The 72,089-nt window shown below is 31.4% G+C and overlaps 2 protein-coding genes across 3 annotated transcripts in view; one reads left to right on the top strand and one right to left on the bottom strand.

The window, feature by feature from the left end:
• LOC149793115 (transmembrane protease serine 13-like) overlaps window positions 1-2,025 on the top strand; it is a 10,306-nt gene extending 8,281 nt beyond the window's left edge. The window contains exons 4-6 of one of the 2 annotated variants that reach the window (XM_089967022.1): window positions 306-547; window positions 1,120-1,229; window positions 1,718-2,025. In XM_089967022.1, the coding sequence (XP_089823148.1) occupies window positions 306-547; window positions 1,120-1,229; window positions 1,718-1,879 (514 nt within the window). In that variant the 3' untranslated portion in view covers window positions 1,880-2,025. The remainder of the gene's footprint in view (window positions 1-305; window positions 548-1,119; window positions 1,230-1,717) is intronic. The other variant, XM_089967023.1, reaches the window with a different exon arrangement.
• Window positions 2,026-14,856: 12,831 nt separating this feature from the next.
• On the bottom strand, window positions 14,857-36,842 carry LOC149793116 (tryptase-2-like). The gene is made up of 8 exons (XM_089966296.1): window positions 36,691-36,842; window positions 35,005-35,202; window positions 27,902-27,987; window positions 26,549-26,637; window positions 24,201-24,377; window positions 20,333-20,421; window positions 16,769-16,923; window positions 14,857-15,094 (listed from the first exon to the last, which is right to left on the bottom strand). Exons 1-8 carry the CDS (start codon window positions 36,755-36,757, stop codon window positions 14,930-14,932), a joined length of 1,026 nt encoding a protein of 341 aa, XP_089822422.1. The 5' UTR covers window positions 36,758-36,842; the 3' UTR covers window positions 14,857-14,929.
• Window positions 36,843-72,089: the final 35,247 nt, after the last annotated feature.

The following is a 72,089-nucleotide window of genomic DNA, read 5'->3' on the forward strand; positions in this document are numbered from 1 at the left end:
TTATTTCACAAAGTGTTGCGCTCAAACATATTACTTTTAGAAATTTATTTCTAATCAACTCCTGCAGAGGTACAAACATAATCCAATAATTTAACACGTAAAAGTTTATATTTCCACCCACCCACCCATGAGAAAACGGACCAAACAGATCCACTTTTATACTGAGTATAAGTGAAAACGCACTAAGTTCAGAATTCAACACAACTTGAAAATGAAGAAAAAGTTTCGCCCTGATACATGTATTTAAGTTCGGGAAAGATTTGCTGATAACATAATGAAATTATTATTCTTCATGAATACTACAGTTGTTACTTTTTAAGGGATACGAATCCGTCCTTGTGGAATGTATTAGTCGACAACACCCCTTACTTCGTGGACAAATTTGTAGTGGATAGTAGCTTTAGAGACGAGAGACATGACATCGCCATGGTCAAACTTGACAAGGGAGTGGCCATCAGTCAAGTTTCTCCTGTCTGCCTGCCTGACTATAACGAGGATTTTATTGGACAGACGTGTATTATTTTCCAAAGAACCGAGACTATGAATGGTAAAATTGATCTCTCTCTCTCTCTCTCTCTCTCGGTTTATTTCCTCATCCTTTATTTTCTTGTCAATTTGCATTGGAACTGACTGGTGGTCAAGAAATGGTTGAATTGTTATATGTGGTGCGCAAAGACACAATTATGCAGTTTGAGGTCGTGTATATTGGATACTCATTATTTGTGCTAAAAATGTATAAGGACTCAGTTTTCTATATAGCTATGTAAGGTCATCGAATTGTCCATGGTCAACCATTACACTTGTCTGCAAATGCCGATATTTTCCCCAGAATATATATATATATATATATATATATATATATATATATATATATATATATATATATATATATATATATATATATATATATATATATATATAAGTGTGTGTTGACATTTAAGTATCTATCCCAACTGAACTCTTATTTGTCAACTGTTGTGTCCACTAGAATGTTTCTGTTTTTGTTGCATAAACTGTCTTTTTCTATTGTTGTTTTTAACCGCATAAAAAAAAGACAAAATGTAGCAATTCAACGTTATACTAATTTTGAATCTCGAGAAATTCCCCATTGAATTCTAGAGACAACAAGTGTTCAAGTCCTGGACAACGTCAGCTGTTTCCATGCACTTCACAGGCAGCTTGAAAGTTTCGAATGGTGTGCCATGGTGAAAGGGATCGATTCCTGTAAAGTAGGTTTCCGCTCTAAAAATCGTATATGTCAGTCGACAAATATCATTAATTGTTACAGACTATAAAAAAAACGGTCAAAAAAAACAAAACAAATTTATTACTTACGAAGAGCCCAAGCTATTGGAATAACGAGACATACGATTTATCGTTAATACACAGCTGGAACCGGTTAACTACCTGAACTATTCTTAACAGCATTGAAGTCAACTAAAACACCCAGTGAAACCGTCACAAAAAGGATGCATAGATGTATAAACCGGTTCATGATGATTTAAAGCTTTTGACATAATCGTCCAACCTATGTTAGTATTCAAATTATACAGAAGATCACGTTGAATATTGGCTAGTAGTTATGATATTTTCAAAATCTGTTGTATTCTGTCTTTGAAAAGTTAAAAAGCGACAGGAAATAATTTGCATTAATAGTGAGTAGTACAGCAAGTTCCAAATACGAATGATTCAGTTTCATTGTTCTCTTTCAATTTAGTCTGGGGAAACCGGTCCTTTGATGTGTCAGTCACGTGACAGATGGGTAGTGGTAGGCGTTGTCCATAACAATGTCACTTATTGTCCCGAGACGCCCGTGCTGTTTACCAAAGTCTCTTACTACCTGAACTGGATTCAAAGAGTGAAACAGTTGTATAAATAATGAATATAATTTCAATTTGAATGATGGAAACTATGTAATTATTTCACAATTCTACCACACTGCATTGTTATATTCATTGTATCCCACTGACTTTGTATTTGAATGGCTTTCATTATGCCAAATTAATAAAGACATTATTCTCAATATGTTATAGTTTTATTGACTGATCCCATTTAATTTCATATGATTCACGCGCTTCGCCTTGAAGATATATTTACTTGTACGAGATTCAAAATAGTTATTTGTACATGACGGAAAATCGTCCAGCTGATTTGAGATGTACAGTTGTGAGGCATTCTGTACTCATGTAAATGAATAGCATTTAAAAAGCTTTCTACTGCTGATTTTTTATTCAATTTTATTATATTTTTAAGCATGACGTTGGCGAAAATCTAGCTTTTGGGCCACTGAACCTGTTCATTTCACTGAATCTGTTCATTCGTGTCATGCCACTGAATCTGTTCATTCCACTGAATCTGTTATTAGTCAGTACACAACTCACATTGGTAAACCGGTTCAACGGGTATTAAAAACTAACACGTGGTCATCAGCTTTTTTTATGCATGAAAATCCAAGGCCACCTATCTCTTTTGCTTCGAATTTATTTATGAAAAAACCAAGGCTACCAACCTTCAACATTTGTGACGAAGCTGGACTACACAAACCACTGACCATTACAAGTTAACTTTATAAACCCTGAACCACAAGCTTTTCGAAAGGTAATGCTTAACAATAGTTGGGTGCTTAACAATAGTTGGGAAATCTTTCTTTAAAACTTGTAGCAAAAACCACCACCGAAATCAAACAAATATAAAAATTCGATAGACCGGCCAAGCCAAATATACACAAAAGAAATATACTTACAAACCAGAGTATCTCCCATAATTTTATTTTTTTAAGATGCAACTTGCGGTAAATTTACTATTTTGTGAATTTATTAACGATACAGTTAATAGGCTAACTAGCTAGTTTATATATAGTTTCTAATCTTCTATACATTAACTTGTTATATATATATATATATATATATATATATATATATATATATATATATATATATATATATATCACATTGCCTGACCGCGATTACCTAAGACAAGAACAAAGGAACAAGGTTAGAAGCCATGTATATATGTTAGACCCCTTGTATATGGTGGTCCTGTTCGTATTTGTTACGAGAGCCCAGCTTTTTGGGTGTCAAAAATCACATGTGGACGTTGAAAGCTTTGTCCAAGAACAAAGAACCCTTACTGGCGTCGTAAATCTCACCTGGAGCATTGTGTATTGTTGAACAGAGCAGGGTAGAATATAGATCCAATCGGAATTGAGAGGGGTGTGGTCACCATTTCAACCAGAATTTAACAGGGTACTTTAGACTAGAAATCCCAGTCATTGTGAAACATCGTGCTGAGAAGTTGTAGCAATAACTCAGGAAACCACTCGTGAATTGGCGGGAAAACTTAGACAATTCTACGGAAAGACAAAGCTTAGTATAGGAAGCTTTATGGGGACAGACTTCTGGTGTAGTTTAGTCCCGACTCTTGGAGAGAGACGGAATAGAGACTAGTGGAGAAGTCTTTTGTGAATCGAAGACTAGCCGGAGAGCAGAGTCCAGGAGGAGGAGGAAAAGGAGTCGAGGAGGAGAAATTGAAGAAGGAGCCGTCAAGGAGAAGGAGTTATGAGGGAAATCGGAAGGAGAGAAGGAATTGGCGGGATAGGAGAGATACAGATGAGTAGAAAACAAGGACAAGTGGAAAAGCGATCTCACACTATGAATCACATGATGCAATAGGCTATCACTTGGTCGAGACGAAGAAGAGTGATTGGGAAATTATTATCATTCGAATATTGAATTGTATTAAATTGTTATTCCTTTGAATTTCACCTTTGTGTTCTCAATAATTTAACTGTCGGCATTGCTGGCTGGGGGCTCAGAGCTTTACCTCTCTCTATCACTAATTTCACTTCCTACAAAATCGAGCCTGGGTGGGACTTCTATAATAATTTAAATTATATATTGGGAGCACCCCACCCCAACCCTACTAAACCCTACTAAACTCCATATATATATATATATATATATATATATATATATATATATATATATATATATATATATATATATATATATATATATATATATAATCTTAGCTACGAAAATGATCAGTTCTAGATACACATGGTTTATTCCATAGCTTATGTAATATTAAACTATGATTACAACATTATTTTGATAGTAATATAATAGATGTCTTGGCAACCTATTCTTGTTCCTACAAAGCTAAAACCAGTCTGGGAGAAGATTAACTCAACCTATTCTTGGTCCTAGAAAGCTAAAACAAATCTGGGAGAGGATTAACTCATCCTATTCTTGGTCCAGGAAAGCTTAAACAAGTCTGGGAGAGGATTAACTCAACCTATTCTTGGTCCTACAAAGCTAAAACAAGTCTGGGAGAGGATTAACTCAACCTATGCTTGGTCCTACAAAGCTAATACAAGTCTGTGAGTAGGGTTAACTCAACCTATGCTTGGTCCTAGAAAGCTAAAACAAGACTGGGAGAGGATTAACTCAACCTATTCTTGGTTATAAAAAGCTAAAACAAGACTGGAAAAGGATTAACACAAACATATTTTATAACTATGTATTGAAGAATGTAATATAATACAAATGTACAGTTTGATCAAGAACAAGAATTTCATAACGTAATGGTCAATTAATAATTGGAGGAATAAAATTCTATATACACTTCCACTCTCTCAGATAAAAACAGGTTCTGTAATAGGCTGATTTAATTGGATACCTAAGACTAACAGGTGAAAGCACGTTACTGAAAATTAAACAAGAAAATGGGAAGATAACATACAGAACCTTTCTGATCTGTACAATAGAGTTTATCTCAGAGCTAACCACATAACACCTATTGAAGCCAATAGGTGTAGCAACATGACAAAAGTGTGAATTAACTTATTCGCAGAAAACGGCCAAACAAAAATGACACTTCAATGAGGAAACGGCGCTGTGTTATCATAAATAGTAAATGTCATACAAAGTGAGTCAATGGGAAAAACCTGAATTAGCAGCATTTCACAGAGATTTTGATTCAAAGACGATAGTGTTATGAAAATGAAAAATTAAACCTTCCTTGCTACGAAACGATCAAATTCTGCCAGAAGGAAGCTGTATCCCTCAGTAATTCATTGTGGAAACATAAGAGAAATAATAATATTCGATGGACGATATGAAAATAAAATGTTTCAAGAAAACTACACGATTAATCGAATAAATGTTAAGCGATTGAAGATTTTGAAATTGGGAAAGAAATGAACAAGAATTATTGTTTTATTTGTGAAGACTTGGAACCATTCAAACGAAAAATAAACGGTAGACCTGTTAACAATATAAGTACAGTAAATGCTCACCTACACTTATATCCACAACCCTATAGAATGGAAATAGATGAAGGTATATTACATTTTTATGGTTATGTAGGTTGGTTTCATAGAAAGCCAGTTCAAACATATGAACAGCAAAGGAAATAGAGAGTGAAGCTGAAGAAATCTTTGAAATACTAACAAGAAACTTTGATCAAGAAGCACGTTTAGATACAAACTCTTTAAATAAGACATAGTTTTTACATAATCTCTTTCAGGTTTAAACCGTAGGAGGAATTTCATGGATACGTTTTCAGATTTAATAAAGCTAAACAAAAACCACATCGATGTGGCAAACAAACGCAATTGACGCTTTACTTATGCACTTCAATCGATTAGTAACTTACCTAAAGATCATTCGCCATACGGATATAACATTGATAAGTATAAACATTGGTTTGTAATGTTCAATAAATATATGAAATATAAAATGGGTTTTAAAATAAATTTAATACTTGTCATAATGTCTTATACGATTGATAATAATAAAAGCAAGACAAGCAAAGTCACGTAGATATCAAAATAAAACATTGTTTCTAATGAAATTATTATGATAATTATTAATGTGTGATCAAGGATTCATCAATATTGTTATCAACTCAGATTAACAACAACAACGAAACATTTTCGCAAGAAATTTCTGTTCTTCGTGCTTGAATTAAAGACGGAAGAAAAGTCCGCAGATTAGGAAATTAGTGAAACACATTACCAAAATACAAAATATGTTGAAATTAATTTCCTAGGCGATGTTCGCGACATATTATTAAAGAAACATTCCATAATGCAATGAAGAATCTAAAGCCATATGCATGAAGAACATAAACGAGATCAAGCACGTTATTTTACTTTACTGTTAGAGGTCTCAAAAACAAGAAAAGAAGAAATTGAATAGCTGACCGGTTAGGATGTATTAATGATTGATTCTGGAATCAGGAAATGAAAAACTGTTATACCTAATAGATACTACAAACCAATCATAAATATTATGTCCAGAACAATAAAAACAAAATTATCTTTGTTTTGCAAAACTAAGCCAAATGACTTTATTATAGACTTTTCACGCACATTTTGCATAACAACAAAATACACTGAAGTGATAATAATACAGTTTGTGGAATGTTGTAGATACACTCAGACGTGACAACAAATTTACACTCCTAATTGTATGATTTATCTCTGTTACAGAAGAAACAGACAGAAAAAAGAGTTCCGAAAACCCTTCAGCACCTATAGCATTATGCACGTTGTATATAAAGACAACAAAAAAACCCAACAACAACATGTTATTTACCAACGCAGTTTAAGCTATGTCTTCAGTAAGGAATGGAACTATAAAAGATTTAAAGAGCATGTAGAAGGTTCTACATCTTAAGCAAAACGCATCCGATGGATTTGAATTGTTTTAAGATAATGAACAGGTGTCCCTTCAAAAACTGATGCAAATCTATGCAAGTGAACTAATGTAATACTATGTGTTGATTAAAGAAATATTGCAAGCTTCAAATTGATTTTTAGGTTGCAAATAGCAACAATAATAGATAAAGGTTTGCAACACAAATTAGCTAAACCAATGTATGGTAACCATACAGATCAAGAAGTTATTACGTTGCTGATTTATGACGTTCACTACAACTGGCTAAAGAACTTTTATAACGATATGAAACAACATATACAGTTTTACAAAATTATAAATTATATCGATTCACATTAGTTAATATGATTATTTCTGAGTGTTTAAGGCTGATATGAATGGCGTACTAACACATGAATTGCATGACATTGTCTTTAAGTTATATACGTTTGAACCTGACATAGGAGAAATAAACATGTGCAAGGCTATTAAGAAATATGTCGTTTGAAAAACACTAAGATTAGATAGCAAAAATTGTTTGTTTAAGCAAATTAATGATTACCAAGAACTTAATAAAATTATATCCTTCTATCGCGAGATTGACAATGTTACGACAAACAAGGTTGATTTTAAGCAAATGATTGCACACGTTATTTGAAAGATAATAATAATAAATTACCTTATGGATACGTTAGTTCTATTTAATATCCCTTTACATATTTGAAAGATGATAATAATAAATTACCTTATGGATACGTTAGTTCTATTTAATATCCCTTTACATATTTGAAAGATAATAATAATAAATTACCTTATGGATACGTTAGTTCTATTTAATATCCCTTTACATATTTGAAAGATAATAATAATAAATTACCTTATGGATCGTTAGTTCTATTTAATATCCCTTTACATATTTGAAAGATAATAATAATAAATTACTTTATGGATACGTTAGTTCTATTTAATATCCCTTTATTGAACGAATACTGCAGCCTCATGAGGACCTCATTTATTTTTATTCCATTTAATATTTCAACTATGTCATCTTTAAGAACTAGCAGTACTGCATCATTTTCATCCGAAGAATATTTTATCTTTTCAATAAAAAAACTGCTGTCACTTTACCCTTTCACGAAGCTCGTATATGAAACAGTTATACATTTTGTACTTTATCCACATTGATGTCCCACAATGTAACCTGCAGCATTATAGTTTTCCCAAGATGATTCTATTCTGTTTTGACATCAGCTGTATTCGCAAAATGGTCTATAGTAAATACAACATTAGTTTCATGGCATAGACGTCAAAGTAAACCTGGCCGTTTATCTAATTTATTACCAGGATCCATCAGAAATGTTTGATCGGCTCCCAAAAACTATTTTGTGTTTTAACTAATATTGTAACGTAGTGTTGGACACATAATTAGAATAAATCAAAAGGTTTTTATGTTGTTTTCTTCAATCAATATAGTGCAAACATTGTTATATCTTATTTTACAATACCACACATATTCATATTATTAGCTTCATAGATATTATTAAATGTCAATAGGCGTCGCCGCCTCTAGAAGAAAAAAGTTTTCAAATGGTTGATCCGAATGCATCAAAAACAAAAATAAATATTTATTTTGTTTGCATCAACATTTTATTTTATTCTCTCTGTAGGCGTGTCCCTTGCTGAGCATTAGCTGCTTTTTGCCATGAACCATGTTATCTATAATAATGAGCGTGTATGTATATCACGTTATAAGCAATAGTGATCAACATGAGAATTATTTACATGAATATTACAAATCTGAGAATATGTTTTCCTCCTCAGAAGAAATATTTTGTTGCTTCTGTAAATTGCTGTCTGATTTATACCTAATTGAATAAATACATTATCTAATCATTCCCCGGTAATCATTATTCTTTATTTTATTGAAACATACGTACTTTTTAGAATCAGTTTCACTGTCCATTTTGCACAGTAATATCAATATATCAAAATTCTGTCTCTCGTGATTTAGTCATAAAAGAAATAAATGTTGTGTGTGTGTTGATCACTTACAGATTGGCCGTTATATCTAATGTAAACGTATCGTACTGAAGTCAAGTATACTCCAGTTCATTTTCTTTGCTGTATTGGTTTTATTGCTTTATTACTTCAGATGCCTTTTCATTGCAATTACGAATCTCTAATTCTGAGGAAGAATAACAGGACATAACTGACAATGATCTGTCGATGTGTGTCATTAGAGTGGAATTCTACGTTAACTTGAATACACTATGATTTATCAGTATGTGCCATTCGAGTGTAATTTTACATTAACTTGAATACACGATGATTTATCAGCATGTGCCACTAGAGTGTAATTCTACATCAACTTGAATACATGATGATTTATCAGTATGTGCCACTCGAGTGTAATTCTACATTAACTTGAATACACGATGATTTATCAGTATGTGCCACTCGAATGGAATTCTACATTAACGTGAATACACGATAATTTATCAGTATGTGTACTCGAGTGGAATTCTACATTAACTTGAATACACGATGATGTATCAGCATGTGCCACTCGAGCGCAATTCTGCAATACCTTGATTATACAATAATGGAATAGCTTTTGTACAGTAATTAATCAATATCTTAGCTTTCCTAGTCTTGTGCGCATTAAACTTGGTTTTATTTTATTCGTTTTCTCGGACGATGTTAGCCATAAAATTCTAAATGTCATGAAAATGTAGTAGTCGTTCTGCTTAAGAATATATCATCCGTACAAAGTGCTGTTTAAGGTCTTTTATATAATCAGATATATATATATATATATATATATATATATATATATATATATATATATATATATATATATATATATATATATATATATATATATATATATATATATATATATATCAGTGGGAGAAAAATAATATCTCCACAATGGCTACACCATTTATACATATATATATATATATATATATATATATATATATATATATATATATATATATATATATATATATATGCTCTAAGGTATTTTATTTCTATATTTAGACCTATTAATCATTTCCTTCTTGTGACGACCACTGTTACAGGCTTGTTAGTAATGTGTTGAAGGCCAGTGGCTGAGGTGGACACTTTCTTCACAACATTTTGAAGACAAGTGGACTTGGGAATTTATTAAATTCTGGAGAAAAAGGTTGGCCTAGGTTTTGTAAAAACTAACAAATAAAAAGCCTATGGTCAGATGATCCTTTAATAAACCGGTTCAGTGTGGATGAAAACTGGTTTAAACTGGATGGAGTAGTTTAAGTAGTTCTGTGTTTACTACTCACTCTTTAAAGATACTGGAGGATAACGATCATGAAACTATTGTACTCTAAGTAATCTATTCTGCAGATGTATAAACTGTTCTAGTGTTGTTTATAACCTTTAGTGAATGAATAACCAGTCGTTTCATAATTGGTCTATTGCGGTCACTCTGTCCTTTTCTGATTTAAGGAATTAATAATAACGAACACATACCAAAATGCCAAGCAAAGGTTAGATAATATATTTGTTTAAAATTTTCGAATGTCGTCTCGTATAAATTGTTGACCTAATCTATCTTTTGAACTGTCAAATATTGTTGACAAATTTTCCTGTAATGATAATGTCAAAAAGGCACAGGATGCTTTAATTTTGCCTAAACTAATGTCAGTATATGAATTGTCTTCAAATTTTCTTCAATTTATCTTGACGTAAACTGTGAGAATAGCTTACACTAGAAGAGTAAACTGTTTCGTAATGTTGATTAAAATAACAGAATTTGTATATTTTTTTCTCACAGAGTCGGACGAAGATGAGAAATACAAAAGGTACACTTTGATTAGATTGCTTATTTGCTTGGCCAGATAAAGGAAGCCAAGGATGGTATAGAGTGGAAGCCAAGGATGGTATAGAGTGGAAGCCAAGGATGGTATAGAGAGGATCCTAATTAGCAGTGCCTTCCAAACGCCGAGTCTTACAATACGTTTTTATGCCTGCATTGTCTTGCATGGTTTAGCTGAAGAAGTCTGACTGATCTCAACAAAGTATTGCTGCAAATATGGACTGATATTAGTCAGATCAAAGCAAAGGAAAAATTTATTCTGGATTTTTATCTCAAAAGAGAGTCCTGACGAAGATATTTTGAAAAGTACAGCAAACGGATAGAGGCCGGCAAAAGAGGGGTTCCATACATAGGCCTTCATTTAATTGGATATTTACTAATAACTGATTATACCAAACACAGCTTATTCGCTGTTCCTAGTAACAGACAGTAGACACATATCATTGGCTCAAGAGTTGAAATATAATAGTCAAAAACAATTACAGCACGAACATTACAATGCGTCTTGCTAAGTTACACTATTGACCCAAATAGACAAACAGCGCCACTGTAAATATACAAAATATTAAATCAAAATGTTGCAGTTCCAAAAAGGTCCAGTATATTTAATTCTTAGGTGATAAGAAGTAACGAACTGCTTCACCTGATTCATACATTGATAAGTCCTTATTGGATCTTAGAACAAAATTCGTAAGAGTTTGAGATTCTATACACGTCTTCACATGATTGATATTGGATACATCACATTATATCATATTATGTAATAACTAGGTCAAAGGTCAATGTACCAAATAGTATGGACCTTTCCTACTTCAAAAAGTACAATTCACCTAAAAGAAAGGAATTTATATTTCTTTAGTAGATGCAGAACTTGACATCAGAGACAGATGGACATGAACCAATTTTATTATAAAGTATAAGCTTTGAACTTTTTACACTGTCTGCAGATACATGAGGTCACTAACCCCCAGTCCTCACTCAAAGGTCTACCTACCCATCCTCTTTGTAACACAGATAGTAAACTTCCCTCCTTTGTGTTGTGAATACAATTGATTGAGTAAGCCAGTCAGTCACCAAATATAGTTGATCACAGCTTCTAAGTGGTTATGTTGGATTGGGGGTGAAATTAGGAGAATAAAATACAGAAAAATGCTAAATCTAAACAATAAGTAGAGAGCGTCGAATGGAGTTAAAAACAGGATGAAAGTGTATGTAAAATAGAGATGTACCTTATGATAAAGGAATTAAAGGAGACAAAAGCAGCAATTAGAAAATCGAGAAGTATAAGTTTAATAACCTTACCTTGGACACTATATGGAGGCAGTGCCCCATAGGTCCAAGGACAGCCCGAAGGCACCTGTACTGTAACATCCCTTACAGGCACCAAACTTTCAGGTGAAGTGGTGTTCATTCCCATTTAATATAAAAGGGTGAATAATGTAAATAATATAGATGCATATAATTTATATTTCTTCTGCATAAGAAATTAATAATACTATGCAGAAAAATACCTGAACCAAACAAAATGTACTTTATCAGTTTTCAAACATGTAAACTTTACTGTGGGAAATTATTAAATTGCTTCTACTTACGTTTGCATCAAGACTGATGGCTAATACAATACTAATACTAATACAATACTTCACAAATCTTCTCTTTATTTTCCTGACCAATCACTGAAATGTTTATGTCAGGTGTAAGGGAGATAACTGAATGATATACTTAAGGTGTGGTATTGTTAAGTACTCCAATATATTATCCATGTAATATGGATGAGTTCATAAACACATGTATTAACTTCAATGCAATTAAATTATTAAAAAAACTGCTAAAGTGAGAACCTCAAATTCAGGCTTCTGTATGTAGTGAAGACCTCAAGAATGATGTAATTTTGCTTTGTGATATGATATGACTTCTTATATCACATAGCTAGTGTTCTTCACAATGCCGGCATGTAGAGTGCAGCCTTCCATAAACATGCAGATATTTTCTCATGCCAATTTGGATCCTTGCGATGGGATACAAAGTTTGAAGAACAGTGTGGACTTGAATGGAAGGAATGAGCCATCTGTGACTAATATGGTTATCACTCCGGAATGTTTAACCTAATATGGAAATTCAACAAGAACAGCTGGACAGTAAAAAATATAATAGTCAATAGTAGGTTATAATTGGGCTTATACAAGTGTCAATGGGAAATGCTGACTTAAAGAAACTGCTCTTGTCTGTTGGTATTCCCTGCTACTTGAACTAAAGGGAATGTAAAAGAACTTCTCAAAATAATTGCATGAACAATTTCAAAACAGGAAAGTGTACTAAAATGGACATTTAGAGCAGGACAATTAAAATCAATGTGAGAAGGAATACCATATTTTTAATAAATTACCTAAAATTAATCATACCAGAAAATCCTACATGATAAAAGTGATCTATCTACAAGTGTACTTAGAAGTTTTCTCTATCCTGGTTTATGGTATGCCTTACAAGAACAAGATAGTTGTTTTCATACACATGATTTTTCATTTTTTGCAGGTAAATAGTCAATATTTGGCCAAAATCAACTAGATTATATTTACATAACTTATTTTGTTGCATGCATTCCAATCTAGGAGGTAACAGCACATACATAAAGGCATCAGGTAACACAAGTCTATATCTGTCATAGCTATAGTTATCAAAAGTCTCCATCCAAAGCCATCTTGTGCTATTTTCTGAAGATTTCATACATTTTGTTCTTAAAAGACTTTCAATATTTGACCAAAACTGTTCAGCATCCATTTGTTTTCCTACATCAGACTAGTACAGTTCATAAATGCCGCCCACATGTATGCGTTTCTATGGATACAATGTGAGGCTGTTCTTCCCTTTAGGTATCACGGTACCACTTGTTTTTCCATATACCTCAATGCTAATGTTTTGTGAAATAATTATACTTTTTATCCTGCCTCAGTACACACTGTCATAGAGAACAATGCTAGGTCGTCAATTTGACAAGGACACAACCAGGTACTCCATTGCATTTAAGAAAGATAACTCAGTTGGAACTAGACAGGGGTAAGAGTTATCTAGTCACAACAGACACAGTTTCAGCCATGTCTACCACATTTTTAAAAAATCATAAAAAATACAAAATATGATCTAGATATGAATTAACATAATCTCAAATGTTGCCAAGAGGCACAACTTTTTTTAAAGCGTAACAGAAAGTACAACTCTTACACAAAGCACCAATCACACCAATCACAGCTGTGTTGTTCTTTATTTCTGGTGCAATGCTCCCTACACCATAAGCTCCGCCCATTTGGACTTGCGCATTTGGGACCTTTATACCTTGAAGAACACGTAACTGTGTTTTAAAAACGGTGTGGTGGACAGGAATGTGAACGCTAATAAACATGTTTTAAATATGCTACGATAAACTGTGGCATTTTATTTCAAGACATTTACAAGACCTTACATTTGTCTTCCAGAAATTCTATAATATTTAAATACCTGAACACGTATGTCACAAGATAACAATAATGACCAAATACCGAGAAACATATGTCACCAGATTACAAGACAAGCAATCAACATTGTTTCGTGAAATGAGATTAGCCATCACTCTTTTAGTTTTGCCATGGGTGGCTTTAATTTACATTGGAATTTCTGGACTTGACATTTGTATTTGAAGCCTGAGGTCATGATTTCAATCAGTCAGCAAAATTGCCAATGCTAAATTATTTTTTGGCTCTTGTGAAATTGAAAATCGCAAACATGATATCAAAAATGTCAATGATTCGGCATACTTGCTCTTGTTTTTAATAATTAGACCTGCACATGTTTCCAAAATCTTTATTAATTCATTCCAAGATTATATAAACGTAATATCATTAAAGAGGAACGTCCCCAAATAATGCAATGAGTTTAAGATATTTTCCAATTTTATTGAATGTTTGCAAAGATTCTAATCTGCCACTGTGATTAGACGTGGGTCTTGATTTCTTGTAAGCATATGCCGAGGATTTGAATAATAACGTTGCACATTGAAGCAAACACGTAAGAAAACCATAAGGACAATGATATTACTAACATGATTAGTCCAATACGAATTGTAAATTTCTTCTTACTATTGTTCCAATGGTGTTTATTTTTGCATGTTTCCTGAAAAGTTGATTCAGATTTGAATATTCAGATAAACAATAAAAAAACAAAAAATAAATGTGTTTTGCTTCATTTCTACATATTATCATTTCCAGTAAGAACTGCTGCACCAAACATATGGTTCTTTTAATAAATAGTTTTACATGGGCAGGCTATCTTATTGGAACAACAAAATTCGACAAGACAACGAAACAAACCACCAAATATTCAATTTATTCAGTCATAGCATGTATATATATATGTTCGTTATAACAATCCAGTATTAGTGGTGAGTTTGAATTTTCTGTTGTATCCAGTCCAAATAGTCCGAGACTCGGGTGTAGACTCCGGGTGTGTACCGTTCACCACACCCATATCCCCAGGACACAATACCCGCCAGCTCCCATATACCGTTCCTCTTACATACCATGGGGCCTCCACTGTCGCCCTAATATTGCAAAGACCATGAATAATAATAATAGTAATAATAATAATAATAATAAGAAGAAGAAGAAGAAGAAGAAGAAGAAGAAGAAAAAGAAGTAAAAGAAAAAGAAGAAGAAAGGAAGTAGAAGAAGAAGAAGCAGAAGAAGAACAAGAAGAAAATGAAGACTAAATCATTACCATCAATGCAATGAATCCACTGTCGCCCTAATATTGCAAAGACCACGAATAATAATAATAATAATAATAATAATAAGACGAAGAAGAAGAAGAAGTAAAAGAAAAAGAATAAGAAAAGGAAGTAGAAGTAGAAGAAGCAGAAGAACAAGAAGAAAATGAAGAATAAATCATTACCATCAATGCAATGAATGACAACAAATACAAGTACTACTCCTGCTTCTACCCCTACTACTAATACTACTACTACTACTACTACTACTAATAATAATAATAATTGTTAGCGAGCATGAGCTTCAAATTGCATCTGCCTTTGATACCGGGTATCTGCTAGTATTGTTAAAGTGTTACGTAAAACGCAGAAGGTAAATTACAGTAATAGTTTGCTTGTGTGACATATTTTTCTCAATGTGTACATATAGACTTATTATTCCAAGGGTTTCAGGGCAAAATTCATCCAGTCCACTCCGGATCCACTGCTTCTCTGCATTGTTTGGAAGGGTCTTATCTCATATTTCCTGGTTAATTGTGTTCTGACATTGCCTTAAAACCATTCAACTAGCAACCAACTCAGTATGTACCTACAAGGCACATTTGGTGGGAACAGGCTTAATTACATCTTAAGTAATGACAAAGAACACGGAAGGAGGTCACAGTTTCTCATTCTTAATGTAAGAACTTGCTCATCCTAAATGCTCCTTCTGTGACAGTTTGGCGGTAACGAGCAGCGTATTGTGCTTAGGGTCAAAGCCTGTGCAAAACATTTAATAAATTGTCATCCGATTATAGAGACAAGGCCACGCTGATGCCGTCTTCGTGTACTACTCACGCTCATTCCTTAAGGCTCACTGGGAATTTCATTTATATATCAGTCTACGTGAAATAGTATGTAAATTACAGCCAAGTGTAATTTCATTTCAAAAGGTGTACTAGTATAGGAATTACAACCAGCACATGAAAGATGGAAACAAATAATATATTAAAAAGCTGCTGAAAAGTAGTTCATTTTAACAGCGACACACCAACATTCTAAGATGCGCTCTCAGTGTAAGTAAATTTGGTAGCAATAGATGAAAAGATATTGAACATAGATGACTTATGAGCTTCTAAACGATTCTGAAAAATCTAGGAGGTAGATTGACATGATTCAGTACCTGCGTTAGAATCGCCCGTCGTGACAAACGATTTCAGTCTACACTTCGCTGGCAGTACATCTCATGCATTTTTGGCAGGTAGTGGACATTTATTACCAGTGATTTTTATAAGTCCTAACATTAGGTTATGAGATACATCATAGTCACAAAATGCTTATACAAGGTATGTTTTGATACCATTAGGAAAGCTTGTATAATACCTAAAGCACGATATGGTGGTTGAATATGAAACAATATTTTTAATGTGTAATAATGCATCAATATATACAGGAGATTTTTCAAAAATTATTCATTGAATGTTCTGACAATCCTTGGGATGAAATAATTGAGCAAAGGTCAAATGCTACCTGACATGTGTCCCTGCCACCAGAGGCTGTTGCACCCGCGCACATATTACTGGTATATATCACGTCTCCTAAATAGTAACGGCACATACTGTTGCTAATTACTTGAATATCTACTGAGTAAAGGTCCTGAGTGGATGGCGCCCTACCATCCTTGTCTGAAAGAAGTAAAATAAATAAAAAGTTGTCCAGAGAAGCTTATCTACTATTAACATATTTTCAAGCTTGCGGTTTGGACAGAAAGCAAAAACAAACAAAATTCATGTTATTGCCTTTTGAATTTCTTTATTTGTATGAGTCAGAAGCCTACCTGTCTCCCAAAAGATCTACAGCTTGTGTAATGATTTAGTTTTCTTCCTTTATGTCGAACTTAAATGGAATATGAATGCTTCTTAACAGTTCTAAGCAAAATCAAAACAAAAATTATAATTGTTTTAATGTTTCTACTTCAAATTCAACACTTTCTGACGTATTGTTGGACAACTCTTCCTTCTGGAAACACCGAACGTTATGTATAGATTTAAATTTGTTCAATTGTTATTGCTATCATAGAAATAGCTATAAAGACGTGTAGATCTGAGTATTATGTTCCAAGAAGCGCTTGAAAGGCCATTTTCTTACAAGCACCCACTTCGTCGTGTCTTTACATAACAATGCAATCAGATGGCTCTTCAGGACGGAGTAGGAGATACGTCAAAGTATTATATGTCAGTATTGGGATATTCTGGAGAAAATGGCAAAGTAACATTATCCAGGTAGGATTGTTGGAGACATTTTGAAATGTAATACCTGAAATCGCCTACTGGTTTAACATGGTGTGGGATTATAGACACAACGGGAATTTGACATTAGGGAAGGACTGGACATTTTCATATGATTAACATAATGGTGCAATATGACAACATGGGAATTGACATTAGCTAATATTAAACCAAAAGGAAATTTACGACAGACCTCCACTTCGAAGATGTATAGCTACAAAGTTATATATAATTTTAAATATTAACATTACTTTCTGCCTTGTCGTCATACAGGCTCACGATGTTAAAGCAACGAACATTTCTAACATTTCGTGTCCATTGTCGCTATTCAGGTAATCCAAAATCATCGTCATACAGGTTCATAATGTGAAACCTACGAACATTTTAACATTACAATTCCCTTTATCCCTATACATTCTCAAAACGGTGGAATAATGCATAATGTTAATCCTATTGACAATTTTTAACATTGCACTTTCAATAAGACGACGGACAGCCAGTCTAATGTCGAAATAACACTACACTTCAGACAGCACCATAATGTTAAATATATGTACATTCTTAACATTACATTCCCTATAGCCAACCGTCATGTTATACCCATGGATATTTTTAACGTTACATTGGTAATTATTCACAGAAAGTCGCACCAAGATAATGCTAATTCCCCTGAATATCCCACTATACTATCCATTTCTCAACCTGTGATTTTCTATATTTCTCGAAAGAAAGTCCCATACATATTAAATCTATGGACATATTGTTTAACATATGATTTCCCATCATTTCCAGATAAAACGTAAAAATGGAAACTTAATGTAAAATTTCCATTGTCAACAGAGTATCCCATAATGTTAAACGTATGGCAATTTCTAGCATTTCATTTACATCTGTCCCCAGACGGTCTCACCTTACTAATGGAATGTTTCATTGTTGAAAAGCATCCTACTATACAATACTGTAGTATTATTGATTTTGTGCAATAAAGAAACTTTTAGTTCCAAATGTTTTGCAATCAGTTCACGAATTCCATCATCTACACATAATGAATTCTGACAGGTTTTCAATTATGGATCTAATTTGAAGTTACGACTACGATATCTACGGATCCTCATAATGCAATTTTGATCTGAAAAGTTGACCATGAATGAAGGTCTTCAAACTAACTTAACTTCTAATTCCTAACATGAATATTATTATCTTAGAAGCCATTATGTGTGGTAAAAAGAGGAAATACATGTTTCTTACAGTCAGCGTAGTTCTCTTAAAGTATTATTGGTTTAAATTATTACTCACAAGTTTAAACCAATTTTGCGAGAAACAAAATATCTCACAAAGTACTTAACTTTGGTGTTATTATCTGTTCATTCTCTCACCAACTAATTGTTTCTTTATGTCTATACATTTTTGGAACTTAAAGTATCTTATAAAGCGCTTTCTGTATTACTATACTCTAGTCTTAAACACAGTAACACAAAAAAGACAAAACCAGCACGTTTAATAAAATACAAAGTGAATTTGTTTAATAAAAAAATAATCATTGTTTTTCGAATTAACTTCTCAATAATTCCAATCTTGAATGTTATATGCTGCTACAAATCCTGATATATCACAATTATACAACCCAGAATTTATTGAATTCACAGTAAAAGCAAAATAGTCAAAATAATAATGATTTAGTCCAAATGTGTCAATAGGAACTTTGTAATTTCAACGAACAATTTAATACAATCAAATCCTCACAAATTATATTTCAACAGAACTAAAAGACTGATTCTACTACGGATGTTTAATTAATAATTATAATGTAAACAACTTTAATATAAAACATTAATGCGCAAAAGGAGGACCAGGATGACAGCCAAAAGTTAATTTCCAGAACATTCTCAGTTGTAAACAAGGTTAGGTCACTTTCGTACATTTTATAAAGCTACCTGACAAAGATCGGGTAAACCATGCGTTTCTGAGAAGACAACCAATGTCCTGAACCCAAATCCAATAAACATGTTGAGACAAAAAAATGACATTAGTCAAATAGACCCAAATTCCTACCCTTAATTATGGAAAAGGGTCAATTACACAAAAAATTAAATATACATAACACTTGGCAAACATACTGAAGAAGATTCGATAGGCCGAACGTTTTGTTTTGAATGATTTGCATTTGTGTCTTCTGAAACAGGCTTTGTGAATAGCGTCGCACTTGAAATTTGTGACAATCATAGTTACCGATCGACCTACATTGTATGGTACAGATAACGAGCTTAAAAAACAAACTATAAACATTCTTAGAGTGTTTCTTGTAACTAAAACAAAACCAATTATTCGAAAGCAAACAAGTCGGAATTTTGCATTTGATTTTAGGAATTCATTATATTCAGAATACGAAACAGTTCCAATGAACTTTGAAACAAAATAAAGATTAAATAAAAAAGACAAGATACAACTTTATTTCTGTCTTATTTGCATTCTTGATGTACATAAAAGATGTAAATGATCGTGCACAGAGGCACCTCTTCGTAACGAGTTCAACTCCTCAAACTATGCTATTCAGTTAAATAGACTAATTTTGACAAAACTTTCTAATAATCCTGTAAAAGACTTCCGTGTAGTTTCGATTTTTCGTTACGCTAAATTTGAGAGGTTTCAGTAAACGTATATAAATTCCATTGCTTATTTGTCCCATCTAGCTGAGATTCGCCGCTTCAATGTTTGACTTCAGGATGGGTTCAAAATATTTTCTGTATTTTGACATGATTCTCGAATCGTAACTCAGAAATACTACAAGAAGTAAAATGGATCTCACCATAATAAGTGGCTCCCCATCCAGAAACTGTGCAGATCTGGTTTTCATAATTAGCGTTGTGAGCTGGGAGACAGGCAGCCCTCGTATATCTGAGAATAAATACATAATTAAAAAGGTTCCACGAGACATAATATGGAATCACTTTTACGTGGCCACATATATCATTGCACATATAATCTTTATCACCTATCATCTCATCTACGACGCTTGTAATAAAAAAGTCGAAATTCTGCATCAACATACTTTAACTTTTATCATAACATTCTATCCTTGATCTGAATGCAAAATGCCAGGTTTTCAGCATGTCGTATTTTTATTTCACGTGTTACCTAATGGAATTATGAAGATTTACCTTAAAATGAGAGAATAGAGATCCATGATCGGCATTCATGTTGAAGAACTAAATCACTTCCTGAAGATATTCACAGCAATATTGTAGCTAATCATCAGATAAACGTTCGTGTCTTAGCTTCTAATTTCTTACAGCAAATGTCATTTTTTTTCTATATGTTCGCATACCAGCAGTGGTAATTACAAGATTGGCAGACGGTCGTGCAAATACAGTTTATCGATGATGCAATATAACCACTGACCGGTACTCTCTATTTCATTGACAGTTTACGTTGATAAGCTGTATTCCATTGACAGCTGACGATAAACAGCAGTTTGACAGTTTGCATGAGTCAGGTGGGGATCATTGTATATGAAACAGCAGTGTGGACTCGTTTATAACCCGATGTCTTAACATGTCCCTGGGTGTCACCTATGAAACTAAATATATTTTCATAATTTTATCAATATGAACGGTATAGTTGTTTCGTTATTACATTTGTTTAAGGAATTTATCACAATGAATCAGCTCAGTTGAATTCAACTTGCTAAAACCTTTTATAACTGATTGAGACTTTTGTACCTAATAAATGAGGTTTAGTTAGTATTTTAGTTTTGGCTTCTGTGTCGAGTGAAATTAAACTGATGGTAAATTATATGCTTGGTTTATGGAATTATGTCATGAATGAAAAGTAAGAGAAGTGTCGAGTAACATTACTTTTTTATCAATTTGTATCAAGGGGAATTCTTACATAAATTAATTAAGCTGTCACACAGTAATAGTTTGTACCAGGCTATCTCGTTACATTTGTTTAACAGAATGATAATCAGACATTTGACACTTCATTTAAGTTTTGGATATGCAAACACTGTTTTGTTTTATCGCCCCAAACATGCGCCGTGTCATGGTTGTGGAGCATTGAAATCATCATTTACAAAAGTAGCATATTGAAAATGACTTATATTTATTAAATGTTTACATAAGAATAAGTTTATCAAATTCACATCCTGTCGGAGGTCTCAAACGAATGCAAAATGGATAGAAATGCAGTATGTCATGACGTAAATATGAAGGACGAAATTTGGTTGCTTTTGTTTTGTTATTTTCGCCATCGTAGATATGTTGCCTAGCTAAGATTAATTGAGAGAACACTTGCTGTAATAATTAATTTAATTGCTGGCAAGATTATCACTTCTCGTAGAATTTTGAAACTGGTTTTTCTTTGCCATATAGAATTCAGAAAGATATTACTGTTTGAAAAGTTTAATCATGACTAATCAACCTATTTGTTGTTTTACTGGCTGTATGTATGTGATATTTAGTAATACAAAATTAAACAGTTTGTCCTTCTGAGTTGTTTTTCTGTCACCAAGAATGATCTACGTAGATGAGAATTTAACCTGTAATCCCCTATTTTGAACTGAATAATCACAAGGTACGTACGTTTACGAATATTAGAGTTATATATTAATTTATAATGCAGTTTTATTAAGTGATTTGGGTTTATGATATTTATGTTTTAATTCTTTATATTCAGTGCCTGGTATGTGTTAACGTGAACGACGTATATATGTAAAATACCCGTGAACTTTCATTTCCGGGGTGATTTCCGAGGTCAAGTAAAAACTATTTCTGGTCAATTATGCCACGCATTATTTTGAATGTAGGATACGAAAACATCAGATGATACTAGGATTGCATTAATTCTGTAGAGATATCTTGCACGCCCAACTTCCTGATTGGCTCATTAATTAGAGACGGTCAGACTGTAACATTATTGCAAATCAAATGTTTCAAATGTTCCAATCTTCTATGTGATTCACGTTTTGTTGATTGTGCGCTCATATAGAGACTATATAAGAGAATTAAAAAAAAAAAAAACACTTTAGGATTCCTCGCTTCATATTTCGATTGTGTCTGTGTGTGTATGAGAGAGAGAGAGAGAGAGAGAGAGAGAGAGAGAGAGAGAGAGAGAGTATCATGGTGTATTTATAACGTGTACGTTTGAACAGAAGAGTGAAAAAACACTTCTTTTAAAATATGCAGTACCTTCATGATTATGTGGAAGTGTTCAAGGACTTGAAGGTTTAAGTAACTCTGTTGGATTGGGTGAAACTTTCAAGGCCTTTTGTGCTATATTCTACTCTTGTGAAATTTACCTTGAAATAACATCTTTTGAATTTAGAACCTTGATTTGTCACACGTTGGTGCTAACACGTTAGTACATTAAAATCATTCTTCGGAAACCTTTGGATAATTTCCTAATTAGCGTGAAATTTTGTCTTGAATGTACGACACTAATATATATATATATATATATATATATATATATATATATATATATATATATATATATATATATATATATATATATATATATTAATTCTTCATTTGATATTTTAAATGTGTTATTGTGTTATTCATATTTTGGAAAAATTGAATGCTTGTATAGACATACCTTATATTGTTACTTTGTTTACACGTCAGAATGAACACTTACCAAATGTCATTAAAATCCCCAAAACAAATATTGAATGATATTATTCTTTCTCTTTACACAAAATGCATATTTTAGTTTGCATTACACTATCCTGTTTAAGTAACTTTCACATCTAATAATTTGTGAAGTATTTTATTGTGGAAACATTGTATTTTAGCGCTTCCTTTACTTTTGAATACAATTTTCCAAATCCGTTTCCATAAATCTGGCTTAACTTTTAAAAGACAGCAAGAAAGATGTCATTATGGCTCATCAATTTCTAGGTCAATACAAATATTTTCCAGTATCAGCAACAAGCCGAAATAAACTAGTAGAAACATAATAGAGTTAAAAGGTTGAATTACTGTAGAAACAGCAATGAAAGTTTCGCAAACACAACCGTGTTTCTTTATTTATTTGTTTTCTTTTGTATTTGATTTGAAAAAGACCCATTAAAGAGTTTAAAGCGCTCAGGCAAGCTAGATATTACTTTCGCACTGTTCGTTGTCAGTTTGCTGCATTTATCTTAATCAATCCCTGACATACTTGATCCCTTGCTGGATCCAGTGCACTTGAAAGGATTGTTATTCGACATATGATAAGTATTCTGTGTGTATATATATATATATATATATATATATATATATATATATATATATATATATATATATATATATATATATATATATATATATATATATATATATATAAATCCCTTTTTAACTTATCGGTTTAGTTAATTATATTGTTTTTGCAATTACTGTATATCTCTTTTTCTTATATGTGTCAAATGAAATAGTTCCTCTCCTTATTTTCAATAATCAGACTTCTAACAATTGTCAGTTATTATTTTGTATACTTGGATATCAAAAACACGTTTTAAACGTCAATACAGCGGAAACGCGACAATACTTTGTACTGGGGTTTCTCGTTGATTGACAGTATCATACATATGTCAAACTTTGTATTATCGTTTAGTGACACGCCTCGCAATGACATAGGTTACCCCTTCAATCCCAATAGGGTTTGTTACATATGTGAAGTGATAGGTTTATTACCTATTAGAGAGGTCCACCGGTTTACTTAGACGCATGAGAGCTATGTCGTTGAAATTTTTCGAGTGCGAGTAATACTCGTGCACGAAAATATTTGTCACGTGGTATATGTTGCTTGAATACATCTGTCTTCTGTCTTGCAAGCCTACTCCAACGGTCCAGTAGCCCACAGCTGTGCCTCTGCAATTAGAATGTAATGTTATTTTATTTTATTATATACTTACTGTGGTTAATACATGCTCTTGCTGAACAAATCTTCCTCTTTTGGTAAATAAATAATAGTCACTTTTATTTCTTGCCAATTTTTCACCAAGTATCTATAATTCATATTTTATCACACGTTAATCATAAAACACAAGTCTTCAATGGAAAACAATGTTGCATTCAAAGTTGTTCTCAAGAAAGTTGCCCAACACAAATTTGTTATGTCTTTGGACTGCCTTGATATAAAGGCCTTTCTTTCTGATTCCATTTTTCAAACAAATCAAGAGCGAGTAATTGAATTATTTTCAACAGCATTGGATGATCCTTGGCAGAATGCGTACCTATGAATGCCTTACTAGTTAAAAATAATACTTCCACATACTAGTTTAAAGTGATTCAATATTTTGACTATTTTACTCATTAAAGTCTCTTTTAATGCAAAGACTATCAAATCTGTTTCCGCGACAAAAATTATAGGCACTAATGATATTAATTTTGGAATATTTAGACCATGTGATGAGACCCCACTTCCATTAACTAACCTTCTTCCTTCATAAGACAGCAGAATACGTCATGAAAAGGTAGTCGGTGAATCATTACCACCAAACTCAAGTCATGCTTCACTAAGACGTAATACCCCTTTATGCCAGTATTCCATGAGATAAGTGAATATTTGCACGTATCGATGCTTTGGAAAGAACTGTGAAGACGCCATCCATTCTTAGAATCCTGGGGATAGTTTTTAAACACAGTAACTTCAAATGTAGTGGCAAACTTACACCGAGACAATCGGAATAGACACGGAGAATAAGATGGCAAATTAATATGCAAATATTTGTTTATCGGCTGTTTAGAAAAGTCAAGAACGTTTTACGTCAATGTGCCATAAATCAGTATAATGGGTACGTTTCATTGATGATGTGGGAATGAAAATGAAGCTAGTCATCATGCAGATACCTTCACTGCCGCAATTTCAAACTCCGATCTTAAGTTTTGGATGCCAAAAACTAGAATTGTCGTTAACACTCTCCACACAGACATTTATTCTAATCCAACTGAGAGACATCAGTACCGTCCTCCTTCCATCTGCTACACAGGACTCCGCACTCAAACCATCCATTACAGCCTAGCACTTAGAATCATGAGAACTTGCACTGGAAACAACATGTTCGATGAAATCTCAGAGAATTAACATAACATCTGACAAAGCGGGACTTTAACAAAGATATAACAAAGGAAACGATATAAAAAGTAAAGCCAACAAATTGTGCTGACCTCATATAATAAAATAGAAAAGAAAGCTAGCAAAGAAAGCTTATAATTCTCACTCTCTATCTAGATAATCCCAAAGTAGGTAATGTCATTCAAAAATACTTGTCAACCATTGACTCGCATTAACCAATGAAATTTATCCCTCTACACCTACCAGTTATAGAATTCCAGAGACATCAAAATTTAAGAGACATGCTAGGAAGAGAAAAGTTAAAGCTTCCCTCAAATCCCCGAATAGAACCACGTGGAAATAAAAGGTGCAAGTTCAGGTAATAATCGTACAAATCTTAAAAACTGATTAAACATCTTTGTATAAACCGCATTCCTTACAAAAGTCCTACACTTCTCGGGTAGAACCTCGTACATCTTCTTCAAGCAGTTCACTTGAGAATACTTCTGCCTTACGGGTTAGAAATAGACATAACGAACCAGAATATTCTACACTGCTAGTGGACATTAGCACTATATGGATTCGAGCCAAGGTTCAATCTTCATGAGGTTTGCAAGTGTCCGATGTGTGTTTACTATACGCGACACGCATGCTTTTATTAGATTTATAATTTATAATAAAAAGGTTATTTGATTTCTCTCCCAAATTGTTCGTGCATTTCCTTATTTAGACGGCTCAACCCGTAAGTTCGCTGGGCACATCCAAACATATCGTGGACACGATTCTTGTCCATTACAAATTAAATAACCTATTCGTGTCATGCGTCTACCGATCGAGATCAACCATGCTAATTCTGCTCGTTATTTCACAAGAGTCACTTTGATCCTGATCAACAGGTACCTAATGGTACATCTGTGAGTAGGTTTCTCGTTGATGTATGCCCATTATACGTAGGTAAATATGAAATAAATTTTAGATGACTTACTCTTCAAAACAATGAGCCGCTGTGGCCACCCATCGGTCACCGATGAGAGTTCCACCACACAGATGCTGACCAATATACATCAATGAAACCTGGGAAAATATGTATATTTATACTTTGTAATGTATACTTTGTAATGTATTTCACAGGTGTAAAAACGCATCTGAACTCTTTCTAAAAGGTTGTATGTAGTACATGTTATACAATATTAAAGATGCTACGTAAAGCGCAAAACGAAGGGTTGAATATAATTCATAACCTATTTCATTATAGTCTAATAAGCATACCGTTCTAGTTTTCTGGAAACCATACATCATACATGTTAAACAATATAAAAATTGCGAAGTGAAGCGCTGAACGAAAGGTTGAATATAATTCATAACCCATCTCATCATAGTCTAATAGGCATACTGTTCTTGTTTTCGGACACCATACATCGCCAAATCAATAATAATATCACCATCCCTGACATCAATAAAGCTCAGTTACTTTGAGCAGGTAAGTGAATGTCAATTTCAGATAGAAGTAGGATTTATACTTACGATATGTAAAAGACGGCCATTTTTGCAAGTCACAATGGATACGTTTATGCAAAGTAACATGAGTGATGGTGTTAGAATTCTTCAAGTTTTATATCTGTACCTGCTTCATTGTCTAGAAATATGTGTTACCTTAAAAACTAAACGATAAACGTACAATGCTATTGACTTGTAATTACTACTTGGTGTGTTTACAAAAATAATCACACCCATCAAAGTTTATGACACACCTCCGCCGATGTCAACAAGAAAAACATTTTATTCAGAGATACCTATTTCGGAAAGATCAGCCGTCGTTTGGAATTTCTCACATTTCTCTCTCTCTCTCTCTCTCAGACAAAAATCGACTTTGAGTTGTGCCCTCACGCCCAACCCATTCCGTCAAACAGATAAATTATCTGATGCATCTCAGTAAGCATCTATAAAATCTGTTACTTCAGATGGAAGTCTAGCGAGCAAATAAGATCAATTATATGAAAGACAATTATTTATATTTTCCTGCTTCATTATGCTTTTTGTTTTGAAACTGCCGTTATATAAGACTCGGTCTTCACTCCCAGCTATTAACTACAATTGTTACTCTCTTGTAAATATGGTCTCTCCAGGAATGGGTAACTTTACAAATATATCTTTAGCAGGAGCCACCATTGCACAAAATGTTTACAAACAACTGCGAAATGCTCGCTTAGCTCAAACTTATTTACATACAAACCAGTTATGTAGAGTCAGCATAGTGCTTGCTAACACGCAGGTGTTTTCCATTTCAGGATTAACGACTATATAGACAGCACTTAATATGTTCCTTTTATCCACCTACCTGCCATGGATACTCTCCATGAGATGCCAGGTTGCCACCCACTATTTTCGTCGCCGTCTTGCCTACATCACTAACACCACAAGAACCTAAAAGTAAAATTCAGGAAGTACATATTCTTCTTTAATTTTGTACTCGTGATTCCTGTCATGATCTGCAAATAATATACCGTATTTTCCCCGTTAACTTTACATTGTCAGAATCGTACAGCATTACCCGATACTGAACCCGCGCGCCAATACACATATAGCATTCACCTGCATAAAGGAACTACTTTCTTTTGCAAATAAACAATGGACTCGTGACATGTTCAATTCCTGTCATGATCTGCAAATAATATACCGACCTACACGTATTTACCATAAGGAGAGGAACGTGTTGTTCCAGGATCCTACAGAAGGATGGGTGAAATGATAATATGAAGAGAATTTCAAATATGGATAATATATATTATCAGAAATGTTAGAGAGTGTATGTTTGTGTTTTTGTGTCGGCACAAATAATCTATTTTCCTCCATACACCTAACAGATTTATTCTAAAAATATTGTCTCATTAAAAAAGGATATCGTTTATGTTGTTTTACTGATTCAAATCGTGAATTCATATGAATATTTAATTTATATTGCGTTTTGGCTTTTGTTACCGATTATATATCATCTATATATGTAATTTGTACTTGAACGTGCCCAAAATCAAGTTCATAGTAATCTGGACCAGTAAGACTTATTAACATCGGAAGCAGAAGCAGTCTTATTTTCGTGTTCATTCTATTTTACTCTTTTCTGTTACCTAGTTTAAGGCTATAATATCATAACATAATTTCATTAACAAAAACTAAAATTATATGCTTTACCGGATATGGTTGAAATATCAAAGATAGTCGTAGTGGCAGAGAATCCTAAAACATACTGGTGCCTCCAGCGGAAAACTTCAAATCAAAGCTTTTGGATGAGACTCTATTCATTGACTGTTAACCATTACACATTTTTGCCCGTATAACTCCATTGACACCGATTAAAAGAGTTGCCCATGATCCATTGCCATCACAAGCAGTTACTGCAGTAGTTCCGGGGGCCAACGTAGCAACGCTGTCTGTTAAGTATACGAACGCGTTATCTGGTTCCACTGATGAGCGCCTCTCCTGTATGTGTCGGCTACGGAAGACCCAAATTTATGTGTCGATAAGGCATGCAAAGTCCAAAGAGGATGCTTGTACATACCAGGATGCTGGTCCCAACATCTGCTTGCGGGTCTGGTGCCCGGGTGACTTTATGATAAATACCATGAACACACCGTTGTCCCTTAACTGACCCTTGCCGTTGAAGACTGCAACGTACTTTGCTACGATGTTGAATGGTTTCGTGAGAAATGCAGAGATTTCTACGTCGGAGATTTTCAAGGCCTTTCAATGCAAAGAAAAACATGACCAGATCATACAGGTGTACGTTAATGGAGTACGAGGTTGCGTTTTGGTTACACACTGGAAACGATCACCTTGAGGTGCGCGGGAATTTGAAAAAGAAGAACGTCATAGATTTATTTGTTCTTACAATAATCTAAAAGTGTATGTCACATATTACCATGCGCTTTTATCAACGTACTCGTAGGCATATCATAAATGGGTCTTTATGATTAGTCAATATCATCTAGTTTACAGAGCTGCCAGCCTAAAATTCTTTGAGGTGCACGTTAGCTACAGGCAGCTTGACCAAGGTAATGTTGATTTAGTAGATTCGTTGAAGGCAAATACTGTTATTCTGTCGTATCTGGAGTACTCCGTCCACGTTCTCCTCGCTTCCACTGTAGCACATAATTTGATGATTAGCGAGGTGTACTTTGTTAATGGCGTTGTCAAAGAATATTTACTCGACCGGTTCCTGGCGACCTTTGAGGCCCTCGTTTATTCAACGATACCTGGCTTGTTAAATAGCATTCTGTTACGGAATTGGTTGTTTTGCAGTCTAAGGTCTCAGAAGACGACGAATAAATGCCAAGGTTCAATGATATCCGACTTGGCTTTGATTTACAAGGACAACTGAACGCTAACCGCTGATTGCTGGGCGTCTTTGGTTATTCGCCCTTGGCCATTGCCATCAAATTAATCTGCTACAGAACTTAGGCGTTGTTGAATTTCTACACGATGGCATATCATTTTTACAGTTTTCTTCGTGTGCATGCCAAATATGATGTAGAACTGGAGGTTGCAGCAATGAACAACATACCGCTCTTTTTCGTAAACTGGAAAATAGCTTCGTGCTTTTAGCAAACTTTCCTCCAAGCCTTTTCTATAAACAACATTGATAGTCACTAAGCAGATAATCAGAATATTCGATATCGATATCGATATAGCGATGTAACCCGCTTGAACCACAAACCTGTTGACGAAGCATGATGGTTCTAAAGTAGAAGTTGTTTCATGACAAAGTAGTGTATTTATCTCAGTTGGATAACGATGTTCCTCCCAGATCTTGAGGATTGGGATGTTGGTGGCAATATTGTCCGTGCTAAGATTTAACATTGGCTCCTTTTGAAACTATATATCAAAGGCGTGTTACTTTTTCTTTGCGAGGGGGATTGCCGGCAATGTCCACCGGCATGTTTAGTTTCTCATAATCGGCATGAATAATGTACTTGAGGCGCCACAGATGATTATAGGTTTGTAAAAGTATGTTATTTTTTTTGACTCAAGTAAGGATGCCCTCTGGGGCATTAGCGTATGCCACGGCAGTCTTTCTGGCTGTCTTCGAATAGAACGGCCTGGCTAAAGACCTAAAGGCACAGGTGATAGACGTGCTTCTTTTATTCGTGTTTGTTAAAATGCCGTAATAGACGGCTTAGTTTCTTTAGCCATACATAAAGGTTCTTATCACGTGTAATTCCATCAGTTTCGCAGGTACACAATGACAGGCTATTGTATGTTACCTCGTGCTTTGGAGCTGGTACATGACAGTTCTCACGACAACGACTCAAATGCGATAGCTTTTCAATATCACTAATCGTTTACGCAAACGTCATGATTGCAGTACTTTCCCGTCCGATTAAAATAGTGATTGTCTGCTACGTAAAGATCGGTCACGACTGCCATGTCCAAATAATGGCTGTCATTCCTCTGCTTTTCAATAACTGACAGTGTTGGTATATTCTAATGTTATTATGGTATTATGTTGCTACGTCCATGAAACCGTTCGTTATTGTAACATAAGCATTGCACGCATTTTCCATAGAATTAAAAAAATAACATCATGGCCCCTTGCTCCACATATTCCTCAATACTGTTTATTGGGGTGGCATTATCGTCATCAATCGGGCTCTTCATCTCATTAATATTGATTATGAAAATGGCCTCATTTCGAAAATAGCCTTCCGCTTTAAAGTTTCATCATATACGTTTTTTAGGCCAAGTACAATTTTATCTAATTTTGCTGCCAACATTAGGTTAACCTTCAAACCACTGACTACTGCTTGTATACTAGGAGTTATAGCATATAGAAATGCAGACGAATTAGATTCAAATACCTAATTTTATTATGAGTACGGCTTTACTTCTCCCTTAAGATGATTGCCTGCGGCTTGTCATTAAGAATCATAGCTATGAAATCGCCGAAATAATCTGTGGAAACTGGGTGTTCCAAACGTCTAGGAGTTGAAGCTAGTCGTGGACTGGTTGATCAATCGGTTTAATCGATTGGTTAGGAGTTGGAAGTGTTCGTACTGCTTGAACTGGTTGTTCAACATAACAAATTAACTGCCTATGAAACGCGATCGAAGTTGTGGCTTGGACTGCCTATACAACAAGGCAAATCTGGTGCCCACTGACCGATACCGCATCATACTCATCATCACGTTCACTTTGGAATAATTGTCGTGTGCGAACCAGCACATTAGAACATGTGAATGTATGCAGTTGTGTATACAATATGTTTAAGAGCTATCTCTAATTTAAAAGCTGTAGTTTTATTAAACTTAACAATACATTAATCTAAATTAACCACCTGATTCTGATTGAAAAGCTACAAATAATTTGGAACTCTGCATTTACTGTTCATATAGCAAATTAACCATTCAACTCTAAGTGAAACGTTTAGCGATCTTGTGCTCGGCTATGACCTTTATAAACTATCTTAGTCCCTTGTTCTCCATTCGTCTTAGCTTTCTTAACATTGCAATGCTACGACAATGTTAGGAAATGCCATACATAGCTCCAACACACACAAAAAGCGCTTCTAGAATGAATGTAGTTGCTACCCTGGACTACCCTTTGCCTCATGAATGACGTTAAATGTTCTAACATTTTTTTCGCACATAGGTTTGCTTCCAAGTTTAAGCCAAGCGCTCTTTCTTCAACAAAATGTGGCACAACTAAAAGATACACAACCTGCCTTTAAGCAGTACATCTAATTAATTTCTTTAAACGTAGAAAACACTCGGCAAGTCAGCTCACATAACAGGGGCGGATAACTTTTCTGGCATTTCAATCATCAACATAAATCTCCGCAACAGCAAAGGAGGACAGGTATACATAGCTCCTAGTGGGCATTATCAATGGTTAGTGAGCCATAGGTCTGCATATTTATGTACACAGTAGAGTAATCAAAGATATGCCTGGAAATTATTGAAATCAACTTGACTGCCACGGCACGCTGTAGTTTGATGGATACAATTCGCTTCTCATCCGGTACACGCAAGACCCAAATTAACATAAAAGACAAGACATTTAAGTCAATCGTTTTCGGTCCCGTCTGGCAGTTGCTGTTCAGCCCAATTTTTTGTTATGTAACTAATAAATCCTTAGGAGGATATAAAGTTTGTAATATTTCAAAAACATTTGCTGATTGAGTAGCACATTTAATTTAATCTATTCTTTATTAATGTGCATACTTAGTGCATACTACTGTTATTAGGATATGTGTGTTGGAATCCTGCACAAGTTGTACAATGCAGGCATCTATTGATGATGAATCTAACATTCCAGACAAGACGTTCCAAAAAAGGCGCTTTAATAATTCTTCTAACATAAAGCTTGGGGAGCCGAAACTTCATACATCTTGATATACCAAGTCTCTTGACGCTTTAGCATAAGGCCTACTTGGTCTGCACCAAGTCACCTATATGTTTGGTGTGCAACAAATCACGTGTAGATTTAGTACAAGGTCTAGTTGTTCTACACCAAGTTCCATGAAGGTTTAGCACATAGTTAACTTAGCCTGCATTTGTAACATCTTCATTTTCTAAAGCGATTTGTTCTCAGTCAACTGTATGTCAGAATTACTGACGTACTACTACATGGATGCGCAGGGTTCATTCATCCGAGTTGTTCCAGCTAGAATCTCCGTTGAACAAAGAAATCATTTGATCTTTACTGGCCAGAGAAGCTGAGTGCACAAGAAATTATCAGCACTTGATTCTTAACTCTGTAGTCATAACGATATGTAAACATATTGACGTGCATTCTACTGATTACAAGTGGCAGTGAAAGTCTATTGAAAGTACTTACATTTAACACTATACTGTTATACAGCAATGCATTACCTTATGCCCTGAATTGAATTGTATATGCTGTTTTATAGCACTGTGTGGTACGTACTTGTAATATGATCTGGAGTTGCTGATTTCATTTTCCATTTGGCGCATTATAGTTCACGTGGTCGCCAGCTGACTAATATTTTATTCGCACAAATGCAAATGTTAGTAGCAGATGTGACCATTTTATTCGCAAGTTGGCGTACTCCGAAATATATCGGTCAGCCGCTTTACTGTTTGCTGGCTAATGCATCCTTTATCACCGGGTTTAGTGTTAGCTGAACGAACGTGAGGGGTCAGTCTATTCCGTCCGTTAGCTTTACAAAAGGCGTACATACACAATTTTGAACAGTTCCAGGGGTTATTCAATGGCTTTGAACTTCACTAAAGAGAATGAAGCAGAATTGCGAAGAGAGAACTCCTTCTCGTCAAAATGATTGGAGGTTGACTGAGTACCATCTTTCCAAGAAGACGATTCTTAGCAAACCGAACAGGAGAGACCATATATTCTTTTTTATGAGGAGGAGTATGAAAGTTTTCGGACCAGGATACTTTTTTTTTTTTTACTCAGAGTTAAACTTTTGTTTTCAACAATGTTATGGATATTTTCAGTTCCATTTTGCTACAAATCAGACAAAATACCTTCAAGATATAAGGGGGCAAGATATGTGTTTTTGTTACGCCATCACGCTCAACCTAATCCCCGCGAAAATTGTATGCTCATGCATTTAAATACTATAAAATCTCAATCATTCCAGCTATGTAGGCATATAATGTTTATACGTAACACACCATTTGGTGTAAAAGGATCACATGTCACTCAGAATGTGTCCTCTCTGATGGAAACAAGGGTAAATTAACTCGCATTACAGCTAAACAATGACGGTTGTTTATACTTACCAGAATTTAAAAAAAATAAAATTCTTCTTTTTTAAATTCTCCAGAAAGTATTGGTTTTTATTTTATAATTTTTTACGAAAATCTTTCTTTTTTTTTCATGTTCTCCAACGTGATGAAAATGTATATTGACCGATAAAGATAATGTGCCTTATTATCTTTTGTGTTTCCATTCTTCAATTAGTGAAAGAATACGCTTTGACATGATAGCTTTGACATGATAGCATGAATGTGAAATAGCCAGACATCAGAGAGCATGGCCAGAATAGCATTACACAAGCTTCGATTCCTGCTCGAGATATTTCTCTCCCATTCTGCCTCAGCAGTCGCGACGTCTCAACGAATCGCTTTTATTTCGTTTTGAATATTCTACACGGGTTAAATGAACATTTAAAATCGCATATTCTGGAACCTTATTTACACCTCTGCTTGTATTCGTTAGGCTAAAAAATCAAGGTTTTAATCAAGCACCTACTTCATCATTGTCCATGTCCTGTGCCAGTAACAAGCAGAGCCAAACATTATGGAGAATTTCGCGACTTTATATGGTTCTAAAATTAGAGCATACTCTGACGGACCTTAGCGGTAATGAAGCATCTAAATTTAAGGAATGACCAAATTAAATGGACGGAATCAATGATTAGTCCCTACATTATTCATATGAGGAATCATGAACAAAGAGTCATACCTCCACTGGAGCCAGTGCCTATGTGTGTCGGATGCGTTGTGTCTGGGTGTTGTGTCGGATGTGTTGTGGCTGTCACCTGTCTTGGAGGCATGCAGCAATATTCCAGAAAGCCACAATAGCTGTAGCTGTACGTACTACCAGCTGGACAATTGCCGCTAAGAAAGTTTAGACACGTGCCATGAAAGTAGTTTGAGCAATCTGAAAAGAGATGGTTGATTTTAATAATGTTCCTTTTTGTAATTCAGTGTAATCTATTACTTTGAGAAAATACATTCTATGTCTTTGCACATACATACATACATACATACATACAGACATACAGACAGACATAACTACGTGTGTGAAAATTTAAAATGAAATTATAGTATTGTGAATTGAATCCAAAGTTGTTCTAACAGTTTTATCACAATTTCAAATGCATCTCTGCTTATATTCTTAGAAACTGACTTTTTATTATTTATAGATTTTTTGTTCCCTTTTTTTCCATCGTTTCCTTTCAAAATTTGTCTTATCAATTGCATTCATTTGTCTGTTTTTGTACATGCTCCTCCTATCTTTATTTGTTACATGTGAAAGTTGTTTTAGGAGGCAAATCTATCTTGTAAGAACATTTTTAGATACTCCCAACTGCATTATTTGTAATAAAAATATTTTAAGCCAACACTCACATGTTGAGACACACCTAAATCTATCAACCTTATAATATCAGTTTTAATATATATAATGATTCGAACGTTTAAATGCAGAATATATTTCCCAGAATTTCATAGCAAGGTTACAAGTTGCAAAATCAGACTAAACTAGTCGACTCAAAGTCGATAATTAAGTATACTGCTGTTAAAAAGGACATCATCATTATTTTTAAATGCCTTTCACGTGAGTCACTACGAAGAAATAGGTAGGTGTAAACAAGCGGTTGCGGGTTCGATGCCAGCCCACGTAGATCACGTTAGGCTGCATTTTGTGTCCTGGTGAAAACGAGTTTTGCTCCTATTTCTTCGACAATTTGTCAAAGGTGCCGTTAAACCTGTTGAATAATTCATCGCAAGGCAAGTAAAAATATATCACAAAGTGAACTAATTATGCATGTCATATATCTCAACATTAATTAGACCAATCCTTCATTTCTTTAGGAAATTTGTTGCTCCTCACTTTTCATGAGAAATTTAAGTTTCTCACACAGAGTTCCTTCTCCTGTTTATATTTATATATGGTTCTTTTTATTTTATTTTGCGATGGTTAACATTATACACAGTAATGTTATGAGTCATTCAAATTATGGAAGAGAGTAAGACTTTTTTCCCACATACGCCTGTAAAGCCGGGAGCACAAAAACATATGGTGACAGTTTGGAGTCAGGGCAAGAATTGGACATCTTTGTGCACCTGCATACAATAATGCGAGGATAGTAAAGTTTTCTCTATAACCCAATTTAGTTTGAGGGGAATGCGCAATTAATCAATAAATTCATCTTTTAGCCCTAATATGATTTGCAAATTTTATAACTAGTTATGTTATATGCCATGAAGATGATTCACGAAAATTCATTCAGTACAAAAAGGTAGCTTAAGAAAATCTGGCTTAAATATACGAATTGGTTTACTTCAGCAATATGCAAACAATACCAATTAAATATTTTTTTATCACGATTTTGTTGAACTAAGTGTATAGGTTGTAGTATCTAACCTGAGGCCGTCACGAATGACCGGAAGTGCAGTAGTAGTATGAACACTGATCCCAATATGCCGGCCATCCTGCAGACACTCTCTTCAGTACCGTGTACTTTAGACGGCAAGAGTCAGGTGCTATTGCCAAAGCGATATTTATACGCGGCTGGACGTGCTTTTACTTATAGTAACTCATCTGAGCTCACTATCAGGTAATTCAACATTTAGTCACAAACAGACATTTCATTTACTTTTATATTTGTTTCTTACACAATGTCAAGCAAAAATATTATTATCATTCTGAATTACCTAATGAAGAAAAACAAGTTCAATAGAGCAAACGAGGCACTTGGATTCATTTTTACTTGGAGAGCGTACACGGAGTTACATAATGTACAACAGGGTGAACGAAAAGGTCTAAGTCGACAGATAAAGTGAAAGAAATGTCAATGCAAGTCACAGTCTGTCGTTTCAGATGACGAAATAGCACGGAATAACTTCTATCTTATATACATTTTTTTGGTGCTTAGAACAGAGAATAGCAAGTTCACCTTTCCTGGAGACATGACTCTTCGCTCACATGGCCACAACGTTAATAATGTTTGCTTATTTTACGAGAGACAACTCTCAACTATATATGCTTATAGGAATGTGCATTTAAAATACGAGAAACAGACAGAAAAGAGGAAAATGAAATTGCATTTGAGAACCAAACATGTCTCCAGGGTCTAATTATCTGCCAGTGCAAGAACGTGCTGAGAGGACAGAACAATTGAATCTTCAAGTAAAATGAATAGATCGTTCTTATACTGGAGACAAGTCCTTCACCAAGGAGAATATCTTTAATTTTAAATATCCTAATTTGCAAAATCACTTGCCGATGTATAAAATAAAACACACATATTGATTTTTGTCTAAATTTTCATATGTTCTGTTTTTCTTCTTTGCAATCTTTTACAGCTGGTGCCAGATAAAATAAACAATTTTAAATATCAAGGAAAACAAACAATCCGCAAGTTCTGCCTGTTGTGTAACTAGCTTTTTGCTCTGGAATTTCAACCAAATTATTATGAATATAACATCAATTGTCAGCTAAATTAAACAGTAATTCAAAATCGATTTTCCAGATTTCCAAGTTAAATGTCTTTTGAACAATTTCGACCTTGACCGTGATAGTGGACAGTGACACTTACACTGATAGTGTACAGGAGACTAATGCAAGCAATCTAAAAACATTTCATTGAAATCAATTAAATATCAGCTGATTGAAGAAGAAAATGTATATGCCTAGCGAGATATTACGATTTATGTAACATCCTATCTACTTGGGGGGTGCGGGTTCGGCTGTTTTTCTGTTGTTCTTTCTTTAACGCAATTATTTTCAACTCCAGCTAACTATCTAGAAACGGTTGTTCTAGTTCATAGCCATTACTGTCATCATTACACCTATGGCGTTGTTAACACACACACACACACACACACACGGAGTAAGGAATGACACTTCACGTGAGTTACACTTTCTCCCCCCTACTAGTTATACCCACAACGTTCTGAATAATATTTAATATGACGTTTCGTTTTTGGTTTTATTTCTAGAGTCAATATCGTGCAAAGATAACAACTCGCTCTTTTATAACATTTTAATCTTTGCCTTTGATATTATATAGTCATTTGACCATTGCTTTATTAATATTATTAATGTGTAAAAGAAATGCAATTTTATCTAACGGCCATGAAGAAGAAAAAAATATTGTATACATGGTGTAAATATTTATTAATGCTTCTTTCACAATTTCAGCAAATAAGAGCACACTGGAATTGAGAATGTCTACACATGTTTGGCACGTAAAAATCAAACTTAACATATCGGCAAAATTGGGAACTAATATAATAGTTAAACGTTACGGAATATTTGACATAACAAGAATGCCTTCATCTTACCAGGAATAAAGCCGCCTCTTTCCTGCAACTCTCAAAATATGGAAATAAATAAAACTACCAAAACATGGATAACGCTTGGAGTTTTCGATGTTTTACCGTATATGGTAACGCCATGTTTTCGAAAGTAGCCGTATGGAGCGTGACAGCGAGCTCATGAAATGCTTCAAGATAACGTGTTAATTTTATTGAATAATCATGTTGGGAATAAAATAATCAGCATCTAAAACGTTTCAAACAATAAATAATTAAATAATAAATTCACATCATTTACCTCTGTAATTGCCCTATAAACACTCAAGTTACCTCCTCAAACTTACAATTAAATATTCCTTTCACTGTCAGTTACGTCCCCATTAGATCGACCCCAATATAATATTGAAATACCAAACACCACTTTATTGTCCTAGTTTGTTAAGCAATGGAGAATACTATTTTGGCAATAGATATTCAGAGAATAGTTGACGTTTGCTGTCATCAAAACGATTATCGTTCTTCAAATTGTATATCATTTCTATCTTTAAAACAACGTTGCATATTTTATATTACCACATCAACAAGTAATTCGAATAATAACCAGGAAAAAGGATTTAAATTACATACTCTGGTCTGGACTTTATTTCCCATCCCACTCCATCTATCCATCGACCAAATTGACTGTAAATATCCACCTCTTCACATGGATTGTGTTGAAACTAATTGATTTTTCAGCGTGTGCACACATTTCACAATTTGGGGCTGAGGCATCATAGATCCTATCTTTTCACAACTTATCCAATTCCCGTGAATAAAAACGTCAACAGTTTTAGTAATCAGTGACCATGCTTCTATTGTATCAAATATGTAAGGTTAGGTCATAGACATTAAAACAAGCCCAACACAATATACCACAAAGCAAGAGAGCGAATTCGGCCCTATTCAAATTAAAATGACTGACTCTTTTCCATGAGACACTATCAGAAACACGTTAGGAAATTATGTGTAATGAAGAGTTATGGCACTTTATACCAGTGTGTTCTGCTGGCACCAGGAATGACTAATAATGGTCACCAGGAATGACTAATAATGGTCACCAGGAATGACTAATAATGGTCACCAGGAATGACTAATAATGGTCACCAGGGATTAATGGAAAGTTACGTAGTCTGTAATAAAGAGACACAGGCTAGATACAAATGAATTAAAAATATCAAAATATTTTACTAAAAGACAAGCATTACATGTTTCTAAAATCTACGCATAAAGCAAATCTTAAAAAAGTAGTCTACATCAAGGCCAATGCATACCCATAAATGAAAAACACCTCCCCCAGAATTATCACTTTAGAACATTCCCGACAAGACTAAACAGGTGTAACCATCTTGAAAATTAATAGTGTTACACACAGACAAAAAACCTAAGGAGGTCAAACAGAAAAACAGTTCTTGTCTGTGCTCGGTCCGAAAATAATACTGACTTGATTTCACAATAATTCTAAGCAATATGCCAAGCGAGATAGGGCTTATCTCAGGATGCCCGATTCAGTAATCTCTACAAATGCACTCAAAACCTGCTGTCCTCGAAATGAGCACATTGATACCAACATATCACTTTTTTTCAGACGTCAATCGAAACTCGTATCTTATCATATATATGATATATATGTTGCGTTATTATTTTTTTAATTGGCATATAATATATACATATACTAAATTAGAAACTTATCTAAATAATATGTATATTCAGTTCATTATTAATGGCAGTATTAATTGTAAAAACAAAACTTCAGCTGTTAGATCACATTTCATGAGTTTATACCATGGGTTTGGAAAAACAGATGTCTCGACAGGAAACTATCGATACTTGTCGATTACGTTGATGAAAATATGCGCAAATGGAAATAAATTGATTCCTTTACATCTTAATAAAGGGTTTGAGACAGAAAGTCTCGAAACACTATTATCTAAAAAAATTATTGATTTATATGAGAAAATATATTATATATTTTGTCTGTAATTAAGTTCAAATTGTATTTGTCAACGGAGAAAGCTCTGAAAGAGTACCCTTAGTATTGTGCTCAGTTCCTGGATCCACCCACTTCCAAACTTGTTTACAAGATCTCTTTGAACATGTTCAATCGAGTGTAAGGTTAATATCACATTAGATAAGAACAAGATTATATAGCCACGTTTTATTTTAAAATTATGTTATGAACAACAATTGTGCAATCATAATTCAACTAAAACTAAACATTTTAAAATAGGATTGATATTCTAGGTGGCAGTAATGGTTTTACACGAATGTCTCCTGTCGGATAATGCCAATTAAATCAATACAAATCATTCTGATTATCTCAGATAGCTTAACAAACTTAAAACACACACACACACACACACACACACACACACACACACACACACACACGACATTATATTCATTTGCAACAGATGCTCCTTAAATTTCTTGAAGGGTGTATTGGTTTGTATTTTAAATTTGAGTGAGTTGCTCTCCGAATGTACAATGTTTGTAACGATATGTTCAACTCAAATTTGTATTATGTGATTAACCTTTGTCCATGATTGAGGGTACAAATTTGGGCCTGTATCTTGATGTCATGAAGGTTCATACTCTATATTCTTGAACGTATCGACTATTTTGGATTTAATTCACAATTTATTTAAAATTACTACGCCCGTGAATTGGACATACACGAACAAACACATAAATTGGTTAGTAATGCTCTCTGGGCAAATACTTTATTGAATCAATGAGGTAATTAGACAGACTGAATGACCCATATGTTGAATACCAATTTATGTGCAATGTATAACGCAGTTAAGATTATACCTACTAATATTAATAGGAGACGTAGCTTGGACGTGCCTCTTTCTGCATGAAATCAAATCCAGTTTTCAATCTCAATACATTAATTGTTGTTGGTACATGACGGGCTGATGACCGATATGTGACAATACAAGAAGTTGAACAGTACAAAACGAACGACAAAGTGAGCATAAGCTATATAGTGCAGAATGATTATGATGGTGATAGTCCTATATGTGAACGCAGTGACAGACTCTATCATTTAATTAACACATGGCGATTCAGAAACATCAAATCACAATATTTACCATGAAGTGTGTATGCGTGTGATTTGTATTTTTAGCGTAGCTTTATACATTTTTCAGTCATATCGCTACGATGTCTGCAGTGCGGCAGCGTATAGTGATATCCAGCACTTGGGCATCCTGCCTCAGACATGTAGGATGATGTCCCACCCAGTCACATTATCTTGACACAAGGCCGAGCAATCCTAACACTAACCTCTTAATGCCTAGCGAGGCAGCTGTTCTTACTGACCATGGAATATACAAACACTAATCTATATTGTATTATGTTTATTTGATTTGCATTGGGTGTTGGCTTGATTGAAAGAACGCATCCAAAATTAAACTTAAGTATTTATAAGGCCTTTGTTTCGTACTTTTTAATGTCCCGACTTCAATCACGAAATCTAGTTAAAACTAAGATAGTGTACGCTTCCATAGATTTCACTGTAGTTCTAGCTCGTTACATTTTCCTTCATTTCATTCTGAAAAAGCGATTTAGGGCTTATCCCATCTTGTGAAAGTTTGGCCATATTGTACGTAATGCATTGGACCACTACCAACGGATTTGTTTCTGAAACCTACATGAAACAGCGTGTGTGTAAATGTTTTGCATATTTATCAGCCAGAGTTTGCTATTTGGGTGTGGGATGTGCACTTGAAAGGTTCTGGCATTTACGGTCGGTGGCTTCTTTAGTTTCTGTTTTCCTCTACGTCAAAAACCAAATCACTCCAACGTCTAAGCTTTCAATATGATGTCGTATAAATTCGTAACGATAAACGCTAATTATGGTATAAAGAATATATCCCGCGAACAAAAACGCCGTCTGTAACCTCTTTCTAAAAACCACCACATCTACCTTGAAAGCGATACATGTATCCAACAAAAACGGTACTCCAAACTTACTGGTGGAAACAATGTGCAATAGTTAGGATATGTTGAGCGTTAGTCTAGGCTCCTCCACACGTATTGTATCCACAAAAGATCAGACAAATTTGGAACAAGAGGAACATTACTTATAATATATACAAGCGTTATATGTACTTCACATGACTTATAATACATACAAGCGTTATATGTACTTCACATGACTTATAATATAACAAGACTTATATGCACATGACATGACTTATAATATATACAAGCCTTTTATGTACTTAACATGACTTATAATATATACAAGATTTTAATGTACTTCACATGACTTATAATATATACAAGCGTTATATGCACTTCGCATGACTTATAATATATAAAAGCCTTCTATGTAATTCACATGACTTATAATATATACAAGCCTTATATGTACTTCACATGACTTATAATATATACAAGCCTTTTATGTACTTCACATGACTTATAATATATACAAGCCTTTAATGTACTTCACATGACCTATAATATATACAAGCGTTATATGTACTTCACATGACTTATAATATATACAAGCCTTTTATGTACTTCACATGACTTATAATATATACAAGCCTTTTATGTACTTCACATGACTTATAATATAACAAGCCTTATATGTACTTCACATGACTTATAATATATACAAGCGTTATATGGACTTCGCATGACTTAAAATATATACAAGGGTTATATGTACTTCGCATGACTTATAATATATACAAGCCTTATATGTACTTCACATGACTTATAATATATACAAGCCTTTTATGTACTTCACATGACTCATAATATATACAAGCCTTTAATGCACTTCACATGACTTATAATATATAAAAGCGTTATATGTACTTCACATGACTTATAATATATACAAGCCTTTTATGTACTTCACATGACTTATAATATATACAAGCCTTTTATGTTCTTCACATGACTTATAATATATACAAGCCTTTAATGTACTTCACATGACTTATAATATATACAAGCCTTTTATGTACTTCACATGACTTATAATATATACAAGCCTTTTATGTACTTCACATGACTTATAATATATACAAGCGTTATATGTACTTCGCATGACCTATAACATATACAAGCCTTATGTGAACTTCACATGACTTATAATATATACAAGCCTTTTATGTACTTCACATGACTTATAATATATACAAGTTTTTAATGTACTTCACATGACTTATAATATATACAAGCGTTATATGTACTTCACATGACTTATAATCTATACAAGCCTTTTATGTACTTCACATGACTTATAATATATACAAGCTTTTAATGTACCTCACATGACTTATAATATATACAAGCCTTTTATGTACTTCACATGACTTATAATATATACAAGCGTTATATGTACTTCGCATGACTTATAATATATGCAAGCGTTATATGTACTTCGCATGACTTATAATATATAGAAGCCTTATATGTACTTCACATGACTTATAATATACACAAGCGTTATATGTACTTCACATGACTTATAATATATACAAGCCTTATAAGTACTTCAAATGACTTATAATATATACAAGCCTTTTATGTACTTCACATGACTTATAATATATACAAGGATTTTATGTACTTCACATCACTTATAATATAACAAGCCTTATATGTACTTCACATGATTTATCATATATACAAGCGTTATATGTACTTCGCATGACTTATAATATATACAAGCCTTATATGTACTTCACATGACTTATAATATATACAAGCGTTATATGTACTTCGCATGACTTATAACATATACAAGCGTTATATGTACTTCGCATGACTTATAATATATGCAAGCCTTATATGTACTTCACATGACTTATATACAAGCGTTATATGTACCTCACATGACTTATAATATATACAAGCCGTATATGTACTTCACATGACTTATAATATATACAAGCGTTACATGTTTTTCACATGACTTATAATATATACAAGCCTTTTATGTACTTCACATAACTTATAATATAACAAGCCTTATATGTACCTCGCATGACTTATACACAAGCGTTATATGTACTTCACATGACTTATAATATAACAAGCCTTATATGTACTTCACATGACTTATAATATATACAAGCCCTTTATGTAGTTCACATGACTTATAATATATACAAGCGTTATATGTATTTCGCATGACTTATAATATATACAAGCGTTCTATGTAATTCACATGACTTATAATATATACAAGCGTTATATGTACTTCGCATGACTTATAATATATCCAAGCGTTATATGTACTTCGCATGACTTATAATATGTACAAGCCTTATATGTACTTCACATGACTTATAATATATACAAGCGTTATATGTACTTCAAATGACTTACAATATATACAAGCCTTATAAGTATTTCAAATGACTTATAATATATACAAGCCTTTTATGTACTTCACATCACTTATAATATATTCAAGGATATTATGTACTTCACATCACTTATAATATAACAAGCCTTATATGTACTTCACATGACTTATCATATATACAAGCGTTATATGTACTTCGCATGACTTATAATATATACAAGCCTTATATGTACTTCACATGACTTATAATATATACAAGCGTTATATGTACTTCGCATGACTTATAATATATACAAGCGTTATATGTACTTCGCATGACTTATAATATATACAAGCCTTTTATGTACTTCACATGACTTATAATATATACAAGCGCTCTATGTATTTCACATGACTTATAATATATACAAGCGTTATATGTACTTCGAATGACTTATAATATATACAAGCGTTCTATGTAATTCACATGACTTACAAAATATACAAGCCTTATATGTACTTCACATGACTTATAATATATACAAGCCTTATATGTACTTCACATGACTTATAATATATACAAGCCTTATATGTACTTCACATGACTCATAATATATACAAGCCTTTTATGTACTTCACATGACTTATAATATATACAAGCGCTCAATGTATTTCACATGACATATAATATATACAAGAGTTATATGTACTTCGAATGACTTATAATATATACAAACATTCTATGTAATTCACATGACTTATAATATATACAAGAGTTATATGTACTTCGAATGACTTATAATATATACAAGCATTCTATGTAATTCACATGACTTATAATATATACAAGCGTTATATGTTCTTCACATGACTTATAACATAAACAAGCGTTATATGTACTTCGCATGGCTTATAATATATACAAGCCTTATATGTACTTCACATGACTTACATACAAGCGTTTTATGTACTTCACATGACTTATAATATATACAAGCCTTATATGAACTTCACATGACCTATAATATCTATAGGCCTTATATGTACTTCACATGACTTATAATATATACAAGCCTTATATGTACTTCACATGACTTATAATATATACAAGACTTTTATGTACTTCACATGACTTATAACATATGCAAGCCTTTTATGTACTTCACATGACTTATAATATAACAAGCCTTATATGTACTTCACATGACTTATAATATATACAAGCGTTATATGTACTTCGCATGACTTATAATATATACAAGCCTTTTATGTACTTTACATGACTTATAATATATTCAAGCCTTATATGTACCTCAGATGACTTATAATATATACAAGCCTTTTATGTACTTCACATGACTTATAATATAACACTCCTTATATGTACTTCACATGACTTATAATATATACAAGCGTTATATGTACTTCACATGACTTATAATATATACAAGCCTTTTATGTACTTCACATGACTTATAATATATAAAAGCGTTATATGTACTGCGCATGATTTATAACATATACAAGCCTTGTATATACTTCACATGACTTAAAATATATACAAGCCTTTTATGTACCTCACATGACTCATAATATATACAAGCCTTTAATGTACTTCATATGACTTATAATATATAAAAGCGTTATATGCACTTCACATGACTTATAATATCTACAAGTCTTTTATGTACTTCACATGACTTATAATATATACAAGCCGTTCATGTTCTTCACATGACTTATAATATATACAAGCCTTTAATGTACTTCACATGACTTATAAAATATACAAGCTTTTTATGTACTTCACATGACTTATAATATGTACAAGCCTTTTATGTACTTCACATGACTTATAATATATACAAGCGTTATATGTATTGCGCATGACTTATAATATATACAAGCCTTGTATATACTTCACATGACTTAAAATATATACAAGCCTTTTATGTACCTCACATGACTCATAATATATACAACCCTTTAATGTAGTTCACATGACTTATAATATATAAAAGCGTTATATGTACTTCACATGACTTATAATATATACAAGCCTTTTATGTACTTCACATGACTTATAATATATACAAGCCTTTTATGTTCTTCACATGACTTATAATATATACAAGCCTTTAATGTACCTCACATGACTTATAATATATACAACCCTTTTATGTACTTCACATGACTTATTATATATACAAGCCTTTTATGTACTTCACATGACTTATAATATATACAAGCGTTATATGTACTTCGCATGACTTATAATATATATAAGCCTTATATCTACTTCACATGACTTATAATATATACAAGCGTGTTATGTACTTCACATGACTTATAATATAACAAGCCTTATATGCACTTCACATGACTTATAATATATACAAGCGTTATATGTACTTCATATGACTTATAACATAACAAGCCTTATATGTAAGTCACATGACTTATAATATATACATGCGTTATATGTACTTCACATGAGTTATAATAGATACAAGCCTTATATGTACTTCACATGACTTATAATATATACAAGCGTTATATGTACTTCGCATGACTTATAATATATACAAGCCTTATATGTACTTCACATGACTTATAATATATACAAGCCTTTTATGTACTTCACATGACTTATAATATAACAAAACTTATATGTACTTCACATGACTTATAATATATACAAGCGTTATATGTACTTCACATGATTTATAATATATACAGCCTTATATGTACTTCGCATGACTTATAATATATACAAGCGTTATATGTACTTTGCATTACTTATAATATATACAAGCCTTATATGTACTTCACATGACTTATAATATATACAAGCGTTATATGTACTTCACATTGCTTATAATATATACAAGCCTTTTATGTACTTCATATGACTAATAATATATACAAGCGTTATATGTACTTCACATGACTTATAATATATGCAATCCTTATATGTTCATCACATGACTTATAATATATACAAGCCTTTTATGTACTTCACATGACTTATAATATGTACAAGCCTTATATGTACTTCACATGACTTAAAAAATATACAAGCCTTTTATGTACTTCACATGACTTATAATATATACAAGCGTTATATGTACTTCGCATGACTTATAAGATATACAAGCGTTCTATGTAATTCACATGACTTACAAAATATACAATCCTTATATGTACTTCACATGACTTATAATATATACAAGCCTTTTATGTACTTGACATGACTTATAATATATACAAGCCTTTTATGTACTTCACATGAGTTATAATATATACAAGCCTTATATGTACCTCACATGTGTTATAATATATACAAGCGTTATATGTACTTCACATGACTTATAATATATACAAGCCTTATATGTACTTCACATGACTTATAATATATACAAGCCTTTTATGTACTTCACATGACTTATAAGATATAAAAGCGTTATATGTACTTCGCATGACTTATAATATATACAAGCGTTATATGTACTTCGCATGACTTATAATATATACAAGCATTATATGTACTTCACATGACTTATAATATATACAAGCCTTATATGTACTTCACATGACTTATAATATATACAAGCCTTTTATGTACTTCACATGACTTATAATATATACAAGCGTTATATGTACTTCACATGCCTTATAATATAGACAAGCGTTATATGTACTTCACACGACTTATAATATATACAATCCTTTTCTGTATTTCACATGACTTATAATATATACAAGCGTTATATGTACATCGCATAAGTTATAATATATACAAGCGTTATATGTACTTCGCATGACTTATAATGTATACAAGCGTTCTATGTAAGTCACATGACTTACAAAATATACAAGCCTTATATGTACTTCACATGACTTATAATATATACAAGCCTTTTATGTACTTCACATGACTTATAATATATACAAGCGTTATATGTACTTCACATGACTTATAATATAACAAGCCTTATATGTACTTCACATGACTTATAATATATACAAGCGTTATATGTACTTCACATGACTTATAATATATACAAGCCTTTTATGTACTTCACATGACTTATAATATATACAAGCCTTTTACGTACTTCACATGACTTATAATATAACAAGCCTTATATGTACTTCACATCACTTATAATATATACAAGCGTTATATGTACTTCACATGACTTATAATATATACAAGCCTTTTATGTACTTCACATGACTTATAATATATACAAGCCTTTTATGTACTTCACATGACTTATAATATATAAAAGCGTTATATGTACTTCGCCTGACTTACAATATATACAAGCCTTATATGTACTTCACATGACTTATAATATATATAAGCCTTTTATGTACTTCACAGGACTTATAATATATACAAGCTTTTAATGTACTTCACATGACTTATAATATATACAAGCGTTATATGTACTTCACATGACTTATAATATATACAAGCTTTTTATGTACTTCACATTACTTATAATATATACAAGCCTTTTATGTAATTCACATGACTTATAATATATACAAGCCTTTTATGTACATCACTTGACTTATAATATATGGAAGCGTTATATGTACTTCGCATGACTTATAATATATACAAGCCTTATATGTACTTCACATGACTTATAATATATACAAGCGTTAAATGTACTTCACATGACTTATAATATATACAAGCCTTATAAGTACTTGAAATGACTTATAACATATACAAGCCTTTTATGTACTTCACATGACTTATAATATATACAAGGATTTTATGTACTTCACATCACTTATATTATAACAAGCCTTATATGTACTTCACATGACTTATCATATATACAAGCGTTATATGTACTTCGCATGACTTATAATATATACAAGCGTTATATGTACTTCGCATGAGTTATAATATATGCAAGCCTTTTATGTACTTCACATGACTTATAATATATACAAGCCTTTTATGTTCTTCACATGACTTATAATATATACAAGCCTTTAATGTACTTCACATGACTTATAATATATACAAGCCTTTTATGTACTTCACATGACTTATAATATATACAAGCCTTTTATGTACTTCACATGACTTATAATATATACAAGCGTTATATGTACTTCGCATGACCTATAACATATACAAGCCTTATGTGAACTTCACATGACTTATAATATATACAAGCCTTTTATGTACTTCACATGACTTATAATATATACAAGTTTTTAATGTACTTCACATGACTTATAATATATACAAGCGTTATATGTACTTCACATGACTTATAATCTATACAAGCCTTTTATGTACTTCACATGACTTATAATATATACAAGCTTTTAATGTACCTCACATGACTTATAATATATACAAGCCTTTTATGTACTTCACATGACTTATAATATATACAAGCGTTATATGTACTTCGCATGACTTACAATATATGCAAGCGTTATATGTACTTCGCATGACTTATAATATATAGAAGCCTTATATGTACTTCACATGACTTATAATATACACAAGCGTTATATGTACTTCACATGACTTATAATATATACAAGCCTTATAAGTACTTCAAATGACTTATAATATATACAAGCCTTTTATGTACTTCACATGACTTATAATATATACAAGGATTTTATGTACTTCACATCACTTATAATATAACAAGCCTTATATGTACTTCACATGATTTATCATATATACAAGCGTTATATGTACTTCGCATGACTTATAATATATACAAGCCTTATATGTACTTCACATGACTTATAATATATACAAGCGTTATATGTACTTCGCATGACTTATAACATATACAAGCGTTATATGTACTTCGCATGACTTATAATATATGCAAGCCTTATATGTACTTCACATGACTTATATACAAGCGTTATATGTACCTCACATGACTTATAATATATACAAGCCGTATATGTACTTCACATGACTTATAATATATACAAGCGTTACATGTTTTTCACATGACTTATAATATATACAAGCCTTTTATGTACTTCACATAACTTATAATATAAGAAGCCTTATATGTACCTCGCATGACTTATACACAAGCGTTATATGTACTTCACATGACTTATAATATAACAAGCCTTATATGTACTTCACATGACTTATAATATATACAAGCCCTTTATGTAGTTCACATGACTTATAATATATACAAGCGTTATATGTATTTCGCATGACTTATAATATATACAAGCGTTCTATGTAATTCACATGACTTATAATATATACAAGCGTTATATGTACTTCGCATGACTTATAATATATCCAAGCGTTATATGTACCTCGCATGACTTATAATATGTACAAGCCTTATATGTACTTCACATGACTTATAATATATACAAGCGTTATATGTACTTCAAATGACTTACAATATATACAAGCCTTATAAGTATTTCAAATGACTTATAATATATACAAGCCTTTTATGTACTTCACATCACTTATAATATATTCAAGGATATTATGTACTTCACATCACTTATAATATAACAAGCCTTATATGTACTTCACATGACTTATCATATATACAAGCGTTATATGTACTTCGCATGACTTATAATATATACAAGCCTTATATGTACTTCACATGACTTATAATATATACAAGCGTTATATGTACTTCGCATGACTTATAATATATACAAGCGTTATATGTACTTCGCATGACTTATAATATATACAAGCCTTTTATGTACTTCACATGACTTATAATATATACAAGCGCTCTATGTATTTCACATGACTTATAATATATACAAGCGTTATATGTACTTCGAATGACTTATAATATATAGAAGCGTTCTATGTAATTCACATGACTTACAAAATATACAAGCCTTATATGTACTTCACATGACTTATAATATATACAAGCCTTATATGTACTTCACATGACTTAGAATATATACAAGCCTTATATGTACTTCACATGACTCATAATATATACAAGCCTTTTATGTACTTCACATGACTTATAATATATACAAGCGCTCAATGTATTTCACATGACATATAATATATACAAGAGTTATATGTACTTCGAATGACTTATAATATATACAAACATTCTATGTAATTCACATGACTTATAATATATACAAGAGTTATATGTACTTCGAATGACTTATAATATATACAAGCATTCTATGTAATTCACATGACTTATAATATATACAAGCGTTATATGTTCTTCACATGACTTATAACATAAACAAGCGTTATATGTACTTCGCATGGCTTATAATATATACAAGCCTTATATGTACTTCACATGACTTACATACAAGCGTTTTATGTACTTCACATGACTTATAATATATACAAGCCTTATATGAACTTCACATGACCTATAATATCTATAGGCCTTATATGTACTTCACATGACTTATAATATATACAAGCCTTATATGTACTTCACATGACTTATAATATATACAAGACTTTTATGTACTTCACATGACTTATAACATATGCAAGCCTTTTATGTACTTCACATGACTTATAATATAACAAGCCTTATATGTACTTCACATGACTTATAATATATACAAGCGTTATATGTACTTCGCATGACTTATAATATATACAAGCCTTTTATGTACTTTACATGACTTATAATATATTCAAGCCTTATATGTACCTCAGATGACTTATAATATATACAAGCCTTTTATGTACTTCACATGACTTATAATATAACACTCCTTATATGTACTTCACATGACTTATAATATATACAAGCGTTATATGTACTTCACATGACTTATAATATATACAAGCCTTTTATGTACTTCACATGACTTATAATATATACAAGCGTTATATGTACTGCGCATGATTTATAACATATACAAGCCTTGTATATACTTCACATGACTTAAAATATATACAAGCCTTTTATGTACCTCACATGACTCATAATATATACAAGCCTTTAATGTACTTCATATGACTTATAATATATAAAAGCGTTATATGCACTTCACATGACTTATAATATCTACAAGCCTTTTATGTACTTCACATGACTTATAATATATACAAGCCGTTCATGTTCTTCACATGACTTATAATATATACAAGCCTTTAATGTACTTCACATGACTTATAAAATATACAAGCTTTTTATGTACTTCACATGACTTATAATATGTACAAGCCTTTTATGTACTTCACATGACTTATAATATATACAAGCGTTATATGTATTGCGCATGACTTTTAATATATACAAGCCTTGTATATACTTCACATGACTTAAAATATATACAAGCCTTTTATGTACCTCACATGACTCATAATATATACAACCCTTTAATGTAGTTCACATGACCTATAATATATAAAAGCGTTATATGTACTTCACATGACTTATAATATATACAAGCCTTTTATGTACTTCACATGACTTATAATATATACAAGCCTTTTATGTTCTTCACATGACTTATAATATATACAAGCCTTTAATGTACCTCACATGACTTATAATATATACAACCCTTTTATGTACTTCACATGACTTATTATATATACAAGCCTTTTATGTACTTCACATGACTTATAATATATACAAGCGTTATATGTACTTCGAATGACTTATAATATATATAAGCCTTATATCTACTTCACATGACTTATAATATATACAAGCGTGTTATGTACTTCACATGACTTATAATATAACAAGCCTTATATGCACTTCACATGACCTATAATATATACAAGCGTTATATGTACTTCATATGACTTATAACATAACAAGCCTTATATGTAAGTCACATGACTTATAATATATACATGCGTTATATGTACTTCACATGAGTTATAATAGATACAAGCCTTATATGTACTTCACATGACTTATAATATATACAAGCGTTATATGCACTTCGCATGACTTATAATATATACAAGCCTTATATGTACTTCACATGACTTATAATATACACAAGCCTTTTATGTACTTCACATGACTTATAATATAACAAAACTTATATGTACTTCACATGACTTATAATATATACAAGCGTTATATGTACTTCACATGATTTATAATATATACAGCCTTATATGTACTTCGCATGACTTATAATATATACAAGCGTTATATGTACTTTGCATTACTTATAATATATACAAGCCTTATATGTACTTCACATGACTTATAATATATACAAGTGTTATATGTACTTCACATTGCTTATAATATATACAAGCCTTTTATGTACTTCATATGACTAATAATATATACAAGCGTTATATGTACTTCACATGACTTATAATATATGCAATCCTTATATGTTCATCACATGACTTATAATATATACAAGCCTTTTATGTACTTCACATGACTTATAATATGTACAAGCCTTATATGTACTTCACATGACTTAAAAAATATACAAGCCTTTTATGTACTTCACATGACTTATAATATATACAAGCGTTATATGTACTTCGCATGACTTATAAGATATACAAGCGTTCTATGTAATTCACATGACTTACAAAATATACAATCCTTATATGTACTTCACATGACTTATAATATATACAAGCCTTTTATGTACTTGACATGACTTATAATATATTCAAGCCTTTTATGTACTTCACATGAGTTATAATATATACAAGCCTTATATGTACTTCACATGACTTATAATATATACAAGCCTTTTATGTACTTCACATGACTTATAAGATATAAAAGCGTTATATGTACTTCGCATGACTTATAATATATACAAGCGTTATATGTACTTCGCATGACTTATAATATATACAAGCATTATATGTACTTCACATGACTTATAATATATACAAGCCTTATATGTACTTCACATGACTTATAATATATACAAGCCTTTTATGTACTTCACATGACTTATAATATATACAAGCGTTATATGTACTTCACATGCCTTATAATATAGACAAGCGTTATATGTACTTCACACGACTTATAATATATACAATCCTTTTCTGTATTTCACATGACTTATAATATATACAAGCGTTATATGTACATCGCATAAGTTATAATATATACAAGCGTTATATGTACTTCGAATGACTTATAATGTATACAAGCGTTCTATGTAAGTCACATGACTTACAAAATATACAAGCCTTATATGTACTTCACATGACTTATAATATATACAAGCCTTTTATGTACTTCACATGACTTATAATATATACAAGCGTTATATGTACTTCACATGACTTATAATATAACAAGCCTTATATGTACTTCACATGACTTATAATATATACAAGCGTTATATGTACTTCACATGACTTATAATATATACAAGCCTTTTATGTACTTCACATGACTTATAATATATACAAGCTTTTTACGTACTTCACATGACTTATAATATAACAAGCCTTATATGTACTTCACATCACTTATAATATATACAAGCGTTATATGTACTTCACATGACTTATAATATATACAAGCCTTTTATGTACTTCACATGACTTATAATATATACAAGCCTTTTATGTACTTCACATGATTTATAATATATAAAAGCGTTATATGTACTTCGCCTGACTTACAATATATACATGCCTTATATGTACTTCACATGACTTATAATATATATAAGCCTTTTATGTACTTCACAGGACTTATAATATATACAAGCTTTTAATGTACTTCACATGACTTATAATATATACAAGCGTTATATGTACTTCACATGACTTATAATATATACAAGCTTTTTATGTACTTCACATGACTTATAATATATACAAGCCTTTTATGTAATTCACATGACTTATAATATATACAAGCCTTTTATGTACATCACTTGACTTATAATATATGCAAGCGTTATATGTACTTCGCATGACTTATAATATATACAAGCCTTATATGTACTTCACATGACTTAGAATATATACAAGCGTTAAATGTACTTCACATGACTTATAATATATACAAGCCTTATAAGTACTTGAAATGACTTATAACATATACAAGCCTTTTATGTACTTCACATGACTTATAATATATACAAGGATTTTATGTACTTCACATCACTTATATTATAACAAGCCTTATATGTACTTCACATGACTTATCATATATACAAGCGTTATATGTACTTCGCATGACTTATAATATATACAAGCGTTATATGTACTTCGCATGAGTTATAATATATGCAAGCCTTATATGTACTTCACATGACTTATATACAAGCTTTACATGTATTTCACATGACTTATAATATATACAAGTCGTATATGTACTTCACATGACTTATGATATATGCAAGCCTTATATGTACTTCGCATGACTTATATACAAGCGTTATATGTACTTCAAATGACTTATAATATAACAAGCCTTATATGTACTTCACATGACTTATAATATATACAAGCCCTTTATGTACTCCACATGACTTATAATATATACAAGCGTTATATGTATTTCGCATGACTTATAATATATACAAGCGTTCTATGTAATACACATGACTTACAAAATATACAAGCCTTATATGTACTTCACATGACTTATAATATATACAAACCTGATATGTACTTCACATGACTTATAATATATACAAGCGTTATATGTACTTCACATGCCTTATAATATAGACAAGCGTTATATGTACTTCACACGACTTATAATATATACAATCCTTTTCTGTATTTCACATGACTTATAATATATACAAGCGTTATATGTACATCGCATAAGTTATAATATATACAAGCGTTATATGTACTTCGCATGACTTATAATGTATACAAGCGTTCTATGTAAGTCACATGACTTACAAAATATACAAGCCTTATATGTACTTCACATGACTTATAATATATACAAGCCTTTTATGTACTTCACATGACTTATAATATATACAAGCGTTATATGTACTTCACATGACTTATAATATAACAAGCCTTATATGTACTTCACATGACTTATAATATATACAAGCGTTATATGTACTTCACATGACTTATAATATATACAAGCCTTTTATGTACTTCACATGACTTATAATATATACAAGCTTTTTACGTACTTCACATGACTTATAATATAACAAGCCTTATATGTACTTCACATCACTTATAATATATACAAGCGTTATATGTACTTCACATGACTTATAATATATACAAGCCTTTTATGTACTTCACATGACTTATAATATATACAAGCCTTTTATGTACTTCACATGACTTATAATATATAAAAGCGTTATATATACTTCGCCTGACTTACAATATATACAAGCCTTATATGTACTTCACATGACTTATAATATATATAAGCCTTTTATGTACTTCACAGGACTTATAATATGTACAAGCTTTTAATGTACTTCACATGACTTATAATATATACAAGCGTTATATGTACTTCACATGACTTATAATATATACAAGCTTTTTATGTACTTCACATGACTTATAATATATACAAGCCTTTTATGTAATTCACATGACTTATAATATATACAAGCCTTTTATGTACATCACTTGACTTATAATATATGCAAGCGTTATATGTACTTCGCATGACTTATAATATATACAAGCCTTATATGTACTTCACATGACTTATAATATATACAAGCGTTAAATGTACTTCACATGACTTATAATATATACAAGCCTTATAAGTACTTGAAATGACTTATAACATATACAAGCCTTTTATGTACTTCACATGACTTATAATATATACAAGGATTTTATGTACTTCACATCACTTATATTATAACAAGCCTTATATGTACTTCACATGACTTATCATATATACAAGCGTTATATGTACTTCGCATGACTTATAATATATACAAGCGTTATATGTACTTCGCATGAGTTATAATATATGCAAGCCTTATATGTACTTCACATGACTTATATACAAGCTTTACATGTATTTCACATGACTTATAATATATACAAGTCGTATATGTACTTCACATGACTTATGATATATGCAAGCCTTATATGTACTTCGCATGACTTATATACAAGCGTTATATGTACTTCAAATGACTTATAATATAACAAGCCTTATATGTACTTCACATGACTTATAATATATACAAGCCCTTTATGTACTCCACATGACTTATAATATATACAAGCGTTATATGTATTTCGCATGACTTATAATATATACAAGCGTTCTATGTAATACACATGACTTACAAAATATACAAGCCTTATATGTACTTCACATGACTTATAATATATACAAACCTGATATGTACTTCACATGACTTATAATATATACAAGCCTTATATGTACTTCACATGACTTATAATATATACAAGCCTGTTATGTACTTCACATGACTTATAATATATACAAGCGCTCTATGTATTTCACATGACTTATCATATATACAAGCGTTATATGTACTTCGCATGACTTACAATATATACAAACATTCTATATAATTCACATGACTTATAATATATACAAGCGTTTTATGTTCTTCACATGACTTATAACATAAACAAGCGTTATATGTACTTCGCATGACTTATAATATATACAAGCCTTATATGTACTTCACATGACTTATAATATATACAAGACTTTTATGTACTTCACATGACTTATAATATATGCAAGCCTTTTATGTACTTCACATGACTTATAATATAACAAGCCTTATATGTACTTCACATGACTTATAATATATACAAGCGTTATATGTACTTCACATGACTTATAATATATACAAGCCTTTTATGTACTTCATATGACTTATAATATATACAATCCTTTTCTGTACTTCACATGACTTATAATATATACAAGCTTTATATGTAGTTCGCATGTCTTATAATATATACAAGCCTTATATGTACTTCACCTGACTTATAATATATACAAGCGTTTTATGTACTTCACATAACTTATAATATATACAAGCCTTTAATGTACTTCACATGACTTATAATATATACAAGCGTTATATGTACTTCACATGACTTATAATATATACAAGCCTTATATGTACTTCGCATTACTTATAATGTATGGAAGCGTTCTACGCAATTCACATGACTTACAAAATATACAAGCCTTATATGTACTTCACATGACTTATAATATATACAAACCTTTTATGTGCTTCACATGACTTATAATATATGCAAGCGTTATATGTACTTCGCATGACTTATAATATATACAAGACTTGTATATACTTCACATGACTTATAATATATACAAGCCTTTCATGTACTTCACATGACTCATAATATATACAAGTCTTTCATGTACTTCAGATGACTTATAATATATAAAAGCGTTATATGTACTTCAAATGACTTATAATATATACAAGCCTTTTATGTACATCACATGACTTATAATATATACAATCCTTTTATGTACTTCACATGACTTATAATATATACAAGCCTTATGTGTACTTCACATGACTTATAATATATACAAGCCTTTTATGTACTTCACATGACTTATAATATATAGAAGCTTTTAATGTACTTCACATTATTTATAATATATACAAGCGTTATATGTACTCCACATGACTTATAATATATACAAGCCTTTTATGTACTTCACATGCCTTACAATATAGACAAGCCTTTTATGTACTTCACATGACTTATAATATATACAAGCCTTTTATGTACTTCACATGACTTATAAAATATACAAGCGTTATATGTACTTCGCATGACTTATAATATATGCAAGCGTTATATGTACTTCGCATGACTTATAATATGTACAAGCGTTATATGTACTTCCCATGACTTATAATATATACAAGCCTTATAAGTACTTCAAATGACTTATAATATATACAAGCCTTTTATGTCCTTCACTTGACTTATAATATATACAAGGATTTTATGTACATCGCATGACTTATAATATATGCAAGCCTTATATGTACTTCACATGACTTATAATATATACAAGAGTTATATGTTCTTCACATGACTTATAATATATACAAGCCTTTTATGTACTTCACATAACTTATAATATAACAAGCCTTATATGTACTTCGCATGACTTATATACAAGCGTTATATGTACTTCACATGACATATAATATAACAAGCCTTATATGTACTTCACATGGCTTATAATATATACAAGCCCTTTATGAACTTCACATGACTTATAATATATACAAGCGTTCTATGTAATTCACATGACTTATAAAATATACAAGCCTTATATGTACTTCACATGACTTATAATATATACAAGCCTTATATGTACTTCACATGAATTATAATATATACAAGCCTTATATGTACTTCACATGACTTATAATATATACACGCCTTTTATGTACTTCACATGACTTATAATATATACAAGCGCTCTATGTATTTCACATGACTTATAATATATATAAGCGTTATATGTACTTCGCATGACTTATAATATATACAAGCATTCTATGTAATTCACATGACTTATAATATGTACAAGTGTTATATGTTCTTCACATGACTTATAACATAAACAAGCGTTATATGTACTTAGCATGACTTATAATATATATAAGCCTCATATGTACTTCACATGACTTACATACAAGCGTTTTATGTACTTCACATGACTTATAAAATATACAAGCCTTTTATGTACTTCACATGACTTATAATATATACAAGCCTTTTATGTACTTCACATGACATTATAATATATACAAGCCTTACATGTACTTCACATGACTTATAATATATACAAGCGTTATATGTACTTCGCATCACTTACAATATATCCAACCGTTATATGTACTTCGCATGACTTATAATATATACAAGCGTTATATGTACTTCACATGACTTATAATATATACAAGCGTTATATGTACTTCACATGACTGATAATATATATGAGCCTTACAAGCACTTCAAATGACTTATAATATATACAAGCCTTATATGCACTTCACATGACTTATAATATATACAAGTATTTTATGTACTTCACATCACTTCTAATATAACAAGCCTTATATGTACTTCACATGGCTTATCATATATACAAGCGTTATATGTACTTCGCATGACTTATAATATATACAAGCCTTATATGTACTTCACATGACTTATAATATATATAAGCGTTATATGTACTTCGCATGACTTATAGTATATAAAAGCGTTATATGTACTTCGCATGACTTATAATATATGCAAGCCTTATATGTACTTCACATGACTTATAAACAAGCGTTATATGTACTTCTCATGACTCATAATATATACAAGCCTTATATTTACTTCACCTGACTTATAATATATACAAGCGTTTTATGTACTTCACATGACTTATAATATATACAAGCCTTTAATGTACTTCACATGACTTATAATGTATACAAGCGTTCTATGCAATTCACATGACTTACAAAATATACAAGCCTTATATGTACTTCACATGACTTATAATATATACAAGCCTTTTATGTACTTCACATGACTTATAATATATACAAGCGTTATATGTACTGCGCATGACTTATAATATATACAAGCCTTGTATATACTTCACATGACTTATAATATATACAAGCCTTTTATGTACTTCACATGACTCATAATATATACAAGCCTTTAATGTACTTCACATGACTTATAATATATAAAAGCGTTATATGTACTTCACATGACTTATAATATATACAAGCCTTTTATGTACTTCACATGACTTATAATATATACAAGCCTTTTATGATCTTCACATGACTTATAATATATACAAGCCTTTAATGTACTTCACATGACTTATAATATATACAACCCTTTTATGTACTTCACATGACTTATTATATATACAAGCCTTTTATGTACTTCACATGACTTATAATATATACAAGCGTTATATGTACTTCGCATGGCTAATAATATATATAAGCCTTATATCTACTTCACATGACTTATAATATATACAAGCGTGTTATGTACTTCACATGACTTATAATATAACAAGCCTTATATGCACTTCACATGACTTATAATATATACAAGCGTTATATGTACTTCATATGACTTATAACATAACAAGCCTTATATGTACCTCACATGACTTATAATATATACATGCGTTATATGTGCTTCACATGAGCTATAATAGATACAAGCCTTATATGTACTTCACATGACTTATTATATATGCAAGCGTTATATGTACTTCGCATGACTTATAATATATACAAGCCTTATATGTACTTCACATGACTTATAATATATACAAGCCTTTTATGTACTTCACATGACTTATAATATAACAAGACTTATATGTACTTCACATGACTTATAATATATACAAGCGTTATATGTACTTCGCATGACTTATAATATATACAAGCGTTATATGTACTTTGCATTACTTATAATATATACAAGCCTTATATGTACTTCACATGACTTATAATATATACAAGCGTTATATGTACCTCACATTGCTTATAATATATACAAGCCTTTTATGTACTTAATATGACTAATAATATATACAAGCGTTATATGTACTTCACATGACTTATAATATATGCAATCCTTATATGTTCTTCACATGACTTATAATATATACAAGCCTTTTATGTACTTCACATGACTGATAATATGTACAAGCCTTATATGTACTTCACATGACTTATAAAATATACAAGCCTTTTATGTACTTCACATGACTTATAATATATACAAGCGTTATATGTACTTCGCATGACTTATAATATATACAAGCGTTCTATGTATTTCACATGACTTACAAAATATACAATCCTTATATGTACTTCACATGACTTATAATATATACAAGCCTTTTATGTACTTGACATGACTTATAATATATACAAGCCTTTTATGTACTTCACATGAGTTATAATAAATACAAGCCTTATATGTACCACACATGTGTTATAATATATACAAGCGTTATATGTACTTCACATGACTTATAATATATACAAGCCTTTTATGTACTTCACATGACTTATAAGATATAAAAGCGTTATATGTACTTCGCATGACTTATAAGATATACAAGCGTTATATGTACTTCACATGACTTATAATATGTACAAGCGTTATATGTACTTGGCATGACTTATAATATATACAGGAATTATATGTACTTCGCATGACTTATAATATATATAAGCCTTATATCTACTTCACATGACTTATAATATATACAAGCGTGTTATGTACTTCACATGACTTATAATATAACAAGCCTTATATGCACCTCACATGACTTATAATATATACAAGCGTTATATGTACTTCATATGACTTATAACATAACAAGCCTTATATGTACCTCACATGACTTATAATATATACATGCGTTATATGTACTTCACATGAGTTATAATAGATACAAGCCTTATATGTACTTCACATGACTTATAATATATACAAGCGTTATATGTACTTCGCATGACTTATAATATATACAAGCCTTATATGTACTTCACATGACTTCTAATATATACAAACCTTTTATGTACTTCACATGACTTATAATATAACAAGACTTATATGTACTTCACATGACTTATAATATATACAAGCGTTATATGTACTTAACATGATTTATAATATATACAACCTTATATGTACTTCGCATGACTTATAATATATACAAGCGTTATATGTACTTTGCATTACTTATAATATATACAAGCCTTATATGTACTTCACATTGCTCATAATATATACAAGCCTTTGATGTACTTCATATGACTAATAATATATACAAGCGTTATATGTACTTCGCATGACTTATAAGATATACAAGCGTTCTATGTAATTCACATGACTTACAAAATATACAATCCTTATATGTACTTCACATGACTTATAATATATACAAGCCTTTTATGTACTTGACATGACTTATAATATATTCAAGCCTTTTATGTACTTCACATGTGTTATAATATATACAAGCGTTATATGTACTTCACATGACTTATAATATATACAAGCCTTATATGTACTTCACATGACTTATAATATATACAAGCCTTTTATGTACTTCACATGACTTATAAGATATAAAAGCGTTATATGTACTTCGCATGACTTATAATATATACAAGCATTATATGTACTTCACATGACTTATAATATATACAAGCCTTATATGTACTTCACATGACTTATAATATATACAAGCCTTTTATGTACTTCACCTGACTTATAATATATACAAGCGTTATATGTACTTCACATGCCTTATAATATAGACAAGCGTTATATGTACTTCACACGACTTATAATATATACAATCCTTTTCTGTATTTCACATGACTTATAATATATACAAGCGTTATATGTACATCGCATAAGTTATAATATATACAAGCGTTATATGTACTTCGCATGACTTATAATGTATACAAGCGTTCTATGTAAGTCACATGACTTACAAAATATACAAGCCTTATATGTACTTCACATGACTTATAATATATACAAGCCTTTTATGTACTTCACATGACTTATAATATATACAAGCGTTATATGTACTTCACATGACTTATAATATAACAAGCCTTATATGTACTTCACATGACTTATAATATATACAAGCGTTATATGTACTTCACATGACTTATAATATATACAAGCCTTTTATGTACTTCACATGACTTATAATATATACAAGCTTTTTACGTACTTCACATGACTTATAATATAACAAGCCTTATATGTACTTCACATCACTTATAATATATACAAGCGTTATATGTACTTCACATGACTTATAATATATACAAGCCTTTTATGTACTTCACATGACTTATAATATATACAAGCCTTTTATGTACTTCACATGACTTATAATATATAAAAGCGTTATATGTACTTCGCCTGACTTACAATATATACAAGCCTTATATGTACTTCACATGACTTATAATATATATAAGCCTTTTATGTACTTCACAGGACTTATAATATATACAAGCTTTTAATGTACTTCACATGACTTATAATATATACAAGCGTTATATGTACTTCACATGACTTATAATATATACAAGCTTTTTATGTACTTCACATGACTTATAATATATACAAGCCTTTTATGTAATTCACATGACTTATAATATATACAAGCCTTTTATGTACATCACTTGACTTATAATATATGCAAGCGTTATATGTACTTCGCATGACTTATAATATATACAAGCCTTATATGTACTTGACATGACTTATAATATATACAAGCGTTAAATGTACTTCACATGACTTATAATATATACAAGCCTTATAAGTACTTGAAATGACTTATAACATATACAAGCCTTTTATGTACTTCACATGACTTATAATATATACAAGGATTTTATGTACTTCACATCACTTATATTATAACAAGCCTTATATGTACTTCACATGACATATCATATATACAAGCGTTATATGTACTTCGCATGACTTATAATATATACAAGCGTTATATGTACTTCGCATGAGTTATAATATATGCAAGCCTTATATGTACTTCACATGACTTATATACAAGCTTTACATGTATTTCACATGACTTATAATATATACAAGTCGTATATGTACTTCACATGACTTATGATATATGCAAGCCTTATATGTACTTCGCATGACTTATATACAAGCGTTATATGTACTTCAAATGACTTATAATATAACAAGCCTTATATGTACTTCACATGACTTATAATATATACAAGCCCTTTATGTACTCCACATGACTTATAATATATACAAGCGTTATATGTATTTCGCATGACTTATAATATATACAAGCGTTCTATGTAATACACATGACTTACAAAATATACAAGCCTTATATGTACTTCACATGACTTATAATACATACAAACCTGATATGTACTTCACATGACTTATAATATATACAAGCCTTATATGTACTTCACATGACTTATAATATATACAAGCCTGTTATGTACTTCACATGACTTATAATATATACAAGCGCTCTATGTTTTTCACATGACTTATCATATATACAAGCGTTATATGTACTTCGCATGACTTACAATATATACAAACATTCTATATAATTCACATGACTTATAATATATACAAGCGTTTTATGTTCTTCACATGACTTATAACATAAACAAGCGTTATATGTACTTCGCATGACTTATAATATATACAAGCCTTATATGTACTTCACATGACTTATAATATCTATAAGCCTTATATGTACTTCACATGACTTATAATATATACAAGCCTTATATGTACTTCACATGACTTATAATATATACAAGACTTTTATGTACTTCACATGACTTATAATATATGCAAGCCTTTTATGTACTTCACATGAATTATAATATAACAAGCCTTATATGTACTTCACATGACTTATAATATATACAAGCGTTATAGGTACTTCACATGACTTATAATATATACAAGCCTTTTATGTACTTCATATGACTTATAATATATACAATCCTTTTCTGTACTTCACATGACTTATAATATATACAAGCTTTATATGTAGTTCGCATGTCTTATAATATATACAAGCCTTATATGTACTTCACCTGACTTATAATATATACAAGCGTTTTATGTACTTCACATAACTTATAATATATACAAGCCTTTAATGTACTTCACATGACTTATAATATATACAAGCGTTATATGTACTTCACATGACTTATAATATATACAAGCCTTATATGTACTTCGCATTACTTATAATGTATGGAAGCGTTCTACGCAATTCACATGACTTACAAAATATACAAGCCTTATATGTACTTCACATGACTTATAATATATACAAACCTTTTATGTGCTTCACATGACTTATAATATATACAAGCGTTATATGTACTTCGCATGACTTATAATATATACAAGACTTGTATATACTTCACATGACTTATAATATATACAAGCCTTTCATGTACTTCACATGACTCATAATATATACAAGTCTTTCATGTACTTCAGATGACTTATAATATATAAAAGCGTTATATGTACTTCAAATGACTTATAATATATACAAGCCTTTTATGTACTTCACATGACTTATAATATATACAATCCTTTTATGTACTTCACATGACTTATAATATATACAAGCCTTATGTGTACTTCACATGACTTATAATATATACAAGCCTTTTATGTACTTCACATGACTTATAATATATACAAGCTTTTAATGTACTTCACATTATTTATAATATATACAAGCGTTATATGTACTCCACATGACTTATAATATATACAAGCCTTTTATGTACTTCACATGCCTTACAATATAGACAAGCCTTTTATGTACTTCACATGACTTATAATATATACAAGCCTTTTATGTACTTCACATGACTTATAAAATATACAAGCGTTATATGTACTTCGCATGACTTATAATATATGCAAGCGTTATATGTACTTCGCATGACTTATAATATGTACAAGCGTTATATGTACTTCCCATGACTTATAATATATACAAGCCTGATAAGTACTTCAAATGACTTAAAATATATACAAGCCTTTTATGTCCTTCACTTGACTTATAATATATACAAGGATTTTATGTACATCGCATGACTTATAATATATGCAAGCCTTATATGTACTTCACATGACTTATAATATATACAAGAGTTATATGTTCTTCACATGACTTATAATATATACAAGCCTTTTATGTACTTCACATAACTTATAATATAACAAGCCTTATATGTACTTCGCATGACTTATATACAAGCGTTATATGTACTTCACATGACATATAATATAACAAGCCTTATATGTACTTCACATGGCTTATAATATATACAAGCCCTTTATGAACTTCACATGACTTATAATATATACAAGCGTTCTATGTAATTCACATGACTTATAAAATATACAAGCCTTATATGTACTTCACATGACTTATAATATATACAAGCCTTATATGTACTTCACATGAATTATAATATATACAAGCCTTATATGTACTTCACATGACTTATAATATATACACGCCTTTTATGTACTTCACATGACTTATAATATATACAAGCGCTCTATGTATTTCACATGACTTATAATATATATAAGCGTTATATGTACTTCGCATGACTTATAATATATACAAGCATTCTATGTAATTCACATGACTTATAATATGTACAAGTGTTATATGTTCTTCACATGACTTATAACATAAACAAGCGTTATATGTACTTAGCATGACTTATAATATATATAAGCCTTATATGTACTTCACATGACTTACATACAAGCGTTTTATGTACTTCACATGACTTATAAAATATACAAGCCTTTTATGTACTTCACATGACTTATAATATATACAAGCCTTTTATGTACTTCACATGACATTATAATATATACAAGCCTTACATGTACTTCACATGACTTATAATATATACAAGCGTTATATGTACTTCGCATCACTTACAATATATCCAACCGTTATATGTACTTCGCATGACTTATAATATATACAAGCGTTATATGTACTTCACATGACTTATAATATATACAAGCGTTATATGTACTTCACATGACTGATAATATATATGAGCCTTACAAGCACTTCAAATGACTTATAATATATACAAGCCTTATATGCACTTCACATGACTTATAATATATACAAGTATTTTATGTACTTCACATCACTTATAATATAACAAGCCTTATATGTACTTCACATGACTTATCATATATACAAGCGTTATATGTACTTCGCATGACTTATAATATATACAAGCCTTATATGTACTTCACATGACTTATAATATATATAAGCGTTATATGTACTTCGCATGACTTATAGTATATAAAAGCGTTATATGTACTTCGCATGACTTATAATATATGCAAGCCTTATATGTACTTCACATGACTTATATACAAGCGTTATATGTACTTCTCATGACTCATAATATATACAAGCCTTATATTTACTTCACCTGACTTATAATATATACAAGCGTTTTATGTACTTCACATGACTTATAATATATACAAGCCTTTAATGTACTTCACATGACTTATAATGTATACAAGCGTTCTATGCGATTCACATGACTTACAAAATATACAAGCCTTATATGTACTTCACATGACTTATAATATATACAAGCCTTTTATGTACTTCACATGACTTATAATAGATACAAGCGTTATATGTACTGCGCATGACTTATAATATATACAAGCCTTGTATATACTTCACATGACTTATAATATATACAAGCCTTTTATGTACTTCACATGACTCATAATATATACAAGCCTTTAATGTACTTCACATGACTTATAATATATAAAAGCGTTATATGTACTTCACATGACTTATAATATATACAAGCCTTTTATGTACTTCACATGACTTATAATATATACAAGCCTTTTATGATCTTCACATGACTTATAATATATACAAGCCTTTAATGTACTTCACATGACTTATAATATATACAACCCTTTTATGTACTTCACATGACTTATTATATATACAAGCCTTTTATGTACTTCACATGACTTATAATATATACAAGCGTTATATGTACTTCGCATGGCTAATAATATATATAAGCCTTATATCTACTTCACATGACTTATAATATATACAAGCGTGTTATGTACTTCACATGACTCATAATATAACAAGCCTTATATGCACTTCACATGACTTATAAGATATACAAGCGTTATATGTACTTCATATGACTTATAACATAACAAGCCTTATATGTACCTCACATGACTTATAATATATACATGCGTTATATGTGCTTCACATGAGCTATAATAGATACAAGCCTTATATGTACTTCACATGACTTATTATATATGCAAGCGTTATATGTACTTCGCATGACTTATAATATATACAAGCCTTATATGTACTTCACATGACTTATAATATATACAAGCCTTTTATGTACTTCACATGACTTATAATATAACAAGACTTATATGTACTTCACATGACTTATAATATATACAAGCGTTATATGTACTTCGCATGACTTATAATATATACAAGCGTTATATGTACTTTGCATTACTTATAATATATACAAGCCTTATATGTACTTCACATGACTTATAATATATACAAGCGTTATATGTACCTCACATTGCTTATAATATATACAAGCCTTTTATGTACTTAATATGACTAATAATATATACAAGCGTTATATGTACTTCACATGACTTATAATATATGCAATCCTTATATGTTCTTCACATGACTTATAATATATACAAGCCTTTTATGTACTTCACATGACTTATAATATGTACAAGCCTTATATGTACTTCACATGACTTATAAAATATACAAGCCTTTTATGTACTTCACATGACTTATAATATATACAAGCGTTATATGTACTTCGCATGACTTATAATATATACAAGCGTTCTATGTATTTCACATGACTTACAAAATATACAATCCTTATATGTACTTCACATGACTTATAATATATACAAGCCTTTTATGTACTTGACATGACTTATAATATATACAAGCCTTTTATGTACTTCACATGAGTTATAATAAATACAAGCCTTATATGTACCACACATGTGTTATAATATATACAAGCGTTATATGTACTTCACATGACTTATAATATATACAAGCCTTTTATGTACTTCACATGACTTATAAGATATAAAAGCGTTATATGTACTTCGCATGACTTATAAGATATACAAGCGTTATATGTACTTCACATGACTTATAATATGTACAAGCGTTATATGTACTTGGCATGACTTATAATATATACAGGAATTATATGTACTTCGCATGACTTATAATATATATAAGCCTTATATCTACTTCACATGACTTATAATATATACAAGCGTGTTATGTACTTCACATGACTTATAATATAACAAGCCTTATATGCACTTCACATGACTTATAATATATACAAGCGTTATATGTACTTCATATGACTTATAACATAACAAGCCTTATATGTACCTCACATGACTTATAATATATACATGCGTTATATGTACTTCACATGAGTTATAATAGATACAAGCCTTATATGTACTTCACATGACTTATAATATATACAAGCGTTATATGTACTTCGCATGACTTATAATATATACAAGCCTTATATGTACTTCACATGACTTCTAATATATACAAACCTTTTATGTACTTCACATGACTTATAATATAACAAGACTTATATGTACTTCACATGACTTATAATATATACAAGCGTTATATGTACTTAACATGATTTATAATATATACAACCTTATATGTACTTCGCATGACTTATAATATATACAAGCGTTATATGTACTTTGCATTACTTATAATATATACAAGCCTTATATGTACTTCACATTGCTTATAATATATACAAGCCTTTTATGTACTTCATATGACTAATAATATATACAAGCGTTATATGTACTTCGCATGACTTATAAGATATACAAGCGTTCTATGTAATTCACATGACTTACAAAATATACAATCCTTATATGTACTTCACATGACTTATAATATATACAAGCCTTTTATGTACTTGACATGACTTATAATATATCCAAGCCTTTTATGTACTTCACATGAGTTATAATATATACAAGCCTTATATGTACCTCACATGTGTTATAATATATACAAGCGTTATATGTACTTCACATGACTTATAATATATACAAGCCTTATATGTACTTCACATGACTTATAATATATACAAGCCTTTTATGTACTTCACATGACTTATAAGATATATAAGCGTTATATGTACTTCGCATGACTTATAATATATACAAGCATTATATGTACTTCACATGACTTATAATATATACAAGCCTTATATGTACTTCACATGACTTATAATATATACAAGCCTTTTATGTACTTCACATGACTTATAATATATACAAGCGTTATATGTACTTCACATGCCTTATAATATAGACAAGCGTTATATGTACTTCACACGACTTATAATATATACAATCCTTTTCTGTATTTCACATG

This window comes from Sinohyriopsis cumingii, chromosome 8, assembly GCF_028554795.1.
Source record: "Sinohyriopsis cumingii isolate HCF-2022 chromosome 8, ASM2855479v2, whole genome shotgun sequence".
In the NCBI taxonomy this organism is placed as follows: Eukaryota; Metazoa; Mollusca; class Bivalvia; order Unionida; family Unionidae; genus Sinohyriopsis; species Sinohyriopsis cumingii.

What these genes read in the sequence shown, in the direction of transcription:
- LOC149793116 (XM_089966296.1), bottom strand. Translation starts at nt 36,757, where the DNA reads ATGGCCGGCATATTGGGATCAGTGTTCATACTACTACTGCACTTCCGG. An exon ending in ATGGAGAGTATCCATGGCAG is followed by an intron (nt 26,638 to 27,901) that starts GTAGGTGGATAA and finishes ATATTTTCCCAG; the next exon opens with GTTTCATTGATGTATATTGG. An exon ending in CCGGTGGACCTCTCTAATAG is followed by an intron (nt 20,422 to 24,200) that starts GTAATAAACCTA and finishes ATTTATTCTCAG; the next exon opens with ATATACGAGGGCTGCCTGTC.